The sequence below is a fragment of the Helianthus annuus genome, chromosome 17 (genome assembly GCF_002127325.2).
Source record: "Helianthus annuus cultivar XRQ/B chromosome 17, HanXRQr2.0-SUNRISE, whole genome shotgun sequence".
NCBI lineage: Eukaryota > Viridiplantae > Streptophyta > Magnoliopsida > Asterales > Asteraceae > Helianthus > Helianthus annuus.
Genome location: NC_035449.2, coordinates 174,350,241 through 174,422,329, shown reverse-complemented (window position 1 = coordinate 174,422,329; position 72,089 = coordinate 174,350,241). Strand labels below are relative to the sequence as shown.

At 39.0% G+C, this 72,089-nt stretch overlaps 1 long non-coding RNA gene and 1 pseudogene across 1 annotated transcript; both read left to right on the top strand.

The window, feature by feature from the left end:
* The first annotated feature begins 36,778 nt into the window (after window positions 1-36,778).
* Window positions 36,779-39,226, top strand: LOC110925232 (annotated as a pseudogene).
* A 517-nt stretch (window positions 39,227-39,743) lies between these two features.
* Window positions 39,744-42,324, top strand: LOC110925624. The gene is made up of 2 exons (XR_002584621.2): window positions 39,744-40,079; window positions 40,159-42,324. It is a non-coding gene; the product is annotated as an uncharacterized LOC110925624 (long non-coding RNA).
* Window positions 42,325-72,089: the final 29,765 nt, after the last annotated feature.

Here is a 72,089-nt window from a genome sequence, read left to right as displayed (position 1 = left end):
GCACAAGTGCAGATCCTAGGGTTGGCAGCTGCTAACGCCACCCCTTGGAATGACTTCAAGGAATTGATTAAGCGTGAATACTGCACTCGGGAAGACATCCACAAGCTGGAGGATGAGTTTTATCATTTGAAGATGACTGGGTCAGAAATCGAGGCTTACACCAAGAGATCGAATGAGTTGGTTGTGTTGTGTCCAACCATGGTAGACCCTCCATACAAGCGAATTGAGTTGTATCTTAAGGGTTTGGCGCCAGAAATCCAGAGCCACGTAACATCGGCTAATCTCGATAACATTCAGGCTATTCAGCGCCTCGCTCACCGCATCACAGATCAGGCAGTGGATCAGAACAGACTGCCAAAGCGTATCAGCGCTACTGCTACCGCTACTGCTTCTACTACACTTGCTACTCCCAGTGAAAGTAAGAGAAAATGGGATGGGGACTCTAGCAAGGGATCGGCTTCAGTGCAGTCACAAGCTCAGCAGCGAAAAACAGACAGTTACCAGAGTCCCAGTCAGCACTCCTCAGGCAGCCACAGACAGGGGGGATATCGAGGAAACCTCCCGAAGTGTAACACCTGCAACAAGCACCATAGTGGTCAGTGTAATAAGGGTCGCTGTCAAAGATGCCTCAAGATGGGTCACGAGGCCAAAGATTGTAGAAGCCCTCGACCTGCGAACCAGAATCAGCAGCAGCCTCCAGCACAGCAGAATCAGCAGCAAGGCAACAAAGGGTGTTTTCATTGCGGTGCAGAGGGTCACTTCAAACGGCACTGCCCTCAGCTGAACAGGAACCAGAACAACAACAACAACCATAACAACAACCAGGGCAACGGGAACAACAACAACAACAACGGTGGGAACAACAATGGAAATGATGCAAGGGGCCGTGTGTTTGTGTTGGGGCAGGGTGATGCCAGAAATGATCCCAACGTCGTTATGGGTAAGTTTCTTCTCGATGATATTTATGTTACTGTTTTGTTTGATTCGGGTGCGGATACGAGTTATATGTCTTTGAAAATGAGCAAATTGTTAAAACGTACACCAACACCCCTAAACACCAAGCATGTCGTAGAACTAGCAAATGGTAAAAGTGTAGAGGCCATACAGATAGTTAAGGGTTGTAGCATTGTTTTAGCTGGTCAGACTTTCTCCATCGACCTTATTCCTATAGTTCTGGGTAGTTTCGACATCGTTATCGGCATGGATTGGTTATCCAAGCAGCAGGCAGAAATTCTATGTAAGGAAAAGATCATTCGTATTCCTCGTTCGGGAAAGGAACCTCTCGAAGTTCACGGCGACAAGAGTGGTGTTGTGGTTGGCATCATCTCTTTCCTGAAGGCTCAGAAATGTTTGCGAAAGGGTCATACCGCTATCTTGGCATTGGTTACTGATGCAGCTTCGAAAGAGAAAAGAATAGAGGATATTCCAGTTGTACGAGAATTTCCTCAGGTGTTTCCAGAAGATTTACCTGGCCTACCGCCTCATCGTCAGGTCGAATTTCAAGTCGAGCTAGCTCCAGGAGCAGCACCCATAGCTCGTGCACCGTATCGTTTAGCTCCAACGGAATTGGAAGAACTGTCAAAGCAACTGCAAGAGCTCTTGGATAAGGGTTTCATTCGTCCAAGCTCTTCGCCTTGGGGAGCTCCAGTACTATTCGTGAAGAAGAAGGATGGCACTTTCAGAATGTGCATTGATTATCGCGAGCTGAACAAAGTCACAGTGAAGAATCGTTATCCTCTTCCTCGTATTGACGACTTATTCGACCAGTTGCAAGGGTCGAGTTACTATTCCAAGATTGATCTAAGGTCAGGTTATCATCAGCTGAGAGTCCGGGATGAGGACGTCTCCAAGACAGCATTCAGAACTCGCTACGGCCATTACGAGTTTCTGGTCATGCCATTCGGGCTTACGAACGCGCCTGCAGTCTTCATGGATCTTATGAACAGGGTGTGTAAACCCTATCTTGACAAGTTCGTCATTGTCTTCATCGACGACATTCTGATCTACTCCAAGAGTCAGGAGGAACACGAGCAGCACCTACGTCTTATCTTAGAACTTCTTCGAAAGGAGCAACTGTACGCAAAGTTTTCAAAGTGCGACTTCTGGCTTCGTGAAGTCCACTTCTTAGGCCATGTGGTGAACAAGGATGGGATTCATGTCGATCCATCCAAGGTAGATTCGATCAGGGATTGGCCAGCACCGCGTACACCAACAGAAATACGCCAATTCTTGGGTTTGGCGGGGTATTACAGACGGTTTATCAAAGACTTCTCCAAGATCGCGCAGCCGCTCACTATGCTGACACAGAAAGGGGTCGTTTACAGATGGGGTAATACGCAGGAAACTGCTTTTCAGTACTTGAAGGATAGACTATGCAGCGCACCTATCCTCTCACTGCCCGAGGGCACGGATGACTTCGTGGTTTATTGTGACGCATCGATACAGGGGCTTGGTTGTGTATTGATGCAGCGGGATAAAGTTATTGCCTACGCCTCTCGTCAACTCAAGGTTCATGAACGGAACTACACGACGCACGATTTAGAGCTGGGAGCTGTGGTTTTTGCACTTAAGATATGGCGACACTACCTGTACGGTACCAAGTGCACAATTTACACCGATCACAGGAGTCTCGAGCATATCTTCAAGCAAAAGGAATTGAATATGCGTCAACGACGATGGGTCGAACTGCTTAATGACTATGAATGCGCCATCAAGTATCATCCAGGTAAGGCCAATGTTGTGGCTGACGCCCTCAGTCGGAAAGACACTCTACCTAAGCGCGTGCGAGCGCTACAGCTTACTATTCAGTCTAGTCTTCCTTCTCAGATACGAGCTGCTCAGATGGAAGCTCTGAAACCCGAAAACGTCACAGCTGAAGCCTTACGCGGTTCAAGGCAACAAATGGAACAAAAGGAAGACGGCGCCTACTATGTATCGGGGCGTATTTGGGTCCCACTTTATGGCGGTCTACGAGAGCTTGTGATGGACGAAGCGCACAAGTCTCGCTACTCGGTACATCCAGGTGCGGATAAAATGTACCACGATATCAAAACAACATACTGGTGGCCAAGTATGAAAGCCCACATCGCCACCTATGTTGGCAAGTGCTTGACCTGTGCGAGAGTCAAGGTTGAATATCAGAAACCAGCAGGTCTACTGCAACAACCCAAGATACCACAGTGGAAATGGGAAGAAATTTCCATGGATTTCGTTACGGGCTTACCTAGATCCCAGCGTGGGAATGACACTATCTGGGTGATCGTTGATCGACTCACAAAGTCTGCTCACTTCTTGGCTATCAAAGAAACGGATAAGTTTTCTACCTTAGCAGACATTTACTTGAAAGAAGTTGTTTCGAGGCACGGAGTGCCAACCTCTATCATTTCGGATCGGGATGCACGATTCACGTCAGAGCTATGGCAAGCGATGCACAAAGCGTTTGGCTCTCGTTTAGACATGAGCACAGCATATCATCCTCAGACGGATGGGCAGTCTGAGCGAACTATTCAAACTCTAGAAGACATGCTTCGAGCATGTGTTATCGATTTCGGCAACGGCTGGGAAAAGCACCTCCCTTTAGTGGAGTTTTCATACAATAACAGCTACCACACCAGCATTCAAGCCGCTCCATTCGAGGCATTGTACGGACGTAAATGCCGGTCACCTCTCTGTTGGGCAGAGGTGGGGGATAGTCAGATTACGGGTCCAGAGATTGTAGTGGACGCCACAGAAAAGATTGCGCAGATACGACAACGCATGGCGGCAGCTCGCGACCGTCAGAAAGCTTACGCGGATAAGCGTAAGAGGCCGTTGGAATTTCAGGTCGGGGACCGGGTTTTACTTAAAGTCTCACCCTGGAAGGGTGTGGTTCGATTTGGTAAACGAGGCAAACTCAATCCGCGGTATGTCGGACCGTTCGAGATCATCGAGAAAATTGGCAAAGTGGCCTACAAACTGAACCTACCAGCTGAACTCGGTGCAGTTCACAATGTATTTCACGTGTCGAATCTGAAGAAATGCCTATCAGATGAGACCCTCATAGTTCCATTTAAGGAACTCACTATCGATGAGTGGTTGCAGTTCGTCGAGGAACCAGTTGAAATCACGGACCGGGATGTTAAGGTCCTCAAACACAAGAGAATCCCTCTTGTTCGAGTTCGTAGGAACTCCCGACGTGGCCCAGAGTACACCTGGGAACGCGAAGACCTAATGAAAGAAAAGTACCCCCAGTTATTCGAAACCAATGCATCCACTACTGAGACTGAAGCTACTACTGCGGAATTTCGGGACGAAATTCCAAATCAACGGGGGGATGATGTGACACCCCAGGAAAACCAGTAAACGATACAACTTACCTAGCTTCCTCAGTGAGTGCGTACCAAATTTCGGGACGAAATTTCTTTTAAGTTGGGGATAATGTGACAACTCGAATTTCCAAGATTCTATTTCGCATTTATTGCACGTTCTTGTATTATTTAGTTGTTACTCGCACAATTGATTGTCATGGAATCTTATATGCTTTAATTGTGTGATTGTGCATGATTGTTTGTTAATGGTGAAATTGGTAAATATATGAACATGGTGGTGGAATTGTGAAATTGTTAGGGGATGGTGTACTTGTGTAAAATATAGAAATTGAGGGTGTATAGTGTAGTTAGTGAAAACTAAACCATACTTAACCCTAATCTCTTTTACTAATCATTCACTAATCATCACAAGAATCAAAAACACGTACCCACATTCCCTAATCCCCTCTACAACCATCTTCTTATCATTCTTGGAATCACAAGTCTTTTGCATCAAGGTTGATTGCAAATTCATCTAGGATCGAATCAAGGGAATTGTTTAATCATTGTGTGATGCTAAATTGTTGATTGATTGATTGGTGTCAAAACCCTAGTTTCTCATATGATAATCTCTGCATGATTGATTGTTTCTGATTCATGAAAATGATTTGGGTTGTGGTGGAATCATTGTTTGATGATTTAGAAGCAAGATAGGTTGAATGATAGATTGATGATTGATTATTGCACTGTACAAACGTATGAATTTAGGGTTTTCATGTTCGTATGATAGCAAAACGTAACTGTTCTGATCATATTGATTCTGTGCAAATTGAAGTTCACGCATGTAACTGTCTGAGCTTAATGTTATATCATATGTCTGAGTTTATTTGAGAACATGGTCCGAGTATAATGTGCTTGATGTTGTCCGAATATAATGCCTTATAATTGGACCGAGTTAAATGATTCACCTTGGACCGAGTTTATTAAAATGTCATTTGGGCCCGAGTATGTTAATGTATGGTGGTCCGAGTTTATTAAAATCATATATGGTCCGAATTTAATGTGATTACCTTGGACCGAGTTTAAATGATTATCTTGTGGACCGAGTTTATTGATTGGTGATGCCCGAGCTTATTGAATGACTTAGGGACCGAGTTTAATTGATAAATAAGGACCGAGTATGTTGATTTATTAAGGGACCGAGTTTAATGAATGATATTGGTCCGAGTTTTATTTATGGACATTAAGTCCGAGTTTGTTGTGTTGTAATATGGCCCGAGTTTAGTGAGCAAAGGGGGTCCGAGTTTAACCCCCTCCCCACCCTCTTGTCCGACCTTAATGGTCCGAATTTCATGGCAGCCCCCCCCCCCCTCTCCCTTGTCCGAGATATGCAAACATGCCTTGACCGAGTTTTTATTGGACCAAAGGGAGTCCGAGTTTAAACAGGGGAAGCCCCCACCTCCTTGTCCGACCTATGAGTGTTGATAACCTGAACCGAATTTGCAAATGCTTGTTGTTACCTAGTCGTCATGTGATGATCCAATTGAATTGATTAACACGGTTAAGCATACTGGTGGATGATAGTTTCAGAATAAATTGTAAATAACACTTACATGAAACATGAACTGCACAACTTTGTTTGTCTGCTTACGTGATACATGGTGATGGTTTAAAGTACTTGTCATGACTAGATTGTATGCGTAGTAATTCGAACATGAACTAATTTATTACACGTGCACACAATAGGATTTGATTGATTACTTGTGAGTGCAAGAATCTAGCATACCGAGCAAACCAAGGTGAGTTCACACCCTTACTAAGGCATGGGATTCCCAAGGGCTTGGGAATGGGATTAAAGGATTGAGATTGATTAGATACACTGTTACTAGACTACCATACACTGTCCTCGGATGTGCAGGACACCTACTTATGCTATTCACTGTCCTCGGCTGTGCAGGACACATACTTACCCTCTACGTAGACCTATACTTGCTACTATCCTCGGTTGTGAAGGATACCTATACTTATACTTACTACTATCCTCGGATGTGAAGGATACTCATACTTAATACTATCCTCGGATGTGAAGGATACTTATTGTCACACCCCGACCACGTAAAACATCAAATCGTGGCGGAAACGTCGGGGAGTGTTGTAACAGAATTATTGTTCCACAACCAAGGTAATTAACATAATATTTTATTCATCACCCAAGGGTGGAATACATTGTTTTGAAACGAGAACCCACAAGATTACATTGTCTTAAAGTAGAAAGAAACAAAGTACATAACAGGTTTTAACTAGTCTAGATCCATTTTATCGTCACTAAGGCCCAAGTCCACCCTAGCGTGTTACGAATCATCCTATGCATTTGCTCCTGAAACACATGTGAAAATAGGTACGTCAGCATAAAAATGCCTGTGAGATACATAGGTTTTGTGAAAATAGGATCCATGACTTAGGTTTTAGAAAAATGTTTAATGAAATGTAGTCATGAACCATGTTGTTTGTATTGCTTATAAATCATTTGAAAAACAATGGTAGATGTGTATTTTAAAAGAATAATGTATGATTTAAATGAATAACCAAGTGAAATAAGTTGTATTAAAGCAAGTTGTTTGTAAAATAATGTATTGGGAAAATATGTTATATAACCAAACTGAAATGATTTAAACAACGTCGCGATGCGTAATATCATACAAACACTTATATATAGGAAGTACCAGCGGCGTATCCACCATGTTTGTATCATATTACACACGCCTCGTTACGTAAATCACTTACCCAAACAAACCACCAATGTAAATTGCCCATGTCTAAACCAAATGTCAAATGTTATTGTGAAAACCATGTCAAAATGTTTATGAAATGTATATGTCAATATCAAAATGTCCATGTCAAATGTCAATCATGTAATGTGTAAACAAAATGTCATGTATGGCAAGTGATATATGTATCAACTAAACCATAGGTAAAAATGCACAAAACAATGTATTGAAGTAAAACGTGGTTTAAATCAATGTTATGTTTTGTGGAAATGCATGCTATACTGAATATAAACATTTATGCGGTATTGTGAAAATGCATACATCCAAGCCTTGCGACTGTGGTGATAAACCTTTAAACAAATTAAAGGTCTATCGGTTTTAATGTTTAAATCGAATTCGGTCATTCCTTCCATCCAAACATACCCAGGATGTCAGGAACGGGAGTTGTCAATTCCTATGGTACCATTACCTACTAACGAGCGGCGTAGCTAATGTTAATGAATGTATATTGTCCCACTTAAACAAACCAAATGTCATACCCAAAATGTAAGCATGTAAAAACAATGCACTAAGTATGTAATCAAATGTACACACATAGCGTGAAATATCATGTAAAACGAATGTACTAAGTATGATGAACATACATAGCATGAAAATGTCATGTAAAACAAATGTACTAAGTATGATGAACATACATAGCATGAAAATGTCATGTAAAACAATGTACTAATGAATATAGCAAGTATATAATGTGAAAACATGAAAACATGAAAGTAACAAGTAGGCACATGTGTTTCACCCCAAAACGTTTGGAAAACAATAAAAGAGGGGTACTATGTACTCACTTGAGATTGCTCAGTAGACTTTAGATATCCACCAAGCAAAGCTAGAAGATCACGGAATTAAACGGCACCTATATAGGGTATCTATGTTAATAAACGGACCTATCGGAGGATCGGGTAGTACGAGGGTTCGTAAACCAAATAAGTAGGGGAACTTATGTAACATGGTTTAACAAAGCCTACGTACTAAAATGAAACCTATCCTAAGTGCTTTTGACCCGTTACGACCCGCTTAGGTAGCTTATGCTACTTTAACGCGTCGTTTGCGTAAAACGCGTTCGGAATGCCTAACTAGCCCTATGATAAACAAGATATGCCTTAACATGTTCAATATTGTTGTTAAATCAGTTTAGATACCAAAAATTATGTTACATAGGCTTAAAATGAATTTTGGTGTAAAAAGGGTATTTTGGTAATTTACCTAAGGCACATACGTTACCTATCATACAACTAGTTGATCGATGTGACCATAAGGTATAACCTCGGAAGGTTATTCCCTACATACTATGGTCACCTAATATGTTTGGTCGGATCCTAATGATCGACCAAATGGGTCGGGTTCGTAAGCATAGGCGATTGATTAGATCGCTTACCTTTACGACCCTAAACAAGCACAAACTAAAAGCGACGAGCTAAACATGCTAGAACATGTTTAGTAATGTTAGAAAACAGGTTTGGTATTAAAACAAACGGTTTTAATACCCTAGAGTAGTTTGGTTACAAAATACGTGAGAAAACGCATTTTGGCCGAAACTACGACTCGTCACTGAGCCTAGATAACGTGGTAATCAGTAGGTATAGTCACTAGGGACCATAACCATCGTGATTACGCTCACGTTATGAAGTTCAAACGAACTTCGCATTGACCATAAACTGGTTAATGCAGAAAGTCAAACACAGTTTGACTTTAACGCTAAAACGAACGAAAAACGCGAAAGAATACTTACAGAGGGTCCCCGCAAGATTGATATTCCAAGTATTTCTCAGGTATGAAGTGTTCAACACTTCAACTTAGAGAAAATCTCAGAATTCAAGTGGGTTTGAATGAATTGGGGTTGGGTATTTATAGGAAACTTGGAACCGTTAGGATCGTTTCTTGTTCCCCAAGCGTTTAATCCCATCCCTACACTTGTACCCACTGAATTTCAAACCATGGGAGCCCATAGGATTGATAGAAAACCATATGCAAGAGTTTTTGAGGTGTTAAACAGCTTTAAACAGCTGTTTGCACAATTCTGCTGATCTGGGACCTGCTTACGGACCGTATGGGGTTGGCCTTACGGTCCGTAAGGACCCTGCAGGTCTGATATTTCCAGAATTTGCAAAATGGTCCCTGCACTTGAGAAACATGCATTTCGGCCCATTTTTCACACGTTTAAGCCCCGTTAACCCCATTTCAAAGCTCTAAAATGAAGTTAAAGTATAGAGAACTCAAAACATGCTCAAAAATATGCCGGATGTCGGTTCGTTTGGCCGTACGATTGCGTTGTTCGGTTAATTACGACGGAAGTCGTAACGGACGCAAAAACGGTCCAAATTGCGCGACGAATGGATTTTTGACAAGCCAAACACTAAAACATAATATTTCAATGCTTACATAAATTTTTGGATGTCCGGATGTATTCAGAACGTAAGTTATGCGCGAAAATGCAAACTTATGCACTTTTTGACACTTTTAGCCCCTGAATGAGCATAAAGTTTGTTTTAGCACACCGGACCCCTCAAAGCCTATTTCTAAGCTATGTAAAGGATATTTAGGGTGTGTTTAACTTATGGCCATGTTCCAGAATGTTCGTTACAGTTCAAATCGGCATACTTTCGCAGTTTGTCAATTTTAGTCCCTGTAAGCGAATTAACTAGGTTTTTGCCATACCAAAGCCTTCAAAACTTATTTCTAAGTTATGTAAAGGTTATTTAAGGTATGTTAAGCATAAATTGATGTTCCGGAGTATTTGTCGCATTTTACTGATTACGTTTACGCACCAGTTTGCGTATAATTCTCCAGAAAGCGATATAGAGTTTGAAATCGAATAAAAGTCAAAACATGAAAAACATCATACATAAAGAAACAAACATTGGGATCAAATAACTTTATTTCATTGATAACTGAGATGTTCACAATGATTACAAGCACAAATGTCACAGTCTCCCCTACTTGCGGAAATTTCGTCCCGAAATTTGTTTAGAGGAAACTCGTGAGAATAGATGTGGATACTTCGCCTTCATTTGATCTTCACGTTCCCAAGTAAACTCAGGTCCACGTTTAGATTCCCAGCGAACTTTAACCAACGGAATGCGCTTGCGTTTAAGCCATTTGACTTCCCGATCCAAAATTTCCACAGGTTTCTCAACAAAATGGAGTGTTTTATCAACACGGATCTCGCCGAGTGGTATGTGGAGGTTCTCATCAGCTAAACACTTTTTGAGATTGGATACGTGGAAGGTTGGATGAATATTTCCAAGTTCAGGAGGTAGTGCAAGTTTGTAGGCTACCTTACCGATTCTTTCGACGATCTTGAATGGTCCAACGTATCTAGGTGCAAGTTTTCCTTTCTTTCCAAATCTGATCACACCTTTCCAAGGTGAGACCTTAAGTAATACTCGATCACCGACTTGAAAATCCAAGGGCTTGCGTTTTAGGTCCGCGTAACTCTTTTGACGGCTTCGAGCTGTCTGTAGGTTATCACGAACTTTCTTAACCTTGTCAGTCGTCTCCAGAATGAGGTCAGGTCCAGTAAGCTGAGCCTCACCTATCTCATTCCAGCAGACTGGTGAACGACATTTTCGACCATAGAGAGCCTCGAAAGGAGCCATGTTGATGCTGGAGTGATAACTGTTGTTGTAGGAGAATTCAATCAAGGGAAGATGTGAATCCCAACTACCACCAAAGTCGATCACACAAGCTCAAAGCATATCCTCCAAAGTCTGGATTGTTCTTTCAGTTTGACCATCGGTTTGTGGATGATAAGCTGTCCTCAGATTTAGTTGGGTCCCCATAGCAGATTGTAGGGTTCTCCAAAAGCGAGAAGAGAAACGAGCATCTCTATCAGAAATAATGTTCAAGGGAACACCATGTCTAGATACAATTTCATCCACATAGATTTTGGCCAGCTTTTCAGCAGAAAAATCCTCACGGATTGGCAAGAAATGCGCTGATTTAGTAAGACGATCAACAATTACCCAGATGGCATTATGACCTTTCTTAGTGCGCGGAAGTTTGGTAATGAGATCCATAGCAATGTTTTCCCATTTCCAAACTGGGATCTCAGGTTGCTCCAAAAGACCATAAGGATGTTGGTGTTCAGCCTTAACCTTGAGACAAGTAAGGCATTTGGAAACGTATAGGGCAATGTTTTTCTTCATACCAGGCCACCAATACTGAGTACGAAGATCCTTATACATTTTGTCTGAACCGGGATGAATAGAATAACGAGACTTATGGGCCTCATCCATAAGCAAAGCACGAAGATTATCTTGGCTTGGGACCCATGAAGTAATATGATCCATCTTCCTTCAGCACAAGGTCGGGCTTAATGTGATAGGGTAATTCCTTACCCATTAAGTCTTGTGAAACACAAGCCTGTTGAGCCTGAGAAATGCGTGCTTGGATATCAGATCGAGCTTGAATAGCAGATTGAACACGAACACAATGAAGCACAGTATGATCCTTACGACTTAATGCGTCAGCCACAACATTCGCTTTACCAGGATGGTAGCGAATCTCGCAATCATAGTCGTTTAGGAGTTCGACCCAACGTCTTTGCCTCATGTTGAGTTCTTTCTGATTAAAGATATGCTGAAGACTTTTGTGGTCAGTGAAAACCACGCATTTTGTACCGTACAAATAGTGTCTCCAGATTTTGAGAGCGAAAACAACTGCGCCCAACTCAAGATCATGAGTGGTGTAGTTTCTCTCATGTACCTTTAATTGTCTTGATGCGTAGGCTATGACTTTATTCCTTTGCATCAGAACACAGCCAAGACCCAATTTCGATGCATCACAGTAGACAACAAAATCATCATTGCCTTCAGGCAAAGTCAGAATAGGTGCATTACAAAGCTTTTGCTTCAAGGTCTGAAACGCTTCTTCTTGCTTAGAACCCCATTCAAAGGGTTTGTTCTTCTGAGTTAGAGCAGTTAGAGGAACCGCAATCTTTGAGAAGTTTTTGATGAAGCGACGGTAATAACCCGCAAGACCAAGAAAAGAACGAACCTCAGTAGGAGTAGTTGGCGTATCCCAATCCTTAATCGCACTGATCTTGGAGGGATCTACATGAATACCTTGTTCGTTGACAATATGTCCTAAGAATTGAACTTCCTTAAGCCAAAATTCACACTTGGAGAACTTGGCAAAAAGTTGCTCTTTCTTTAGGAGTTCCAGAGTAAGACGAAGATGTTGCTCGTGATCAGCTTGCGTCTTAGAGTAAATCAAGATATCATCAATAAAAACGATGATGAACTTATCCAAATAAGGCTTACAAACCCTATTCATTAAGTCCATGAAAACAGCAGGAGCATTGGTCAAACCAAATGGCATGACTGTGAACTCATAATGCCCATATCGAGTGCGGAATGTTGTCTTGGGAATATCCTCTTCATGCACACGAAGTTGATGATACCCAGAACGAAGGTCAATCTTCGAGAAGCAAGTTGCACCCTGTAACTGGTCAAAGAGATCATCAATGCGAGGTAGGGGATATCGATTCTTGATAGTAAGCTTGTTCAGCTCACGATAATCGATACACATTCTGAAGGATCCATCCTTCTTCTTGACAAAAAGAACAGGAGCACCCCAAGGAGAAAAACTAGGACGAATAAAACCTTTGTCAGAAAGCTCTTGAAGCTGCTTAGATAGCTCTTGCATTTCAGATGGTGCAAGACGATATGGAGCTCTGGCAATAGGATTTGCACCAGGTACGAGATCAATATGGAACTCGACTTGACGTGCAGGAGGTAGACCAGGCAATTCTTCTGGAAACAGCTCTGGATAATCCCGAACAACAGGGATATCTTGAATAGGCTTACCCTGGTCTTTATCTGGCGTAACATGTGCCAGGAAGGCCACATAGTTCTTTCGCAGATACTTCCGAGCTTGAAAGCAAGACATAAGCTTGAGGCTACTAGCAGGTTTTTCACCACAAACCTGCAGTATCTCACCTGACAAAAGCCGCACACGAACGATCTTCTCAAAACAAACTACCTCTGCGCGATGCTTGGCTAACCAATCCATACCCACAATAATGTCGAAGCTTCCAAGTTGCATAGGCGTGAGGTCAATAGGGAAAAGATGGTCGTTAAGGTTCAACTGGCAGTTGCGAAGAACAGAATCAAGAACAATGGGTTCACCACTCGCAACTTCAACGGTCAGAGGCTTACCTAGTTTCGTTCTAGACACGCGAAGCAAGGGCTCAAAAGTTAACGACACAAAACTCTTATCGGCCCCCGAGTCAAAAAGGACAGATGCAGGTTGATTATTAACTAAGAACGTACCGTTCACCACTTCGTTGTCCGCCTGCGCCTCAACAGCATTCATATTATAAGCTCGTCCACGAGCCTGAGCCTGAACTGGATTTGCATTAACCAGCCTTGGACACTGGTTTCGATAATGGGTCAGGTCTCCGCAATTAAAGCACGAGCCAGGAGGATAGTGAGGTCGTGCAGCTTGTGCCTGCTGTTGAACAGGTAGTTGAGCTCCCTGTTGGGCTGGATTTCTAGCACAACGACAAACCTCTGCAAGATGTCCCGGTTTTCCATAGTTGGTACAGAAACGACACGGGAGTTGCTGTTGATGGTGACTATTGCATCTATTGCACAAAGGTGCATTCCCTTCGTACCGCTTCTTTGCGGGAGGCTGATTCGGAGCTGCCTGGTTCTGTTGGGCAGTGATGGCGAATCTTTGGGAAGCCTTTCGCTTCCTAGAACCCTTTGATGATCCAGAATCCTTCCCCTTTTTACCTTTCTTGCTTTCCCCTTTGTCAGATGCCTGATTCTTGCCCTTGTCACCCTTCCTATGCAATTTACCCTTTCTGATCTGCGATTCTGTCAACGTCGCAGCTAACTCGATTGCCTGACGGACAGTGGTAGGTTTACTACCAGTAACGATGTCTTGCACAGAATCAGGTAGACCATCGATGTATCTCTCGATAGCCTTGTCAAGTGGGGTAACCATTGTTGGGCATAACAAACTCAACTCTTCGAACCTGTCAGTATACGCCCGGTGCTCACCACTAACCTGCTTCAGATCATCAAACTCCCTTTCCAGCGCTCGCAATTCATGACGAGGATAGAACTCACTCATCATGAGAGTCCTTAACTCAGCCCATGTTTGCGCTAAAGCGACTTCAGCACCTCGATCTCTCATAACCCCGTTCCACCATGTTAACGCCCTCTTCTGAAAAACACTTGAAGCAAACTCGACTTTGCGATTATCAGGACACTGAACATGACGGAAGCTATTCTCAATGCTCTCAAACCATTGAAGGAGCCCAGTTGCTCCTTCGGTACCACTGAACTTGAGTGGTTTAGCCGAATTGAAGCTCTTGAAGTTACAAGGAGCGTTCTGATTGATGTTGGCTTGGTTAAGCTGAGCAATGAGATTCGGGAACGCAGCAGCCATATGCTGTGCGATGATTTCTGCCAGTTCGGCATTGGGTAGCTGATTTTCGCGTCGAGGAGGCATGCTAAAAAGAGGAAAACATGAGAGGAAACGAGTGAGATGATTAGATGAAAAGAACGAGATGAAACAAAATCAACAAAGCAAGGATGGTGGTCATTTGTCCGTATCACAAAGCAAACAAACGACACACAGTGACTAATCAAAGTAAATGGGCTCATAAATAATGTTTAGTGAAGACATGCTCGCCTATAAGTGAACACTCACCCTAAGAGTTCCCAGGTAAGAGTGACTGGTCCGATTATGTGGATTTGTACGAACACTCTAGCCTTAGACAGAAAACCCAGGGTACAGGCATTCACTCTTCCAGTTTGCACGTGTTCACACTATTTAGAACCCAAAACTTTGACGAGATTTTGAAAATTTGAAAGGTTTAAGAGATTGATGATTCATTTCGGCTTTGTGCCTTCCATTATGTTTTGTTCTTGGTAATCACCTAAGGATAGGTGAAGTGCATGTTTTAAAATCTAAACACAAGACAGCTTGTGTTGGGGTCCTAGAAAAGTTATAGTCTAGGTCAAAGCATTACTAATAACCTAATTCCCTATAACCATTGGCTCTGATACCAACTCTTCTGTCACACCCCGACCACGTAAAACATCAAATCGTGGCGGAAACGTCGGGGAGTGTTGTAACAGAATTATTGTTCCACAACCAAGGTAATTAACATAATATTTTATTCATCACCCAAGGGTGGAATACATTGTTTTGAAACGAGAACCCACAAGATTACATTGTCTTAAAGTAGAAAGAAACAAAGTACATAACAGGTTTTAACTAGTCTAGATCCATTTTATCGTCACTAAGGCCCAAGTCCACCCTAGCGTGTTACGAATCATCCTATGCATTTGCTCCTGAAACACATGTGAAAATAGGTACGTCAGCATAAAAATGCCTGTGAGATACATAGGTTTTGTGAAAATAGGATCCATGACTTAGGTTTTAGAAAAATGTTTAATGAAATGTAGTCATGAACCATGTTGTTTGTATTGCTTATAAATCATTTGAAAAACAATGGTAGATATGTATTTTAAAAGAATAATGTATGATTTAAATGAATAACCAAGTGAAATAAGTTGTATTAAAGCAAGTTGTTTGTAAAATAATGTATTGGGAAAATATGTTATATAACCAAACTGAAATGATTTAAACAACGTCGCGATGCGTAATATCATACAAACACTTATATATAGGAAGTACCAGCGGCGTATCCACCATGTTTGTATCATATTACACACGCCTCGTTACGTAAATCACTTACCCAAACAAACCACCAATGTAAATTGCCCATGTCTAAACCAAATGTCAAATGTTATTGTGAAAACCATGTCAAAATGTTTATGAAATGTATATGTCAATATCAAAATGTCCATGTCAAATGTCAATCATGTAATGTGTAAACAAAATGTCATGTATGGCAAGTGATATATGTATCAACTAAACCATAGGTAAAAATGCACAAAACAATGTATTGAAGTAAAACGTGGTTTAAATCAATGTTATGTTTTGTGGAAATGCATGCTATACTGAATATAAACATTTATGCGGTATTGTGAAAATGCATACATCCAAGCCTTGCGACTGTGGTGATAAACCTTTAAACAAATTAAAGGTCTATCGGTTTTAATGTTTAAATCGAATTCGGTCATTCCTTCCATCCAAACATACCCAGGATGTCAGGAACGGGAGTTGTCAATTCCTATGGTACCATTACCTACTAACGAGCGGCGTAGCTAATGTTAATGAATGTATATTGTCCCACTTAAACAAACCAAATGTTATACCCAAAATGTAAGCATGTAAAAACAATGCACTAAGTATGTAATCAAATGTACACACATAGCGTGAAATATCATGTAAAACGAATGTACTAAGTATGATGAACATACATAGCATGAAAATGTCATGTAAAACAAATGTACTAAGTATGATGAACATACATAGCATGAAAATGTCATGTAAAACAATGTACTAATGAATATAGCAAGTATATAATGTGAAAACATGAAAACATGAAAGTAACAAGTAGGCACATGTGTTTCACCCCAAAACGTTTGGAAAACAATAAAAGAGGGGTACTATGTACTCACTTGAGATTGCTCAGTAGACTTTAGATATCCACCAAGCAAAGCTAGAAGATCACGGAATTAAACGGCACCTATATAGGGTATCTATGTTAATAAACGGACCTATCGGAGGATCGGGTAGTACGAGGGTTCGTAAACCAAATAAGTAGGGGAACTTATGTAACATGGTTTAACAAAGCCTACGTACTAAAATGAAACCTATCCTAAGTGCTTTTGACCCGTTACGACCCGCTTAGGTAGCTTATGCTACTTTAACGCGTCGTTTGCGTAAAACGCGTTCGGAATGCCTAACTAGCCCTATGATAAACAAGATATGCCTTAACATGTTCAATATTGTTGTTAAATCAGTTTAGATACCAAAAATTATGTTACATAGGCTTAAAATGAATTTTGGTGTAAAAAGGGTATTTTGGTAATTTACCTAAGGCACATACGTTACCTATCATACAACTAGTTGATCGATGTGACCATAAGGTATAACCTCGGAAGGTTATTCCCTACATACTATGGTCACCTAATATGTTTGGTCGGATCCTAATGATCGACCAAATGGGTCGGGTTCGTAAGCATAGGCGATTGATTAGATCGCTTACCTTTACGACCCTAAACAAGCACAAACTAAAAGCGACGAGCTAAACATGCTAGAACATGTTTAGTAATGTTAGAAAACAGGTTTGGTATTAAAACAAACGGTTTTAATACCCTAGAGTAGTTTGGTTACAAAATACGTGAGAAAACGCATTTTGGCCGAAACTACGACTCGTCACTGAGCCTAGATAACGTGGTAATCAGTAGGTATAGTCACTAGGGACCATAACCATCGTGATTACGCTCACGTTATGAAGTTCAAACGAACTTCGCATTGACCATAAACTGGTTAATGCAGAAAGTCAAACACAGTTTGACTTTAACGCTAAAACGAACGAAAAACGCGAAAGAATACTTACAGAGGGTCCCCGCAAGATTGATATTCCAAGTATTTCTCAGGTATGAAGTGTTCAACACTTCAACTTAGAGAAAATCTCAGAATTCAAGTGGGTTTGAATGAATTGGGGTTGGGTATTTATAGGAAACTTGGAACCGTTAGGATCGTTTCTTGTTCCCCAAGCGTTTAATCCCATCCCTACACTTGTACCCACTGAATTTCAAACCATGGGAGCCCATAGGATTGATAGAAAACCATATGCAAGAGTATTTGAGGTGTTAAACAGCTTTAAATGTCACACCCCCAAAATCCCACACGCGGAGTACCACCGCTTGGAGGCGTGACATGACCAGGATCAAACCACCAATTATATCAAACATAGCATTTAATAATAATCATAGACATAATTGATGTTCAAAACCAAACATTATATATGTAGCGGAAGCATTAAATGTAAAACCCAAAGCATAAGTATCAATGTGTGAAAGTAAAAGCGTTTAATGAGCATTCACATGTTCTTGTCCACAACGACCCGCTTCTCCTCTGGTGCAAGCTCCAAATATACCTAAGGTCCTGCAAGGCATGCAGCAAATAATCAACAAACTAGTTGAGCGAGTTCACAGAAAGTAAATTCATAACATAGTGTATAAGTGTAACTAGTGGGGGCTTCCCATACTAGTGTGTACTAAAGGTGGGGGCTTCCCAAACCTTGTGTTTATATTACCGGTGGGGGCCTCCCACGTTTATCATTACTAATGAGGGCTTCTCATCAGTGGTACTTACTAGACTAACTTCCGACCATGTGTTCTTCTTTACTGAGAACAGGAAAACGTACAGGGTCACGTAGGCTTTACGTGACGTGCCCTTCCCCGAGGACAGTGGTACGCGTGGGGGCTACGTAGGCTTTACGCAGCGTGGCCTTCCGATCTGGAAGCCAGTAGGTGGTATTGGGTTACGTAGGCTTTACGTAACGTGTCCTCCCGACCCGGGAGACAAATGGCAATTATCTGGGTTACGTAGGCTTTACGCAACGTGTCCTGACTAACCTGAGGACGATGGTCTATAGTCTAGGGAAATGCGTAGGTACGAGTAATCATTCCACATTCAACATATCCAACCCAATTCCCAACCCGGGAATCCCATGCCTTGGCTGTGTGAACTCACCTTGGTTTGCTCGGCAGATACACAAAGAGTACAGGTAGCAAGTAAATGGTCAACCACGTCCTATCATGGTTATTATACAAGTCAGGTCTTGACTAAGGGAATACACGTATGCATCACATATGTTAACACACTACTATCACGTATGCATGTGAACAGATAAGAGCATGGCATTAACATTCATGTGCGATCCAATGTTTAAGCCCGAAATACAAACAGCCCAAATAACATATCAGCCCAAACAGATAAGCAGTCCAATTAGCAGTCAATCGAATTGGGCCCGTGACAAGGTAGGCCCAAAACAGTGTACGAGCAGCTAGTCTCGAGTCGCAACCGGGGTTACGAGTCATATCAGGAGATTACGAGTCGCAACAGTAGGTTGCGAGTCGCAATGGCTGGTCTCGGTTCATCATGGTCTGGTTACGAGTCGCAACGGGACTCGCAACCGTGATCTCGGCTTGTGCTGTTGTGGTCTCGAGTGGGGTTCCGACTCGCAACGAGTGATACCGAGTCGCAACCGTGTGTGTAACTGGTTTCCATAATTCCTGCATTGACTCATCCGTGATTCTAGCAAACATCTAAGGCAGTTTCGAATTCAGATCAATCACGGAAATTTATCAACAGTTTCAAATCAACAATAGATCATGTTCATAGCAAATTCATATTATTAAGACAGTAACAATCCATTCAAACCACATGCAATCGGATTACCACACGAGCCTTATACCGAATCCTAAACTAATCTTCATAAAGCCAACATACATATAACCGATTTCATGTCAAGTAACCATATAGCTTAATCATTCATGAGAACCGATTAACAATACCAATTTACATCAACATTTAATCAGTATTACTAGCATACACCCTAATTGCATCACCTAACAGAATGATAACAATCACATGATATCCCATATAATCGAAACATATCATCACTAACCGGATTAACGAAGGAAAAGAGGGTGATTCCGAGTAGAGGTGTTCTTGCCGTCGGGTTCCAAGTGACCGAGAGAAAGGAAATCGCCTAGGGTTTGTGTGTGTGTGGTGTTTTTGCAAAGTAGTAAAACAAATCCCTAGTCCCGGTTTTGTGTTGCGAGTGGGGAGTGGGCCGAGCCCAACTCGGGTATCAAATGGAGTCCGATTTCAAGGTGTGGCCCAAACGGGCTTGTGTGACCGGTTAGCCTTGTGCAATCGGGTTTCAGTGTGTGGTTTGGGCTCGTGCAAAACATAACATACACACATAACACACGTAAACAATTATTCATTTAAAATCATATAATTCAGTTCTCATAAGCACGCAACGTTACATCAAAGCAAGTCGAAAGTTCGAGTTGTCACATTAACCCCAACTAATTGGAAATTTCGTCCCGAAATTTGGTATGCACTCAATGAGGAAGCTAGGTAAACTGTATTGTTCACTGATTTTCCTGGGGTGTCACATCCTCCCCCCGTTGATCTGGAATTTCGTCCCGAAATTCCGAAGTAGTAGCTTCAGCCTCAGTAGTGGTAGCATTGGTTTCGAATAACTGGGGGTACTTTTCTGTCATCCTGTCTTCGCGTTCCCAGGTGTACTCTGGGCCACGTTTGGAGTTCCAACGAACTCGAACAAGAGGGATTCTCTTGCTTTTGAGGACCTTCACATCCCGGTCCGTGATTTCTACTGGTTCCTCGACGAACTGCAACCGCTCGTCGATAGTGAGTTCTTTGAAAGGAATGATGAGGTTTTCATCAGATAGGCACTTCTTTAAGTTCGATACATGAAAGACATTGTGAACTTCCCCGAGTTCAGCTGGTAGGTTCAACTTGTATGCTACTTTGTCAATCTTTTCTATGATTTCGAATGGTCCGACGTACCGCGGATTTAGTTTGCCCCGTTTACCAAAACGAACCACACCCTTCCAGGGTGAAACTTTCAACAATACCCGGTCCCCGACCTGAAATTCCAAAGGCCTTTTACGCTTATCCGCGTAGGCTTTCTGACGGTCACGTGCTGCCGCCATACGTTGTCGTATCTGTGCAATCTTTTCCGTGGCGTCCACTACAATCTCTGGACCCGTAATTTGACTATCTCCCACCTCTGCCCAACAGAGAGGTGACCGGCACTTACGCCCGTACAATGCCTCGAATGGAGCGGCTTGGATGCTGGTGTGATAACTATTATTGTAAGAGAACTCCACCAAAGGGAGATGCTTTTCCCAGCCGTTGCCGAAATCAATGACGCATGCTCTAAGCATGTCTTCGAGAGTTTGGATCGTTCGCTCAGACTGCCCATCCGTCTGAGGGTGATAAGCTGTGCTCATGTCTAACTTTGAGCCGAAAGATTTGTGCATTGCTTGCCATAGCTCTGACGTGAATCGTGCATCGCGATCCGAAATGATAGAGATGGGCACCCCGTGCCTTGACACAACTTCTTTGAGGTAAATGTATGCGAGAGTAGAGAACTTATCCGTTTCCTTTATCGCTAGGAAATGCGCAGACTTGGTGAGTCGATCTACAATCACCCATATGGTATCATTCCCACGTTGAGATCTTGGTAAGCCCGTAACGAAATCCATGGAAATTTCTTCCCATTTCCACTGTGGTATCCTGGGCTGCTGAAGTAGACCAGTTGGTTTCTGATATTCGACCTTGACTCTCGCACAGGTTAAGCATTTGCCGACATAAGTGGCGATGTGGGCTTTCATACTTGGCCACCAGTATGTGGTTCTGATGTCGTGATACATTTTATCCGCCCCGAGATGTACTGAGTAGCGAGACTTGTGAGCTTCATCCATTACAAGTTCGCGTAAACCGCCATAAAGTGGAACCCAAATACGCCCCGTTACATAGTAGGCGCCGTCTTCCTTTAGTTCCATTTGTTGCCTTGATCCGCGTAAGGCTTCAGCCTTGACGTTTTCTGGTTTCAGTGCTTCTATCTGAGCAGCTCGTATCTGAGCAGGAAGACTGGACTGAATCGTAAGCTGGAGCGCTCGCACGCGCTTCGGTAAGGTGTCCTTTCGACTGAGGGCATCAGCCACAACATTGGCTTTGCCTGGATGATACTTGATAGCGCATTCATAATCATTGAGTAGCTCGACCCATCGTCGTTGGCGCATATTCAATTCCTTCTGCTTGAAAATATGCTCGAGACTCCTGTGATCGGTGTAAATCGTGCACTTGGTACCGTACAGGTAGTGTCGCCATATCTTAAGCGCGAAAACAACAGCTCCCAGCTCTAAATCGTGCGTCGTGTAGTTGCGTTCATGAACCTTTAATTGACGAGAGGCGTAGGCAATAACTTTATCCCGCTGCATCAATACGCAACCCAGACCCTGTATTGATGCGTCACAATATACTACGAAATCATCGGTGCCCTCTGGCAATGAGAGGATAGGTGCGCTGCAGAGCCTATCCTTTAAGTACTGAAAAGCAGTCTCCTGGGGTTCTCCCCAGCGATAAACAACACCCTTTTGTGTCAGTAGCGTAAGCGGCTGAGCAATCTTTGAAAAGTCTTTGATGAACCGCCGATAATAACCTGCCAATCCCAAGAATTGGCGTATCTCCGTCGGTGTACGCGGTGCAGGCCAGTTCCTGATCGAATCTACCTTGGATGGATCAACATGGATCCCATCCCTGTTCACCACATGGCCTAAGAAGTGGACTTCACGAAGCCAGAAGTCGCATTTGGAAAGCTTGGCGTACAGCTGTTCCTTCCGAAGGAGTTCCAAAATAAGGCGAAGATGCTGCTCGTGTTCTTCCTGACTCTTGGAGTAAATCAGAATGTCGTCGATGAATACTATGACGAATTTGTCTAGATAGGGCTTACATACTCTGTTCATAAGGTCCATAAATACAGCAGGCGCGTTCGTTAACCCAAACGGCATGACGAGAAACTCGTAGTGGCCGTAACGAGTTCTGAAGGCAGTCTTGGAGACGTCCTCATCCCGGACTCTCAGCTGATGATACCCTGACCTCAAGTCTATCTTCGAATAGTAGCTCGACCCTTGTAACTGGTCGAATAAGTCGTCAATGCGCGGAAGAGGATAACGGTTCTTCACCGTCACTTTGTTGAGTTCACGGTAGTCGATGCACATTCTGAACGTACCGTCTTTCTTTCTTACGAATAACACTGGAGCTCCCCATGGCGAAGAGCTTGGACGAATAAAGCCCTTTTCCAAGAGCTCTTGCAGCTGTTTTGACAGTTCTTCCAGTTCTGATGGAGCTAGACGATATGGTGCGCGAGCTATGGGTGCTGCTCCTGGAGCGAGCTCGATCTAAAATTCGACTTGACGATGAGGCGGTAATCCAGGTAAGTCTTCAGGAAACACCTGAGGGTAATCACGAACAACTGGTATATCCTCCGGTCTCTTTTCTTTCGTCGATGCATCCGAAACAAGAGCCAAAATGGCTGTGTGACCCTTACGTAAGCATTTCTGGGCCTTTAAGAAAGAGATGATGCCAACCACTGCACCACTCTTGTCGCCTTGAACTTCGAGAAGTTCTTGACCCAAACGAGGAATGCGAATTATCTTCTCACTGCATAAGATTTCTGCCTGATGTTGGGATAACCAATCCATCCCAATCACGACGTCGAAACTACCCAAAACTATGGGAATGAGATCGATAGAGAAAGCTTGACCAGCAAGGATAAGATTACAACCCTGAACTACGTGCGTGGCTTCTAGACTTTTACCGTTAGCTAACTCTACTACATGCTTGGTGGGTAAAAGTGTTGGTGCACGTTTTAACAGTTGACTCATTTTCACAGACATATAGCTTGTATCCGCACCCGAATCAAATAAAACAGTAACATAAATATTGTCGAGAAGAAACTTACCCATAACGACGTTGGGATCGTTCCTTGCGTCACCCTGACCTAGCACGAACATACGACCACGGGCTTCGTTGCCGTTGTTGTTGTTGTTTCCTCCGTTATTGTTATTATTATTCCCGTTGCCCTGATTGTTGTTGCGGTTCTGATTCTGGTTCAACTGAGGGCAATCGCGCTTGAAGTGACCTTCAGCCCCACACTGAAAACATCCCCGGTTTCCACGCTGTGGCTGCTGCTGCTGATTCTGGTTCTGGTTCTGAGGAGCTGGTAACTGAGGTTGCTGGTTCTGGTTTGCAGGACGAGGGCTCCTGCAGTCTTTGGCCTCGTGCCCCATCTTGAGGCACCTTTGACAACGACCCTTGTTACACGGGCCGTGGTGATGCCTGTGGCAGTTGTAACACTTAGGTTGACTTCCCTGATATCTCTTCTGCCTGTGACTACCAGAGGATTGCTGACTGGGGCTTTGGTAGTGATCAGTCTTCTGTTGCTGAGCTTGAGACTGAACGGATGCTGAACCTTTACTAGAATCTCCATCCCACTTTCTTTTACTGTCACCAGATGTAGCAGGAGTAACCGAGGTGGTGACGTTAGCAGTAGCACTAACACGCTTGGGCAGTTTATTCTGGTCCACTGCCTGATCGGTGATACGGTGAGCGAGACGCTGGATTTCCTGGATGTTATCGAGATTAGCCGATGTAACATGGCTCTGAATTTCTGGCGCCAATCCCTTGAGATACATCTCTATGCGCTTGTAGGGAGGGTCCACCATTGTTGGACACAGAACGGCCAGCTCGTTCGACCGTTTCGTATACGCTTCGATCTCTGACCCAACCATCCTCAGATTGTACAGCTCGTCTTCCAGCTTGTGAATATCTTCACTCGTGCAATACTCACGCTTGATGAGTTCCTTGAAGTCGTTCCATGGGGTGGCGTTAGCAGCTGCCAACCCTAAGATCTGGACTTGGGCGTTCCACCAAGTCAGTGCTATTCCTTCCAAAGTGCCAGTAGCAAACTTAACCTTGCGAGCCTCAGGGCACTCGCACATTTCGAATACTGATTCTAGCTTTTCAAACCAATGGAGGAGTCCCACTGCCCCCTCGGTGCCGCTGAAAGAATTTGGACGACAGTCCATGAAGTTCTTGAATGTGCAGACATGCTGCTGCGCGTGTTGACCTATTGTGTACGAATAGGACGAAGTTAAATACGAGGGTTAATATAGGATCTAAAGATCCTAGTGTGTGCCTATACTGCAGGATATACTACCTGCTTGAGCTGCTGCAACTGCCGCAGCAACTTGAGCTTGAACGAGAGCCTCTAGCTGGGCTTGAGTGATGTTAAGTCGTCCAGACATGATCTTCATTGTAAAAAGTAATGTAAGTAAGAATGGTTCGCGAGTAGGGCGATGACAGAAAAGAGTAAGCACGTAGGGATTCTCATGCTATAGTATCGTGTGTATCTAATCGCAATGCGAGCAAAGTTCTAAACAGTTCTAGCAAACAGGCAATAAACATAAACCTTATTACCTAGGATGTCGAGTCTTGCACGTGGAGCGAAGCGTCGTTATGGATCGTTGAGAGCACTGTTCTGGTTATAGTCCGGTTTTAATAATAAAAAAAAACGTTTTCCCATATTAAAACCAAGTTCTCTATAACCAATGGCTCTGATACCAATCTGTCACACCCCCAAAATCCCACACGCGGAGTACCACCGCTTGGAGGCGTGACATGACCAGGATCAAACCACCAATTATATCAAACATAGCATTTAATAATAATCATAGACATAATTGATGTTCAAAACCAAACATTGTATATGTAGCGGAAGCATTAAATGTAAAACCCAAAGCATAAGTATCAATGTGTGAAAGTAAAAGCGTTTAATGAGCATTCACATGTTCTTGTCCACAACGACCCGCTTCTCCTCTGGTGCAAGCTCCAAATATACCTAAGGTCCTGCAAGGCATGCAACAAATAATCAACAAACTAGTTGAGCGAGTTCACAGAAAGTAAATTCATAACATAGTGTATAAGTGTAACTAGTGGGGGCTTCCCATACTAGTGTGTACTAAAGGTGGGGGCTTCCCAAACCTTGTGTTTATATTACCGGTGGGGGCCTCCCACGTTTATCATTACTAATGAGGGCTTCTCATCAGTGGTACTTACTAGACTAACTTCCGACCATGTGTTCTTCTTTACTGAGAACAGGAAAACGTACAGGGTCACGTAGGCTTTACGTGACGTGCCCTTCCCCGAGGACAGTGGTACGCGTGGGGGCTACGTAGGCTTTACGCAGCGTGGCCTTCCGATCTGGAAGCCAGTAGGTGGTATTAGGTTACGTAGGCTTTACGTAACGTGTCCTCCCGACCCGGGAGACAAATGGCAATTATCTGGGTTACGTAGGCTTTACGCAACGTGTCCTGACTAACCTGAGGACGATGGTCTATAGTCTAGAGAAATGCGTAAGTACGAGTAATCATTCCACATTCAACATATCCAACCCAATTCCCAACCCGGGAATCCCATGCCTTGGCTGTGTGAACTCACCTTGGTTTGCTCGGCAGATACACAAAGAGTACAGGTAGCAAGTAAATGGTCAACCACGTCCTATCATGGTTATTATACAAGTCAGGTCTTGACTAAGGGAATACACGTATGCATCACATATGTTAACACACTACTATCACGTATGCATGTGAACAGATAAGAGCATGGCATTAACATTCATGTGCGATCCAATGTTTAAGCCCGAAATACAAACAGCCCAAATAACATATCAGCCCAAACAGATAAGCAGTCCAATTAGCAGTCAATCGAATTGGGCCCGTGACAAGGTAGGCCCAAAACAGTGTACGAGCAGCTAGTCTCGAGTCGCAACCGGGGTTACGAGTCATATCAGGAGATTACGAGTCGCAACAGTAGGTTGCGAGTCGCAATGGCTGGTCTCGGTTCATCATGGTCCGGTTACGAGTCGCAACGGGACTCGCAACCGTGATCTCGGCTTGTGCTGTTGTGGTCTCGAGTGGGGTTCCGACTCGCAACGAGTGATACCGAGTCGCAACCGTGTGTGTAACTGGTTTCCATAATTCCTGCATTGACTCATCCGTGATTCTAGCAAACATCTAAGGCAGTTTCGAATTCAGATCAATCACAGAAATTTATCAACAGTTTCAAATCAACAATAGATCATGTTCATAGCAAATTCATATTATTAAGACAGTAACAATCCATTCAAACCACATGCAATCGGATTACCACACGAGCCTTATACCGAATCCTAAACTAATCTTCATAAAGCCAACATACATATAACCGATTTCATGTCAAGTAACCATATAGCTTAATCATTCATGAGAACCGATTAACAATACCAATTTACATCAACATTTAATCAGTATTACTAGCATACACCCTAATTGCATCACCTAACAGAATGATAACAATCACATGATATCCCATATAATCGAAACATATCATCACTAACCGGATTAACGAAGGAAAAGAGGGTGATTCCGAGTAGAGGTGTTCTTGCCGTCGGGTTCCAAGTGACCGAGAGAGAAAGGAAATCGCCTAGGGTTTGTGTGTGTGTGGTGTTTTTGCAAAGTAGTAAAACAAATCCCTAGTCCCGGTTTTGTGTTGCGAGTGGGGAGTGGGCCGAGCCCAACTCGGGTATCAAATGGAGTCCGATTTCAAGGTGTGGCCCAAACGGGCTTGTGTGACCGGTTAGCCTTGTGCAATCGGGTTTCAGTGTGTGGTTTGGGCTCGTGCAAAACATAACATACACACATAACACACGTAAACAATTATTCATTTAAAATCATATAATTCAGTTCTCATAAGCACGCAACGTTACATCAAAGCAAGTCGAAAGTTCGAGTTGTCACATTAAACAGCTGTTTGCACAATTCTGCTGATCTGGGACCTGCTTACGGACCGTATGGGGTTGGCCTTACGGTCCGTAAGGACCCTGCAGGTCTGATATTTCCAGAATTTGCAAAATGGTCCCTGCACTTGAGAAACATGCATTTCGGCCCATTTTTCACACGTTTAAGCCCCGTTAACCCCATTTCAAAGCTCTAAAATGAAGTTAAAGTATAGAGAACTCAATACATGCTCAAAAATATGCCGGATGTCGGTTCGTTTGGCCGTACGATTGCGTTGTTCGGTTAATTACGACGGAAGTCGTAACGGACGCAAAAACGGTCCAAATTGCGCGACGAATGGATTTTTGACAAGCCAAACACTAAAACATAATATTTCAATGCTTACATAAATTTTTGGATGTCCGGATGTATTCAGAACGTAAGTTATGCGCGAAAATGCAAACTTATGCACTTTTTGACACTTTTAGCCCCTGAATGAGCATAAAGTTTGTTTTAGCACACCGGACCCCTCAAAGCCTATTTCTAAGCTATGTAAAGAATATTTAGGGTGTGTTTAACTTATGGCCATGTTCCAGAATGTTCGTTACAGTTCAAATCGGCATACTTTCGCAGTTTGTCAATTTTAGTCCCTGTAAGCGAATTAACTAGGTTTTTGCCATACCAAAGCCTTCAAAACTTATTTCTAAGTTATGTAAAGGTTATTTAAGGTATGTTAAGAATAAATTGATGTTCCGGAGTATTTGTCGCATTTTACTGATTACGTTTACGCACCAGTTTGCGTATAATTCTCCAGAAAGCGATATAGAGTTTGAAATCGAATAAAAGTCAAAACATGAAAAACATCATACATAAAGAAACAAACATTGGGATCAAATAACTTTATTTCATTGATAACTGAGATGTTCACAATGATTACAAGTACAAATGTCACACTTATGCTTATTACTATCCTCGGTTGTGAAGGATACCTATGGTTACGAGTGGTCTAGTGGTTATACAACGTGGGAAACCCCCACCAATAGAACGTACTAACGGCCCAGTAGAGCCACCTGTTACAAACGAACTTACTATTACGCATTTACTTTCTGTGAACTCGCTCAACTAGTTGTTGATCCTCTGTTACATGCCTTGCAGGTCGTTAGGTTTATGGAGCTTGCACATGGAGGAGCGGGTCGTTGTGGGCTTGGATCGTGATGTCCTTATTAAACACTTATGACATTTAGTACTTATTTACGTTGGGTTTTGATTATACGCTTCCGCTAAACGATGTTAACTTTCTTATGGTTTTGGAACACCTTTCGTATGGAATTGATTTGGATTATATTGCAACTACTTTAACTTTATACAGTGTTCTATATGATTGGTGGCTTGATCCTGGTCAGTCACGCTCCCAAGAGGTGATACTCCGCAGGTGGATTTTGGGGGTGTGACATAATATGACATGTTATCCTCAGGTTTATGAATGAAAGTAACTGCTGCATATGCAGTAATATGACACTCACTGCTGCATATGCAGTATGCTTTTAATATTTTAAAGTCTGCTTTCATATTGTACACAAGAGTCGTATGCAGTATGTTCCAGTGGGTTATATTGGTCATTAGCACATGTTCAAATGGGTCAAAAGGATGGTACACTACTAGACATGTTCAAATGGGTCAAAAGGTTTATTGTACACTGCTTTCATATGCAGTATGACTCATATTTTTGTGCATTCAAATGGGTCAAAGGTTCTTAGTCATTTATACACATACACACATGCTGGAAAAACGAATGAGTCATTTCATTCCTAAATTTTTTACACATTCATAATACATATTACAACTAGAGTTATAGGGTACAAGAAGCAGATTCCCTAATCAGTAAACTTCATCTTGCACATGAACACCAAGACACAAACCAGCAACATTGTTTTCAGAAGCTTATTCTCATTCTTCAAAGTCCTTGCAACATCTTCTAGAATCCTATTTTGTTGAGTCAACACCTGATTACGTTCATTCAACACCCTACTGTTTTCTTCAACCTGGTTCAGTGTGTTCATTAAAAATTGTATCAAATCATTGGCATTTGGAGACACTGCTTCTTGTGCCCAACAAACAAACCCACAACTTCGTCCCTGTTTAACTAATTCCCCAAATTAGGTTAACAATAAACAGATCAGTTGGGGCAAAATTTGATGGCATACCTGTCGATTACAACAATAGAACTGCCTTCCGGGGTTCGTTTGTGTACACGAAGTTCAGACTAGGGTTGGGGCTCCACAATCACATCGCACCATCGTTCAATTTGGACCTGCAATTTAGTGGGTGGTTTTTTAGGGTTTCCAGGTCTTTGTAGTGCTTATAAAGATGGAGGGAAGACCAGAGGAAAAAATATAAATGAAATAATAAAGAGAAATGCTATAAATACCCCTCCATTTAAATAATTATAAATGAATTTAAAATGGTAAATGACATAATTACCCTTCATTTAACAGCTGGAAATAACATTAGTTAGGTTTTGGATGTATTTGGCAGTGAATTAGAAATTTTAATGGTCCAGGTGATAAAAATAAAAATTGGATGGATATGACAAATTTGGTTAAAACTCAAGGACGAAATTGGCAATTTACTCTTTTTTTGGGGAAGATGATCTGCTTCGATTTTGAGGGTTAGGGTTTTTTTGGGAAGAAGATGGTTAAATGGGGGAAGATGATGGTTAAATAAGGGTATAAAGGAATTATATATATCTAATTTAGTTTATTAATTATTAATATGTTATATTAAAATCAGATGGACAGAATTGCCCCTGGACAAAAAGACCAAGTAGGCAGGTTGTAACAGTAAAAAAAGGGGTTTTTTGAATTTTGGACTAAAATGGCAATAAAAGTGAAACCACATGGATCCAGATTTAAAATGTTTGAGATTTAGACTAACATGACAAAAGTGGCCAAACCACAAGGACCGAAATGGCAGTTTACTAATAACAACCCCACCCCCACCTTCCTCTCTCGTTCTTCTCTCTATCTTCTCATTCCACCTGCAACATGATGAAGATCCAGTTGAAGACAAGATTGAGAACACGAGAGTTAGAGAGAGACGAGATTGAGAACACGAGAGTTAGAGAGAGACGAGATTGAGAACACGGCGACCATGGTGGCGGCCGAAGTTGACGGTGGTGGATGTGGTTGACCGTTACAAGGGTTTCGGCGAGAGAAGCGACCATGGTGGCGACATAGTGACGGATTAATGACGGTGATGGGGGACACTAGCTATAATGGGAACCCAATATGGGGTTCTGACCAAAAATCAACGTTTCCGGCGAGCTTCTCTGTTGAAGAAGCCGACCAGGACAAATCACGTGTTCAAAAAGCGCAACAAGATCTACAAAAAGCAAAAGAAGCTGCAGATCAAGAAAAAACCGTTGAAAACAATATGATTATTAAGTTAAATGCTGCTTTGAAGGAGATTAAGGCTACTCTTGCGTTAGAAAGATTGGCACTTGGAGCGATTAGTGCACTTCATGAGAGCGAATCGACAAGAAGTAACAAAAGTGAAAACAAATCTGGGGTTATTCTTTCCGTAGATGAATATTATGAACTAAGTCGAAAAGCTAAGGGAGCCGAGGATGAAGCTGATATGCGGGTGTCTGAAGCTGTATTGCAAATCGATTTAGCGAAAGAAGCCGAACTGAAAGCTGACAACAAGCTTGAACAAGTGAATTCTGATATAGCTTTGAAGATGATATAATTGCAAGCTGAAAACGAGGAAAAATCAAAAGCCATTTAATAGAAGTGAGTCCCACAAATAAATAAATCTATTTAATAGGTTAAGTTATTTTGTTTTATAGTAAGGGTATTTTTGTCATTTCACATCCTCTTAACTGAGAAAACTAATTGATGTTAGGCCTAGGAACTATCCGGTAACGAAATTGCAAAAGTTGGAGACTATAAATGTAATTTTAAAATGTTAGGAACTAAATGTGAAAAAAGGGCAAACAGGGACTATCCAGACATTTAACTCTAAAAAACATTGATACCTTTTTCATGTGTATTATTAAGATACTTGTGAGTTACTTATAGCTTGCAATTTTTTTCAAATAAGTAGTACAAACATATGGGTATAAATATGAGTTCAACCTCAACTATAAACTATCATATCTTCTTCATTTGCCTTTAAGGAAGAAAAACTATCTGACATGAAAGACGTCCATACTTTCAAAATAAAGTATGAGAGTTATTCTTTATGTGTTTCTATGTTATTATCTGCTTTTTATGAGTTAGAGTGAATTCACTCGTGAAAAGCAAATAATAGCATAAGAACATAAAGAATACAAATTTATTTTCTTTTCTCTGCATTTATTGCATGGTACAGATATTGTACATTGCCTATAATCACCCAATTCTTCTTGTATATATCGTAAAACATGTAAGTTTGTTTCTCTTTTCTTCACTATCATGAACAATCCAAAAACAGGGAATTGGAATTATATCTTTTCTTCACTATCTTGTACTTTAGGGTGTGTTTGTTTTACAGAAAAAAAATAGAATCTGGATAGAATTTGAATATAGATTTCATTTCATATATGATGTTCATTTCAATAAAAACAAGGAATTGAAATTATATCTAAATCCTTGATCTATTTGGTTCTCAAAGGAATTGAAAATCAATTGCATCAAATTGCTTTAGTTAAACAAATTCAAATTCCTTCCAAATTGTGAAGTTGTGAAGGAATTCGAGAAAACTCATCAGAATACTTTGATTGGTTGACGTTGTCGCATCCTCCACCTCGCCGCCATCCATCGTGCTCCACACCGCCGTGACCAGCAAATCCGCCATCACCGCTGACCAGATCAGTAGTAATCTCACTTGGTGCAATAAAAATATCTTTTTCTATAATCCTAATGAGTTCTAGATGAATGGGTTTGCAAGAAGGCACCTCATGTCCTTCCAATATGGAAGTCATGTTTGGAGTCTCACTTGGTACAATATTTTTCAGGTGGACTAGGGGTTTTACTGTAGTTGGTATTCATGCGATAGGTTTCCCCTATAATTGTTAGGGGGCCTAGTCACCAATGTTGTTTATATTCGCAAGGTGTGGGTGACCTTTCGGCAATAGATTTTTTTTTCTTATATTTAATATTCAGAATTAATCAGAATATATATTTTATTATTATAACAAAAATTTTAAAACTCGGAGTTAAAATGATGGTTGCCAAAATTTCATTCTATATGCAAATTATTTACTTAAATTTATGTATTTTTGTCACTCTTGATTTTTATTTTGCGTATTCGATATTTATGCCCAAAATATACATATAAATATCATAATCGTTTGCTTCTTTGGTCTAGCGTATTAGAACATAGACTTTTCTTTCAAGCAAAGTAGATCTACGTTTAGAAGATTAATTTAGAAACCTTTTTGTTCTATTATTCATTCAGTGTTTTAATTACGAGTTTAAAATGGGGGAATGCATTATGATTATAAATTAACTAATGAAGAGTTCTAGTATTTTATATATCTAGTTCTAAATAGGAGTTTGAAATGGTGGAATGCATTATGATTAGAGTAAATTACAAGTTTTCTACTTTATGTTTACAAGCGGTGTCATTTAGCGTAAAAGTTGACAAGTTTTGTACTTAATCTTTCGAAATCTTGCACGGTATGTACTTTAGGCCAAACCCAGTTAATTTTTTCTGTTAAATCAGGGTATTTTTGTAACTTTAGTAGACAAATAAGGGTATTTTTGTAATTTTATCTATTTAATTAAAAAACAAAAAAACAAAACATGTATAAAGTTGAAAGCTCGTCTCTCTCTCTCTCTCTTCAGTCTCTCTCTATATCTCTCTCTTATTTCTCTCACTATCTCTCTCTCTGCCATCATCCGCCATCATCACCATCTCCGGCGACCCGCCATCTCCATGGCGAACTCTCCGGCGGCTCCTCCACTCTGGTTCAAGTTGGATCTGAGGCGGTTGGATTCAATGTGGTGGTTGGATCTGAACAAGGGAGAGTGTTGGGTTTGGATCTGAGACAATGGCGGGTTATGATGGTGGATGTTGTTGTGTACTCAAATTGACACAACGAATATATAATCAATAAGGAAGTAAGTAATTCCGATTCGAATGATTAGTAGAACGGTTACACTAAGAAATCAAACAACTAACATAGAAGAAGAGGAGATGAGAAGATCAGATGATACAGATTTGGGTTGGGAAGAGAAATCACCACATTCATCAAAATTCGTCATGCCCTAAATGCTCTCCTCTGCTCGTTATATCACGTGACGTAGCTCGTACTTTCAGTTTGTTGGGCCTTCTTTATTGGGCTGGTTGGGCCAGGTCCAGTTCATAACAGATGTTGTGGACGGTGATGGGTTGGTGTTTGGTTAGGGTTAGGGTTACATTAAGGGGAACTTGTAAGTTACTTTTTATTTAATTTGCTTTGATGCATTCATGTTTTTTTTTTTTGAAAGGAAAACTTCATTAAAAAAGCGCCAACCCGAAAAGAAAAACCGGGCGGCCAACAACAACAACACTATACAAAATTACACCAATCCGTCCATGATATATCTATACATTTAGCTCTATTCTTAAACCAAAGGAACCCTACTGACTTAATAGAACAAAACACCTCATCCGGATTGGGTTTTAAGCCATTAAAAACCAATTCGTTCCTGGCTTTCCATATCATCCAACACGCGATCAACAATACCTTGAAATGCCAAACTCTTCTTACCTTTTAGCCCACAAAAACGATATGCTTCAAGAATATCTTTGAACGAAAAAGCCACGAGAAAGGGGACCTTACACCACAAACAAACCTTAGCCCAAACAGCCGTGGCGAAACCGCAAGCAGCGAACAGATGCAAAGCCGTCTCGTCCCCTGACTCACATAAAGGGCACCTCACATCCCCAACCTGGATATTCCTTTTACGAAGTTCGACCCTAGTAGGAAGCCTCTCCCTCACCGCCCTCCAAGCAAACACATTGCATTTGATAGGAATCCACCTACACCACTCCCAAATAAACCTGCTGCTATCAACCTCCTTGGAGCATAACAGCTCGTAAGCTGAGGACACCGAGAAGCTGAAAGAGGCATCGGGCAACCATTTCCATTTATCACAGCCGAACGACAGAGCGACGTCACGGAGACATGTGCATTCATGTATTAATTGGCAGCCCGCTAATCGGAATCAATTGGGCCCATAAGAAGAAAATTGGTGGGCGGAGGGGGTTAAAAAGAATGAAATTGACGGCACTTGAAGGACATTTTTTTAAACTATCAACAAAATATTATTAAAGGAACTAGCAAACTAGCAAGGTGATGGAAGTGTGTCTGAATGTAACCTTTGGTTATTTTCGCACTTTTGCACTTTTTAAGAGATTATCTTAGTTATTGTAGTAGGCCCCTCTTTTGAAGGTGACGTTATCCTCAACCCAGTAGTTTGAGACAGCAAGGGTACAATCCTGAAGGGTCGGAATATTGAAAGATAATTAATTAAGTTATTAATGCATAATGTGGTAGCCTCTCTTTTGAAGGTGACGTTACCCTCGGCTAAGTAGTCTGAGTCAGCAGGGATACAGTCCTAAGTAGCCGGGTTAAAGTTTTAATAGTAGTTTACATATAAGGGGATCAAAGAGTTTGGACCCCCGCCATCTAATACCATTTGGTATTGAAGGAGGTCCTACTAAATTTGACACAGGTCCTTGCAGGATCTATACACTGAACAAGGCAAGACTCTTACCAAACCATTCCCTTAACCCCCGACCAGGTAGCTAACATATCTCCATATAGACCGTGGAGATATGAATGATGAAAATCTTTTATTTTATATAGACAGTAAAATAATGCCAAGACACCATGGACAAATGATAAGGAAGATTCACCTTCGACATAAGAAACTAGTTATTAAAGTCATTAATACATAACCAAATAAAAAGTGCGAAAAGATTAAAAATAAAAAGTATTACATTAAATGCTTGTCTTCACCAAGTGATGTAAGAGACTTAGGCAAACATGGCCTTTGAATGTAAAGAACTCTTATAATCAATCTTGAATCCCGAGACTACTCACACACTCTATGATGGATGACGGTGGTGGATAATGGTGTTGTAGTGGTGGTGGAGTGTAGGTGAAGTGTGAGAGAGGTGGTGTGCCAAGGGATGGTTTGCAAATGAGCTAAGCACCCCTATTTATAGCCTGAACAGAAGCTCGGGCACGACCCCGTGTCCACCCCTCTTCTCTTTCTTCATTAATTGCAGTTTGCCTGCATTAGTTGACCACGCCCCCGTGTCCGCTGGGCACGACCCCGTGTGCAGAAGCGTATCTGTACTATCAAGATTTCCTCAGATTCTACGAATCGTAGAGTCGACCACGGCCCCGTGTCTGCTGGGCACGCCCCCGTGGTGGGTGATATAAGCTTCTACAACTTTGTCTTTTCTGCTGACACTTGGGCACGCCTCCGTGCTCATTGAGCACGGGGCGTGTTCAGCATTATGTTCTCTTGTTTTTGCTTGGGAAGATACTGTCGGGGGGTTGGGCATGCCACATTTGTTCCTTTTCTTGTATTTATGTTAGATTTAGCTTTCTTTTTGCTTCTTTTGTTTATTTGAGCTCATTTAATCCTGGAAATACAAAAGGAAGACAAAAACACACTTTTTCCTACATTAGTACTAAAAAGGGTTAGTTTTATGCCACAATTGATGTAATTTATATGTTGCATTTTGTACACATCATTAAACATACCGAAGGACGTGTGTGTTTGATTATAATCGATACTTCTATCACGCAACCCGCACACTAAAATCCAAACGGCGTGAGTTTAGAGTAGCGGGTTGGCTCTAACCGACGAACTGCGTTTGGTTAGACATTAGATGGAGTGGATGTCTGAACTGCGTGACATCTAGTATTGATACAAACTATTATTTAAAAGGATCATTGCACCGTGACCGTTAATGATCGTAAGTCGAATCGAATCAAGAAATTGCCCTAGTGTTGAAATTAGTTTTTAACATCTTAATTTTCCAACCACTTTAATTAGATTTTCTTTTTAATCTAAAAATTATAGATTGTTTTTACATTCGAGTTTAAACTAAAAATCTTTTTTTTTTTCAAAACAGCTGTATTTGTGTCTAAAACGTTTTGCATAATTCGTTAATCTGTATACCTGTGGACACGAACCTGACTTCCACTCATACTATTTAGTGTGTCAAGTAGGTTTATTTTATATTTATTTGTTGGATACGACACCCAACAAATTTGCGCCGTTACCGGGGATACGGCAAATCTAACTGTTTTGTGCCAAGATTTCTTTTAGTACAGGTACATCCCCAGTCTTCCCAAGAATCTCCAATTCCTACAGTTACAATGGCAGCTGAACAAACCCTTAGACAGTGGGCGACTCGCGATGTTCCACAACAACCACTTTGCATTAACTACCCTGCTATGGAGAACTTCGAGCTGAAATCTGGACTCATTCATCTATTACCCCGTTTTCGAGGCCTAGAGAATCAAGACCCACACAAGTTCCTCAAAGAGTTCCATGTTGTGGGTTCTGGCATGAAGCCACACAACATCACTGAAGATCAAATGAAGCTAAGGGCATTCCCATTTGCTCTTCAAGACTCAGCAAAAGAATGGCTATATTACCTACCACCGGGGTCGGTAACTACTTGGAATGAACTTGCAAAGCTGTTTCTTGAGAAATATTTCCCAGAAGTGAAAGCCTCAATCCTACGCAAAGAGATGATCAGAATCAAGCAGATAAAAAGAGAAGCCTTGCACACTTATTGGGAAAGATTTAAAAAGTTATGTACTCGTTGCCCACAACATGGCATAACCGATCACCAACTCCTTTAATACTTTTGTGAAAGATTAGCACCAATGGAGAGGCGTTTCATTAATGCCTCAAGTGGAGGAGCTTTACTTGATAAGACACTGACTGAGATTAGAGCCTTGATTACCTTGATAGTTGAAGACACCAAGCACTCGACACAAGAAGACAAGTGGTACACCGATGTGCCACGAACAGTCAAGGATGTGAGCACTCCTCACATTGAAAATCAGCTTGTTGAGTTAACAAAAGCAGTCATGCAACTTACCAAGGACAAGAGTGCTGAGCCACCAGCTCGAGCTTATGGAATTTGTCTACAATTTGGACACCCCACTGATATGTGTCCTACACTACAAGATGCTGTTGAACAAGCACAAGCACTTGGAGGTTACCCGGGATGAAACTCAAGAAAATATGAGCAACCCCGGGGCAATCAGAATTGGGGACACCCTCCCAATATGAACTTCCAACAAAGGCCTCAACAATATCAACAACACCCAACCTTGCAAGGTAATCAACAACCACAAGACTTTCAGCCCCGACAACAGCAACCCGCCCAACAACAAGCGGGTGGCTCGGGAATGTCTTTAGAGGACATTGTGAAAAGTTTGGCAACCAGCACGCATATGTTCCAACAAGAAACTAAAGCTAGCATTAAGAATTTGGAACAACAAATGGCTCAACTTGCTAGCTCGGTGAGTAAATTAGAGTCTCAAGGTAAACTACCTGCACAAGCTGAGAATAACCCAAAGCACAACGTGTGTGCTATTACCTTGAGGTAGAGGTGTACAAAAAAACTGGTTTTAGAACCGAAACCGAAAAAAAAAACCGAAACTGGTTTTTTTTAACCGGTTTTTTTATAACCGGTTTTTTTAACCGCTGGTTTTTATACCGGTTACTATTCTTGACTTCAAAAACCGGTTATTAACCGAACCTGTTATTAAAAAACCGGTTAAAACCGGCAAAAAACCGGTTTTTTTTTGGGAAAAACCGGTCCCAACCGATTATACCGGTTATTGTTTTGTACCTCAAAAACCGGTTAGTAACCGGAATCGGTTATGAAAAAAACCAGTTTTTATTTTGGGTGAAAAAACCTGTTTTTTTAAACCTGTTTTTTAATAACCGATTAACCGATTTGTACACCTCTACCTTGAGGAGTGGAAAGAGCTATGACGGTCCGAGTATACCTGAAGAGGAGGAAATTGTTTTTGAGAAGAAAGACCAATTTAAGACAAAAGTAAAAGAACTGGTTCGAAATGAAGTAAAATTCACTCCAATACCTCCATTCCCATCAAGACTACGAAGTACGAAGAAGGAAAGGGAGGACCAAGAGATCATGGAAACATTCCGGAAAGTTGAGGTAAACATTCCACTTCTTGATGCCATTAAACAAGTCCCACGATATGCAAAGTTCCTAAAAGAACTTTGCACTTCCAAAAAGAAGCTAAAAGGTAATGAAACGGTAAAGGTAGGCGAGAATGTTTCAACTGTTTTACAAAAGAAACTACCCCCAAAGTGCAAGGATCCAGGTGTTTTCACCGTTCCTTGTAAATTGGGGAACATCACTGTTCCTAGAGCTATGCTCGACCTTGGAGCCTCTATTAACGTCCTACCATACTCAATTTTTTAAAACACTTAACGTAGGACCGTTAAAGAGGACCGGGGTAGTCATTCAATTGGCCGATCGATCCATCGTACACCCAAAAGGTGTATTAGAAGAAGATGTATTGGTTCAAGTGAATGAATTAATCTTTCCAGCTGATTTTTATGTGCTAGACATGGAGGGTGATTAAGCCCCAAATTCAAGTTCCATGTTATTAGGGAGGCCATTTTTAAAAACCGCAAGGACAAAAATCGATGTTTATAGCGGCACCCTTTCTATGGAATTTGATGGGGAGGTAATCAGTTTTAATATAGATGATGCTATTCGTTACCCAAGTGATGTTTCATCTTTGAATTATATAGATGCCATTGAACACTAACGAATGAGTGTTTTGAGTTGTCTAACCATGATGTTCAAGCATTAGGGTTAAACAGAAACATTGACGAAGCTTCATCAAAGGAACTTCCTGAAAAGCTTAAGATTGGGGAGAATCTAATGGATGTGATGACCCTCATGGACAAACGGAAGAAAGCAAAGTACAAAGCACCAAAATTTAAATCACCAAGTATTATCCAAAAGCTTCTTCCGTGTATTGAGCAAGCATCGGACTAACGAAATAAGGTCCAAGTCTAGCCAAAGACGAGAAAGAAAGGCGCTTCGCGGGAGGCAACCCATGATTTCGTATTGTTCTCTTTTATTTTAATTCCAAAAAAACAAAAAAAAATATAAAAACAAAAAAAAATGTTTTTTTAGTCAAAAGTTTAACCCGACCGGTTGGATTTTTTTTTGTTTCAAAAAAAAAAAAGGGCCCGACCATGTGAAAGTGAGTTTTTGTTTTAGAACCTTGCCCCCGCAGTGTTGGAAATTCTATAAAAATGGCCTGGGCGTGTTAGAAATTATTAAAAACATTCAGGTACTTGACCCGGGCGTGTCAAGCCTTCACCCGACCGGGTGAACATTCTGTGAACAAAGGGAGATGCCACCTTTCAAGCTGAAAAAAAAAAATAATAAAAAAAGGAAAAACAATAGATAAAACCACGTCGCACACATCTCTGGCCGTCGGATATCCAACCGGCGGTCGTCTTTAATCAGCCACCCTCACCACACCGGAACCCTAACTATCGCCCACCACCACCCTCTGTTGTCTTCTTCAATCGCTGGCTATCACCCACGATAAACGCCGTCCACCCCCTTCGCACTCCGACTCCGGCTCCGATCACGAACAACATCAGGTATGTTCTTTTTCTCTTGTTTTCATTTCTCCTCTGCAGAGTCTGGTGTCACTCCGAAACACACATCGTTCTTGCTCAGGTAACAACACATCCGAAGCTTCATCATATGAATATTGGTCAAACACTTGAATTGGAATTGATTTGCTGCAGTGATTTTGTTAAACTGAGCATTTACCTCATATGGTAATTATGTTCTAATTGTTTGTGTCTATCTTGAGTTTATTTAGATTAGAGTTGCGTATCACGACTCAGTTTATGTACTCTATCTTAGATAAAATGAGGTATGTCACTGTGTGAGCATATTGTGGATTGAATCATGGTGCTTAATGTTTTTAGTCATTCAAAAGAAAAAGCAAATATATAATCTTATTGATGAACCACAATGTTTATAAACCATTGTCATGACCTTATATATGAGTGAAACGAAACGAATAACCGCAACCGCATTAGTAGATTCCTTACACACTCATCTCCGAGCCTCGAGGACGATGCTAAATCTTAAGTTTGGGGAGGTTGAGATTAGAGGTAATGTCTGTATTCTCATTTTAGCATGCATAAGTAGTCGCATATAGTTGCATTTTTCATGTTTATTGCATTTAGGGTGTATATATGTGCATTAAAAACATCCATAAAAAGAATTGTTTCTGTTCTGCTGAAAATGATTTGTGAAAAATGAGATATGATATGATTTCTGGCATGCGTGAAATGGTAACTTTGGGGAAGAAAGCATAGATAATTTGGGATGTGTTGATAGGCTCGGCCCTAACTTAGGAACGGCAATGTTGTATGTGATAACCTTAAATATGTATATATATGTGTTTAGTCCCCCATCTTGATGCTTGTGGTTAAAGATTGATCCCGACCAAAAATCGGTTGAGTTGCATATCCTCTATGACACACCATGTTCCCCATATCATGGCACCTCCGTAATTCCATAAAAAAAAATAAAGAGGTGAAAAATTGACCTCATAGTTACTATAGTTAAAAAGAAAAAAAAGAGAAAAAAGAAGGGGTAAAAGAGCACAATGTATGCCAAAAATTTGAAAAAAAAATCGAAATCGAAATAAAAAAAAATATTTTAGTAAATTAGGGAGAAAAGTCCCGACCCCTTAATAAACGGAAAAAATAATAACTATCGTGTCATGATTGGGTGCATGGTCGCGTCAAGTGTGGTTTTGGATACCTTCTAAAAGGCGTGAGGTTGGGTAGATGTTGCCATAGGTGTTGGGCGTGGGGACGATTGAACCATGTTGGTAAGTTTGTATATTATCAAGCAGAAAGCATTTGGGTGTGATTAAGCGGGTGTGAGTTTAAAGGGACACATAATATCAACAATCGCGGTTACACGTATTAATATTTCCCGGGTTCGAATGAATGTAATAAGAGTTGATAATGTTAGATGTGATCTCATTACAAGTTTATTTTCCGGAATAAAAGAAGCGGGTTGAAAAAAAATAGTAAGCATGCATATTTGTTTTATTTTTCGTGTTTATTTCTCGGTTTATTCTTATTCTTGACTTCCTTGAGGACAATTAAAGGTTTAAGCTTGGGGGGATTTGTTAGTTGCATTTTTAGGCATATTTTACCACATTTTAGCAAGCGTATTTAATGGCATTTTAGGCATTTATACTATAGATATTGCATTGTTTCGGAAAATACGTGTTTTTGTGGAACGGAATCTACTTTGGACGTATTAATGATTAGGCAAGGAGCGGTTGTAAGGAATGACAAGAGATAGTAAAAAGGCTCGTAAAGACTTAAGAAATAAATAAAGTACAGGTTCAAGTAAAAGTGGATAGCATGGATTTTTAGCTTGATGATTTACAAAGGCCTGATCATTGCAAGAACAAAAAGAAGTTTATTTGTTCATTGAGTGAACTAATTAGAGATGACATTGGGGCTAAAATAAACTTCTAAGCTTGGGACAATTGATGACACCGTTGGGCTGCCAAAGAAAAGAAAAAAAATGAAAACACAGAGTGGGGAGTTTTTGGCAATTGAAAAAAAGGAACGATATATCATAAGTAACAACCTGGACACAAAAAGGAGGGACATTGTTTTTGGGACGGATGCAAGTTGAAATCAAAAGGAGGATATTTTTCTTTAGGAACTTTTTTTTTTTTTGGGAGGAACAAAAAAAACTGTTTTGGTACTTTGGTTTTCGTAAGTTTTTAATAATTTTGGATGTTTTGTTTCATTCTTGTATTGATTGAACTAGTTATTATGTCTGGTTAGAATGACTTAGTTTCGACATTAGGGTTTATTTTCTTTGATTTGGTTCATAAATTAATTTATGTGAAACGGTTATGTTAGATTCAATTATTTTAGTGGTTTGTTTGTGTGTTTCTTGATCTTAAATCCGGATATTTTACCAGATATATATTAGTTTGTTAATGAAACGGCCACTTTGTTAATTATTCTAATAAAATTCATCAAGTTTTAAAACCTTAACCTGTTTTGATTTTTGATAAAAGGAACAAATAACGGGTTGTGTTTGTCTATGAACTTGGTTTCGTTGTAGAATCATACAATCTAGTTAAACATACCGAACGACGTGTGTGTTTGATTATAATCGATACTTCTATCAAGCAACCCGCACACTAAAATCCGAACGGCGTGAGTTTAGGGTAGCGGGTTGGCTCTAACCGACGAACTGCGCTTAGTTAGACATTACATGGAGTGAATGTCCGAACTGCGTGACATCTAGTATTGATACAAACTATTATTTAAAAGGATCATTGCACCGTGACCGTTAATGATCGTAAGTCGAACCGAATCAAGAAATTGCCCTAGTGTTTAAATTAGTTTTTAACATCTGAATTTTCCAACCACTTTAATTAGCTTTTCTTTTTAATCTAAAAATTATAGATTGTTTTTACATTCTAGTTTAAACTAAAACCCCCCTTTTTTCAATGCAACCGTATGTATGTCTAAAACGTTTTGGCATAATTCGTTAATCTGTATCCCTGTGGACACGAACCTAACTTCCACTCATACTATTTAATGTGTCAAGTAGGTTTATTTTATATTTATTTGCTGGATTCGACACCCAACAAAATTATGTTTTTTTTTATTTTCTAGTTATTAAAATTGCCATTTAATTTAAAAAAATAAATATTTGAATAAATAAATAATTAGGTGATCATCACAGGGCCTCCATCCACATTCTGCAAATTAAAGGTGGGCATGATAAAGCCCCCAAGCTGACAAAGCGCTGACATGGATCCTACATAGCCTGATAAGGTCTCTAGGGGGCTCCAACCACACCCTCCAGCCTTAAGGTGTCAGGTAGGGGGAAATTTGCTTTAACCCAATTATATATTGCCATGTCATTTTCTCTCTCTAACTCCCCTCTTGCCAAAAAACATTGCCAAAAAACATAAGGGGCGTGGGAAACTATTTTTTTCCTATTTTATAAACTATTAATTAATTAATTAATTAATTAATGAAACATAATTTTAACAAAATAAAAGTACATTAAATTAAAAAACTAACTAAATTACTTAAAAACATTATATTAAATAAAATTAACTAAAACTACATTAACTAAATAAATAAAAAAACATTACATAAAATTAAACCTACTAAAAAAATAAAAACATAAAATATTTAGAAACTACATGGCTAATTATATTTTTTGGCGATCTCCCGTTTCCGTGCTATTCCAACATCTCTAGTGGAAAATTGTCGTGCGGCTTATTAAATGTCTCGAGATCCTTATCAAACCTAATCAATCTTAACGTCTCTCGATGTTCATCCGCGAAATCCCTAAATTTTTCCTCTCGTTTCTTTTTGAATGTCCACCAATTCTTGTTTCATAAATTTGTGAATGGGGTGAAAAAATGGAATGTAAAAACATGATTTTATAAAGGTATATAATTGATTTTTTTTTAAATGTTAACGGCGAGCCGTTTAAATGTCCAACTGCTCTTTATCTTTGTTCTAACGGCCAGATTCAAGCGCGGTGAACGTCCACCGAATTGGACTGACCCCACACGGTGAACAATGTTGGCGGCGGTGTGCCCCCCGCAACAAACCAGCACCCCGCACCACTCCCCGCGAGCGTCCCGTATACCCTTATGATGCGGGAACAAATTGCTTGTTGTTATAAATTTTTAAATCTTGAGTTTTAAATCTTGAGTGAAACGTGTAAATACCAACTTCTGGGGTGACAAGTCAGTAAATGTACATCGAAAGGTTAAACATGGGCACATTGAAATCTTCTTAAAAATTTGGATACTATTGAAAACGTCAAGATTGTAAGGGTCAGTCAGTTCATTTAACTACATCTTGTCAAATTTGAAAATTGTGTGTTCAAGAAGAAGAAACGAACCTTTTTTTGAACGGCTAATTTTTCCTCTTAAATACTTATATCTCTCAAGAATTGAACCTTGGTCTCCCTACAAGAGATCATTTCTCTTGAAAGAAGAAACGAACCTAACAACCAATGACATGCTATATGCTGCCTTAGAGGACTTTTTGCTAAAGCATGCAAATCCTTGATTATTAACCTGGCTTAATATGAATCCAGATTTAATGTTGTTTATTCAATTTTTAATCTTCCTGTATCTTCAAGTTCTTCTACTGCTTGGGCCACATGACAAGAAATGCAAGAGTAGAATTCAAAGAGTCGGAAGAAATTGATGAGTCAGGTGGAAACAAATTTCCTGAACCCTCCGTTTGTAATTTCTTTTTATATAAAATGTTATAGTAGGGTAGGAGAAGAGATGTGTAAAGTTTTTTTTTTAAAAAATGTTAAGTTTATATATTGTTTAATAGTTGGTTTTATTGATTGATTTATTAACTACTAGTTTAGTTTCCCGTGTGACACACGGGTATAACAAATAATATTTATATAAAGTTTAAAGCTATAGCTAAATAAGATAACATATTAGTGTAAATAAATGAGAAATCTGTATAATATATAACATATAAAAAATTCATGATTCTCTAAATTTCCCCTTACATACAACATTGACTATTTTATTTGTAATATTGTCGTCTCTATAAGCATTGTCGGTAGTACAAACTGCAAGATAATAAAAATGGTTAGAGTGTTAGACACAAAAAAGTTTCAAAACATGTTAATAATATACATATGTAAGGTAATATATATCATACCATTTACAATGTCATATAAATGAGTTATTTCATTATAACGGTCATCACCTACATAAGAATTAGCCATTTTTATAGGTTTGTTATTTCATGTGTGTTTTATATTTTAATAAAACTAAATCGTGGATAATAAAAAACTTGCATTACTATTAATGTGGAATATTTCCTTGTTTTTTCTTATGATATTTATCCTGGATAAAACATAAATATGTAAATAATTTAAATACACGTAAACAAAAAAAAATATTTTTTCATTCGCATGAATGGTAAATAGGAATCACGTTAACAAATCATCTATGTTTGGATTAAATTCATAGAGTAAACTGCCATTTTGGTCCCTGTGGTTTGACCAATTTTGCCACTTTAGTCCAAATCTCAAACTTATTACATCCAGGGCCCTGTGGTTTGGTTTTTGTTGCCATTTTGGTCCAAATTTCAAAGTTGACCAGATTTCCCTATTTTTTGACTGTTGCAACCTCCTATTTTGTCCTTTAGTGTAGGGGTATTTTGGTCATTTTGCGTTTCATTTTACATTTTCTTAATTAACATCATCCCCAAATAAATCATCATCATCATCATCATCCCCAAATAACTGACTCTCTCTCTTCTCTCTCTAAATCATCATCAACAAAATGCAGACCTAAATCGACATCATAATCCTAAAAATGGATTATGGATCTGTGTTCAATCATCTAATAAAAACCCAGAAGCATAAAGCTGTTACAAATTAAGAATATAAAACCCAGATCAAGAACATCTTAGAACATCATCAAAAACCCAGAAAAAATATCTTCAAATGAACAATATGAATATCTTCAAACAATAAACATCTGCAATATAAATTCTGAAACATGAACATCATCATAAATTCGATCTTAAACACCATCTTCAAACCTTATCTTTGAATTCCATCTTCATAACCACCACCGCCAATATCATCTCATCATTTGTTTTAGATCTATATGTGCATCTGAACATCTGAACACCAGGTCTTTTTCCCTTTTGAAACATCTGAACATCATATATGTGCATCAACATCTAAATACATGATATATAAATGGAAGAAAAATAATCTTAGATTCAAGAACACCACCAACATCAACTCATCCACCACCCTAACACCGCTGTCAACACCTTAAACTCCGCCGTCGCCGCCCCTGTCGCCCCTAAGTCCGCCGCCCCTGTTGCCCCTAACTCCGCCGCCCCTGTCGCCCCTTTGCTCAGATTCAGTTTTGATGTTATGTTTAGGGTTATGTGGAGAAGATGAAGTTTGGGGATTTTGATTGTTGATGTGTGTATCGATGAGAATGAAGAAGACAGAAATTTACTCTGTTGCTGCACACAAGTGTTTAAGTGACAGGGAATGAAATTGGGTTTTGAGAATGAAGAAGACAGTGACAGGAAATGAAATTGGGTTTTGAGAATGAAGAAGACAGAAATGGAGTTTAGGGATTTTGATTCTTGATATGGGTTTAGGGATTTTGATTCTTGATGTGTGTATCGATAAGAATGAAGAAGACATAAATGAAGTTTGGGGATTTTCTGAGAATGAAGAAGACAGAAATAAAGTTTGGGTTTTATTGAAAAAAAAAATGAAATTTAAAAAATGACCAAAATGCCCCTGCACTAAAGGACAAAATAGGAGGTTGCAACAGTAAAAAAATAGGGAAATCTGTTCAAATTTGAAATTTGGACCAAAATGGCAACAAAAACCAAACCACAGGGCCCTGGATGTAATAAGTTTGAGATTTGGACTAAAGTGGCAAAACTGGCCAAACCACAGGGACCAAAATGGCAGTTTACTCAAATTCATATGTTTAAACTATTATTTCCAGTTTTTTCTATATATTCCTCACGTAATTTTTTTATCATTTTTATATGGATTTGCAAAATAATATTTAGATTAGATTAAATTCATATGTTTAAGCTATTATTTCCCGTTTTTGCTATTTATTTGTAACATAAATTATTATTTTTTTATAATTTTTATTTGAATTAATTTAATTTGAAAAATAATATTTAGATTAACTAAACTTCAATGTGTTTAATTGAGCGTGGTCTGTATCTTCCTGTGATGCATTGTGTTATATCTTTGAAAAATATAATTATGTAAGTACGGTAACAATTTTTAATTTTAAATTTTGTCCTATGGTTGGAAAATCTAATTATCTAAGTATGACAACAATTTTTGAATTTTAAATCAAAAAAGTTTCTTGAAAATGTATTATAAGATTTAATATTGAATAATTGGAATTTTAAATCAAAAAATTTCTTGAAAATGTATTATAAGATTTAATATTGAATAATTGTTTCTTTTATGAAATTTAAAGGATTTCATTTCAAATTCAAAGTAGGATAAAAGTTAATACTAATTTATTATTTAATTCATATAAGATAAGTATTAAATTGAGGCTAATAAATTAAATTAAATAATAATTATCTATAATTAAGTAATATTAGATGGTCTAAAATAATGACAAGTGTCCTTTTATTAGTTTCTTTTATTATATAGTAAGATTTTAAAATTACAACGGTCACAACACCGTCTGTCAACGTTCAATTCCAAACATCACGAGCTACATGGCGAACCAGCCATCAATCAGTCGGTCGTGATAGGACCACCTGCGAAGATGTATCATGTGAATCGGTTGAACCCGATGGCCCACTGGCCCATCCCAGGAGTGCCCCGGGTAGCTTAAATGTTGACATGTATTTGATGCGATTAGGAATTCCTTACCATCCTTAGTTTGATTTCAAAGTTGTTATACTTGTCTATTACAATATGTACTATAACAATAATGAGTACAACATACTTTAGTTTGGTTCAAGGTTGTTATACTTCTGTATCCGACATGACATATGTGCATATTTAATTTGGTTCAAGGTTGTTATACTTCTCTATTAGACATGACATATGTGCTATAACAATAATCAGTTTAACGTTGCTATCAAAACATCATAAATGTGTATTTGTTTAAAAACATATTAAAAAAATAGTTTAAACTTTAAACCTGTCTGTATGGTAAGTTTTAGTTGGTATATAAGTTTGTGTTAGAAAACAAATTAATAAAACGTCGCAAAACAGTAAAGTAATGGTCATTAAAATATGGTACTACATTAGCTGGCAGAATATAACAAATATATATTTTCTACTTATATCTCTATCTGGATCCAAAAGCATATTTTTCCTTGATTTATATGTAGCAATATATTTGATGTTATCCACTATGAAAAAACACATCTTTTGGTATCAAGTGCGATTTTACTTATACCTTTCAAATATTTTTTTTTTTATTCTAAAACTAATATTTATTACAATACACCAATCTTTGTAATATATTATTGTACCCGCCACTTATATGTAGACGTTAGTAAGTATTGGCGTCTCTGAGAATTCACGTTCTCTGTTCGAGCTTAAAAAATGTGCCCATATGCTTTATCGAAATTTTTTTTTATTTTTATTTTTTAAAATTATATTAGTATTGGGTTGGGCTCAAATAAACCTAATGTTAAGTTGGGTAAATTATAAAATACAAAAATGTAATTCATAATGGACCTCTATATTGGATTTGTATGTGTTTACAATTTTTTTTAAATAACATATATATATATATATATATCGATTTTTTTTTAAATCATGTGCCCCTCGAAATCACGGGCCTTGTACGGAATTCCTCCCCGCAAACCATAAAAGCCGCCCCTGTTAGTAAGGCTAGAGGGTATGGGATGAAGTCTTTAAGGGCTCTATTGTAACAAATCATCGACAAATAAGCGCCACGTCACCAAAGGGCTCTATTGCATCTCCTTATAACACTCATATCGATGGAGCCCCTTCAATTATTACCTAGTCAATTATTTTTTAATTTTGTTTTTATTATTTTTATCATTTAAAGAAATAAATATATAAATAACTTAACATCTTAGAAAAAAAGAAATAACATATTAATTAAACATTAAAAAAAACATCAAATTCTTAAAAAAGGGACATGGCATTTTTTTTAAAAAGGACATAACATCGTAAAAAAAACATAAGTTTATGACATAACCAAGGTCTACTTGTTTAGATATTTTGCCCGAATGGTTTGCTTCTCCATTTCGATGATCTTCCAATCCTCCTTCGATACATGAGGTGGAATCAGCTCTTTGAGGTACTGAATGTTGTCCGCCTTTTGCCTACTCTTTTGCAACTCCATCTCTTGTTCATTTAGTGCGATAGAATTCGAGCAAGTTTCTCGTCCAACTTGGTCGAGCGACTAGACCCATCTTCGGTATTTGTTATTGTAGAAGTGGATTCACCTCTCGTCTAACTTGCATTTGCTGCCTTGGTTTTGTCTCTACCTGGGGGCGTGGCAATTTTTGCAGTTCCTCAAAGTCTAGGTCGAGGTTGGCATCATTTAGGTCTAGGTAAGAATGAGCATCAGATGCACCTGTGGACGAGTGCGGCTCAAGCGTGCCTGAACTAGTCTTGGAGCGCTTTGATGATGTTTGGCTGGTTTTGACCGGTGGCACAAGATACCACTTTGGCGAATTTTTAACCCCCTCCCAAGTTTTAACCATTGTAAATGCACAACCGTATGTTGCATCTAAACTTGTCGAGGGCGGCAAACATGACATCTGCTTCGCTTGAACCCCTCGGTCTATTTTTGTTCTTAATATAGCGGTTGACAATGCAAGTTGCTTTATTTCAGCCTCATTCATGACCACTTTCCCGAGAACGAACCGTTTGAATGATACGCTTCATGGTTCATGGCGACAAAAAACTTTTCTCAGATCCACCTCATAAAACCGGTGCCTCTTGATCATTGCCTATGATAACATTTAAAACTATATATATATATATATATATATATATATATATATATATATATATATATATATATATAGGGAGCCGCTAGAATGAAAACCACCTCGAGTTGTAAGAACCGCGAGAACTACACCCCACGGAGCGCCGTTCGCCATGATTTTTTTTACAAGTAGATGTGTATATTATAAACACAGCCGTAAAAAATTACGGCGAACGGCGCTCCGTGGGGTGTAGTTTTTTACACCACAAGTTTGGTGAAAAAAAAAAAGAAAAAAGAAAAAAAATTAAAAACACCAAACTTGTGGTGTAAAAAACTACACCCCACGGAGCGCCGTTCGCCATGATTTTTTACGGCTGGGTTTATAATACACACATCTACTTGTAAAAAAAAAATCATGCCGAACGGCGCTCTGTGGGGTGTAGTTCTCGCGGTTCTTACAACTCGGGGTGGTTTTCATTCTAGCAGCCCCCTATATATATATATATATATATATATATATATATATATATATATATATAGTGTGTGAGGTTCATTGGAGAACACTAAAAAAGTGGGAATCAGTGGGGAATCGACTCAAACGAACTCCGATTGGTCTCATTCTAGCGGCGTTGGAACCGACTCGTCGAACCCTAACTAGAATCTCTTAACCCTAAACCTTAAATCATAACCCCTAATTCCTAAATATATTAGGGTTTGCCTTTTAGGGTTTAGCTTTAAGTTTTAGCTGTAGGGTTTAGTTTTTGGTTTGGCCTTTAGGGTTTAGCTTTTAGGGTTTATAGTTTAGATTTTACGGTTTAGCTTAGGTTTTAGCCTTATTTTTTAGCTTTAGGGTTTAGAGTTTAGGAGTTAGGATTTAGGGTTTAGGGTTAAGAGATCTTAGTTAGGGTTCGACGTGCCGGTTACAACGCCGCTGGAATGAGTCCAATCGGAGTTCGGTTGAGTCGGTTCCCCGCTGTTCCCCACTTTTTTAGAGTTCCCCAATGAACCTTCCCCTATATATAGGGTCGGGATTTGGAGAAAACGGTAGAAAGTGTGAGAACGGTGAGAACGCTTATTTTTTTTTGGAACGACAACTTTCACTAGAAAACACCCCCCTAGCAAGCCGCTAGGAACAGGCAAAAACAAGACATTAGAACTCAAAATTCAACCAACGTCTCCAGTCCAAATTACTACAATTATAACGATATTTAATCCAAAGAAAACTAAGCGACACAATTTCCCCGATAATCTTGTTCGGACTCACTTCCTCTTCTTCAAAAATCGCTTTGTTTCTAGCCTTCCACATGCTCCAAGTGGATAACATTATGATAACGCTGACCACCTTCCTTTTAACAACCGAGCCGTGAATCTGATTATGAACCTCCAAAGCATCCTTGCCAGACGACATATTTAACGGGGGGATTTTGCACCATGCCCCGATCTTTTGCCACACCACGCTCGCAATTATACAAGTTGTAAACAAATGATTAGCCGATTCCATACTATCGCCACATAACTTGCAATTGTCCCATTGATTTATAATGCCTCTGCTGTGAAGGTTATCAGCCGTAGGTAACCTGTTACGAAGAAGCCTCCACACAAAAATATTCACTTTGTCCGGAACCCAAGAATTCCACTCCAAAATGCTGCCCGGACCGCTGCTGATATCGCCAGTCAGCATCCTTTTGACCGACGCAACCGAGAACTCAGCCTCACCATCAGTATTCCAACCCCACTTGTTGTTGCCAACTTCGAAATGATACTCATTTAGCAGCCCCATTAGATTAACAAACTCCGATTGAATCTCTCCCATACCCGGTTGCCTTTTCCAACGCCAAAACCACCTCCTTCCTTGACCCGTCCGCTCGAAACGATCAGCAACTAAACAACCCTTCTCTTTTTCATTTGCATATAAAGCAGGAAAAGCGATCTTTAAGGGGTCGTTAAGCAGCCAAGGATCGATCCAGAACCTCACTTTTTCTCCGTTCCCCACCCTTCCTTTAATCAATATTCCCAACTCAGAATTACTACTAAGAGGAATTTTCCAATCTGGCTATCGATCCCCATGTACCTTAATCTGTTTATTATACAGAACCGCAGGCCAAGTTCTCAGGGTCATGTGTATCGCATCTATGAACTTATGGATCGTCCAATTAAAACAATCTATGGACTAGATTGTCGTGGTGGCGTTTTCGTAAATAACATCAATTTTATTACGTGGACGTGCCTCATTAAGGGTAAAAGCGTCTTTACACCTCTATACCAAAACGCCATACTAAGGAATAAAACGCCATTACGGACCAAATCACATCGCTATATAAACAAAAACATCACAGACATAAAAACATACCTCCCCCAACCTGAAAACGCCATATTTCTACTATATAACATTCATCTTACAACGCCAAAAAATCCAAAACATCAAACACACCTACTCAAAAAACGCCATATTTTACTATATACCAATCATCTTAGAAAACGCCAAATCTCTCAAATATAAAAAATTTCCAAAAAATGGACTTTTCTTTCAGATACACTATATCCTCGGAAAAACGCCAAAAATGCCAAAAATCGTTTCTTGTATATTCAATATTGTTCTACGCGAAGTTTCGGAGAATGCATTCTTTCCTGAGGTGCTGCGACTCAAATAACATTTTGCTGAATGAGATGGACAAAACTTCAAGAAAAAGATACTGGGGTCAGACTTATGTCAGTTTTTGTGTTTTGTTATTAATGAATATTATAATGGCATGAATAGACGAATGACACTGATGAGTGGTTTGAAGAAAAAAATCATGTCATATTGTCTTTCCAAACGGCCAAAAAAACACAAGCATGACAAAGTCAAACCGCCAGTGAACATGTTTCAAAGAAGAAAGATACTAACGACAGTGAAGATTTGAAAGATGAATTGTTTCTATTTTTATTTTTTTTAATTTACTTTTTTTGTTGTTTGTTATGTATTTTTCAACTTAGAATAAAAAATATATCATTATATTAATAAAACGCCAAAAGTCATAATTATTGTGAAACGCCATAATGCAGTAAAACGCCAAAAACTTCCAACCTATAATACAAGTAATTTGGAGAAGTATTATTAAAAGCTAAAAATGGAAACAAACGCCAAAAACTACTTAAAGCCATTAAAAATGCCAAACTTGGAAGATGGAATGTCTAAGACCATAAAAACTCATAAAAACCTGAACAAAATCAGTAAAAAATACACACAGTAACTGAAAAGACGGCTACTTTATTAATATCATTTATTATAGATAAAAATCTTGCCTAAACTACGCACAAAAAACATCCTATAAGAGAGACGTCTCTGCACAATCAAATGATCACACCACCAAAAAAATAAACGCCATCTTTCCAACAAATCATTCACTTTAAAACGCCAAAAAAGATACTTAAAAAGCCACATATGCGGAACCTCATTTCTTCTTTATTGAGTATTGTTCTGAATGAAGTTTCAGTGAATGGATTCTACTCTGAGGTGGGTATCTTTATAAGCTTTTGTTGAATGAGATGGACAAATTTTTATGAAAAAACGAAGAAAAAAAAGACTTTTAACCCTTAATGAAGATGGGCGTTATGTAGGAAAATAAGGATCTACATATGGTATTAAAAACAGGTTGAAAACGCCAAAAAAGTTAAAGTAGAAGAGGCTGATGAAAGTGAAGATTTGGAAGAGAAATTAGATTATAATTTTTTTTTTCAATTTCTATTGTCTGTTATCTAATTCTCTGATTTTATTATCTAATTCTATACTAAAAAAACTTAATATAAAACGCCAAAAACACCAAAACGACTGATAGTGTGAAAACTGAGAGAACGGATGCTAGCAAAACACGATGTTGCTATAAAACGCCAAACAAGGTATTACTGAAAAAATCAACACTAATTCACCGATTAAATTGAACGAAAACAGTAATTGCTAAACAGTAAAATGAAGAGACAGTAACATTATTACCAAACATTTTTTATATTAAAAGCCACTACATGGATAACAGAATTTATTTATCTTTTCAAAACGCCATAATTACTGTCAAATTATAGACCGGTATCCTACTTGATATAATAAACATAAGAAAATTATTGATGTTTTTTACATCATAGACATGCATCCTGATTTAAAAAACAATAAAAACGCCAAAACATACTTAAAACGCCAAAATATTAACTATGATCCTGATCTACAAACAATAAAACGCGGCGTATTTATTAAACGCCAAAAAATGGAAACGGCATGTGACACGCGTTTCAAAAAAGAAATATGAAAGGACAAAAAAGCCCCTCCGCCCTTCTCTATGCCGCGTAACACGTGTTGGGCCAGGATGCATTCTCACTATTCTCACACTTTTGAGCGTTTTCTCCTGATCCCGTTTATATATATATATATATATATATATATATATATATAGGTAGAGGATCCTGTAAAAAGTGCTCAGAGTGCTCAAAGTGTATTATAACACTACATATAATACTATATAACACCATATAAACACCGTATAACAATATGTAACACCATATAATACCATATAACACTATGTAACACTATATAACATGATATAACAAATATAACACTATAGTTTGTCTGATAGCATGTCTATGATAGATGTATAGTGTTATATTTGTTATATAATGTTATATAGTATTACATAGTTTTATATGGTATTGTATGGTGTTACATATTGTTATGCGGTGTTTATATGGTGTTATATAGTATTATATATAGTGTTATAATACACTTCTCACACTTTAGGCCCTTTTACACTATCCTTACCATATATATATATATATATATATATATATATATATATATATATATATATATATATATATATAGGGAGGAGCTCATGCGAGAACCACCCTTATTGTGAGAACCTTGAGAACCAATGTGAACACAACCTAAAATAGCTAAAAAAACCTAAAAAAACCTAACCCCCAACCCCCCACCCCCCCCCCAAAAAAAACCTAACCCCCCCCCCCCCCAAAACCTAACCCCCCCCCCCCAAGCTAAAAAAACCTAAAAAAAACCTAAAAAAACCTAAAAAAAACCTAACCCCCACCCCCCCCCCCCCGCCCCCAAAAAACCTAAACCACCCCCCCCCCCCCAAAAAAAAACCTAAACCCCCCCCCCCCCCCCCAAGCTAAAAAAAACCTAAAAAAACAAAAAAAACCTAACCCCCACCCCCCCCCCCCCCCAAAAACCTAAACCCCCCTCCCCCACCCCCCAAAAACCTAAACCCCAACCCCCCACCCCCCCCCCACCCAAGCTAAAATGCTAAAAACTAAACCCCCAAAAAACCTAAAAAAATCTAAAAAAATCTAAAAAAAAATCTAAAAATTTTTTTTTGATTTTTAATATTTTTTAGGTTAAAATCGCTACTTTTCGAAGCAAAAAAAAATTAAAAAATTAAAAAAAAAAAAATTAAATTTTTTTTTTTTTTTTTGCTTCGAAAAGTAGCGATTTTAATCTAAAAAATATTAAAAAAATCAAAAAAAATTTTTTTGTGTGATTTTTAGCTATTTTTAGGCATTTTTGGTGTGTTCACATTGGTTCTCGCGGTTCTCACAATAAGAGGTGGTTCTCGCATGATCTTCATATATATATATATAGGGGAAGGTTCATTGGGGAACACTAAAAAAGTGGGGAACGGCGGGGAACCAGCTCAAACGAACTCCGATTGGACTCATTCCAGCGGCGTTGGAACCGGCTCGTCGAACCTTAACTAAGATCTCTTAACCCTAAACCCTAAATCCTAACTCCTAAACTCTAAACCCTAAAGCTAAAAAATAAGGCTAAATTCTAAGCTAAACCGTAAAATCTAAACTATAAACCCAAAAAGCTAAACCCTAAAGGCTAAACCTAAAACTAAACCCTATAGCTAAACCCTAAAGCTAAATCCTAAACCCTAAAGCTAAACTCTAAACCCTAAATATAAACCCTAAAGCTAAACCCTAAAGCTAAACCCTAAAAGCCAAACCCTAATATATTAAGGGTTTAGGGGTTATGATTTAGGGTTTAGGGTTAAGAGATCCTAGTTACGGTTCGACGAGACGGTTCCAACGCCGCTGGAATGAGTCCAATCGGAGTTCGTTTGAGTCGGTTCCCCACTGTTCCCCATTTTTTTAGTGTTCCCCAATGAACCTCACACTATATATATATATATATATATATATATATATATATATATATATATATATATATATATATATATATATATATATATGGATGGGTTCAGCTACAAAGTCTATTTTTCCTACAAAGTGTACAAAGTCAAAAAACACCACAATTTCAGCCATAAAACACACTCAAAACCCACAAATAACAGAATGAAGATCACTAAAACACAATATCCACACCCTAACAGTCTATAAAAACTTCAAATACACTATCGTAGAACTATGAATATAAAACTGTTGGATCGTTCCGGTGACCCTAAACAGTCAAGTTGAGCAGTTCATCATCATTTACTAAGGCGGAATCAAAGTAAACAATGTCAAACAGCTTGTTTCCTTTAACTTTCTTTCTGTTACTGCTTTCTGAGCCTTTACACGTATTTCTGACAAGATTTTGGCAGCACCTCGTCTCAGATTCAATGACCTGATTTCACTCCAACTTATACAAATGAAATCTACCTATGCCTATTTATAGCCCAACTGATTTCGCTTGAAACAACTCAAGCGAAATCACCTGATTACATTTGGAGCGGAATACCTAAGTTACACTTCGAGTGGAATAACATGATATCTTGATTTCGCTTGAAATGATTTCTTGGCATTTCAAGCGGAATTACATACAATAACCCACTTTTCTTGTTTTCCAACTCTAAACACTTATCTAGACCTAAGACTCGATTAAGACGTAGTTAACAGACATTCAGTGCACCAACAGACTCCCCCTTGGATGTTGACGAAGTCTTCGGCGTCGAGTCTTCAGTCTTGGTCTCTTTCCAATCTTGTCTTCACATTGTAAAAACTTTCTCTTCACCGATTCAGCATCTCATCCTGTCTCTATCTTTAATCTTCAATCTCCCCTTTGACTGTTGACCCAGAATTCTGGCTCCTCCTTTCATAGACTCCCCCTCTCTGTATGCTGGGACTTGAATTTCTTGGTTCAAACTTTATCATTTTGTTGCCATGGGGATTTTGATATCCACAACCTGTTTCTCAAACCAATAATATTACAAACTATTGATTTTTCAACAACAAATCTCATTATCTATCAGTTTTAGAAATTCACTCAAGTATTCAGGTCCAAGTTAATGACCCTGATTACTTTATTAATCTACCAAGTCCAACTTAATGACCTTGGTTGATTTCAGACAAATCAAACTGATTTCTTTGTTCAAGATTTTTCGAACAATTTCTGAAAATTACAAGTTTCAAATTAATGAACTTGTTTTTGACTTTTCATTAATCAGATTTTATAAAGATAAGCTCTCCTCATCCACCAGTCCAGAAACTTCCTGCATATGCTTTAATTTTGAGAATCTAACTGTCACACCCCGACCGCGTATAACATGCAACCGCGGCGGAAAACGTCGGGGAGTGTTGTGAACAGAATTAATTGTTTCATAACCATGGCATACATGTTGTATTTTATTTATAAACAAGAGTAGTACATTGTTTCAAAACAAGAAAATACCAAGTTCATAACATATTTATACTAGCCTATCTTCATTGTTAGGCTCTAAGGCACAGGTCCGCCCTAGTATTGTGATCAACGTCTTATGGAACAACTCCTGAAAACACATGTGAAAGTAGGTACGTCAGCATAAAGATGCCTGTGAGATACATAGGTTTTGTGAAAATGTGATTCATGACTTGAGTTTAAAGAATGTTTAATAACAGTTAGTCATGAACCTTGTACTTTGTCTTGCTTTGTAAATCATTTGAAAAACGATAACATCAGGTGATATATATAGATAAGTGCAAGGTTAAACGAGTAACCAAGTAAAATGAGTTGAATATGATAAGTTGTCTTGTAAGATGATGTTTTATGAAAAGTATGTTATTTGTATAAAATGTTATATGTTTAAACTGAAATGATTTAGATAATGCTAAGATATGTAATATTATACAAACATTTATATATAGGAAGTACCAGCGGCGTATCCACCATGTTTGCATCATATTGCATACTCCACGTTACTCAAACCATTTACCCAAACCAATCCACCATGTAAATTGTTCATGTATTACCCAAATGTCAAGTGTTATTGTGTAAACCTTGTCAAATGTCTATGTTCAATGTAAACCACCAAATGTGTATGTCAATGTCAACGTGTTTATGTTCAATGTAAATCATGTAATGTGAAATTCCAAAATGTATCATGTATGGTAAGCGAAATGTATCAACTTAAACCATATGCACAAAACAAGTCGTTGAAGTAAAACGTGGTTTAAATCAACGTTATGTTCTGTGGAAAATGCATGCTCAATTGATATTAACATTTATGCGGTATTGTAAACTATGCATACATCCAAGCCTTGAGACTGCGGCGATAAACCCTTAAACAAATTAAAGGTTTATCTAAGTTATGTATATCGAATTCGGTCATTCCTTCCAGTCCTATCAAACCCAGGACTTCAGGAATGGGAGTTGTCAATTCCTATGGTACCACTACCTACTAACGAACGGCGTAGCTAGTGTTAATGAATGTATTGTCCCATGTTAAACAAACCAAATGTCATAACAAAATGAAGGCATGTGGTGTAAACAATTGTACTAGGTATGCTGAGTAAACATACGAAGCAGAAATGTTCATGTAAATCAATGTGTCCATATGCTGAGTAAACATATGCAACGGAAATGTTTATGTAAATCAATGTGTCCATATGCTGAGTAAACATATGCAACAGAAATGTTTATGTAAATTAATGTGTCCACATGCTGAGTAAACATATGCAATAGAAATGTTTATGTAAATCAATGTGTCCATATGCTGAGTAAACATATGCAACAGAAATGTTCGTGTAAATCAATGTGTCCATATGCTGAGTAAACATATGCAACAGAAATGTTCGTGTAAATCAATGTGTCCATATGCTGAGTAAATATATGCAACAGAAATGTTCGTGTAAATCAATGTGTCCATATGCTGAGTAAACATATGCAACAGAAATGTTCGTGTAAATCAATGTACTAAGTACGCACACAATGGGCATACATAGCATGAAATGAAATGAAATCGTGTACTATAATGTACTAACAACATAGCAGGTATATGATGTGAAAACATGGAAAGCATGAATGTAACAGATAGGCACATGTGTTTCACCCCAAAACAGTTTAGAAAACAGTAAAAGAGGGGTTCAATGTACTCACCTGAGATTGCTTTGTTGTTCTTGTGTAATAACCAGGTAATGCGAAAGATCACGGGATATCAAACGGCACCTAATAGGTAGCTATGTTAATATACCAGACCAAATCGGAAGGATCGGACAGTACGCGGGTTCGAAAACCAAACGAGTATGGAGACTCGTGTAATATGGTTTAACAAAGCCTATATAATAAAATGAAACTTAACCTAAGTGCTTACGGTCCATCACGACCCGTTGAGGTAGCTTATGCTACCCTAACGCGTCGTTCGCGTAGAACGCGTTCGGAACGCCTAACATCGTGACCACAAGGTATAACCTCGGAAGGTTATAGCTATGGTCACCTAATATGTTTGGTCGGATCCTAAAGATCGACCAAATGGGTCGGGTTCGAAAGTATAAGCGATGGTTTAGATCGCTTACCTTACGACCCTATATAAGCACTACACTAAAAGTGACGAGCTAAGCATGTTAGGACATGCTTAACTAAGTTTAGAAAACAGGTTTGGCATCAAAACAAACGGCTTTGATGCTCACGAGTAGTTTGGTTACAAAATACGCAAGAATGCGCATTCTGGCCAAACCTACGACTCGTCACTGAGCCTAGATAACGGGGTAATCAGGAAGTATGGTCACTACGGACCATAACCATCGTGATCACGCTCACGTTATGAAGTTCCATGAACTTCGCATCGACCATAAGCTGGTCAATGCAGAAAGTCAACAAAATGTTGACTTTCGGACTCGAAAAGCGAATAAAAGAGCGAAAGAAGACTTACGGAGGGTCACCGAGTGCTAATCTAGATCAAATAGCTTAGGTATGAAGCAAAGGCATCAACTTGGAGCATTTTGATCAGATTGTTGTGATTTTTACACTAAAGGGGGGGGGTATTTATAGGAAAATTGGAACCGTTAGGATTGTTTATCGAATATCGTGTCGCGATCTCGAGCGTACACTTGTCAAATTCTTGTGGTAAGTCAGAAAATGCCCATTGGCTCTTGATTGGGTGAAAGGGCATCGCCTCTTGATCGAACGAAAGGCCAACTGCATTAATTAGATACATTGAATCTGTCTGACAGTCCCACGCGGCCCGCCTCAACATGTAGGCAAAACTCACGCGGGCCGCCTGGCCCCTTCTGATCTGCACCAAGTTTCAGAAATTACAGTTTTTGGTCCCTGTTGCGTGTTTAAGCCATTTCCGACACTTTTAAGGCCTGTAAAGCCAACTTTAAGGCCCTAAAATGATGCCTAAACATTGTGGACATGAAACATGCTCAAAAATGTTCCGGGTGTTGGTTCGTTTGGCCGTACGATCGCGATGTTCGCTTAATTACGACGGAATGCGCATAAGCGTGAAAGACGATCCAAATGACGCGACGAATGGATTTTTCTCATGCCAAACACTAAGGCATAATATAAGGATGCTTACATAAATTTTTGGATGTCCGGATGTATTCAGAACGTAAGTTATGCGCGAAAGTGCAAACTTATGCACTTTTTGACACTTTTAGTCCCTGAATGATCCAAAAGTTTGTTTTAGCATACCAAACCCCTCAAAGGCTATATCTAAGCTATGTAAAGGATATTTATGGTATGTTTAACTTATGGACATGTTTCGGAATGTTCGTTACAGTTCAAATTGGCATACTTTCGCAGTTTGTCAAGTTTAGTCCCTGTTAGCGAATTAACTTGTTTTTGCTATACCAAAGCCTTCAAAACTTATTTCTAAGTTATGTAAAGGTTGTTTAAGGTACGTTGAGTATATGTTGATGTTTCGGAGTATTTGTCGCATTAAACTGAGTACGTTTACGCACCAGTTTGCGTATAATTCTCTAGAAAGCGATGTAGAGTTTGAATTTGAACAAAAGTCAAAACATGAAAAATGTAAAACACAACCAAACAAACATTGGGATCAAATAACATTATTTTATTGATAATTGAACTGTTCACAACGATTACAAGCACATATGTTACAGTCTCCCCTACTTGTGGAAATTTCATCCCGAAATTTATTTAGAGGAAACTGATGGAAAAAGATGCGGATATTTTGCCTTCATTTGATCTTCACGTTCCCAAGTAAACTCGGGTCCACGCTTAGATTCCCAACGAACCTTGACCAAAGGAATGCGCTTGCGTTTAAGCCACTTGACTTCACGTTCCATGATTTCTACCGGTTTCTCAAAAAATTTCAGTGTTTTATCAACACGAATTTCGTCAAGCGGTATGTGGAGGTTTTCATCAGCTAAACACCTCTTGAGATTGGACACGTGAAAGGTTGGATGAACATTTCCAAGTTCAGGAGGTAACTCAAGTCTGTAGGCTACCTTACCGATTCTTTCGACGATCCTGAATGGTCCAACGTATCTAGGTGCAAGTTTTCCTTTCTTCCCAAATCTGATCACACCTTTCCAAGGTGAGACCTTAAGTAATACACGATCACCGACTTGAAAATCCAAGGGTTTGCGTTTTAGGTCCGCGTAACTCTTTTGACGGTTTCTAGCTGTCTGAAGGTTATCACGAACTTTCTTTGCCTTTTCTGTTGTCTCTAGAATGATGGCAGGTCCAGTAAGCTGAGCCTCGCCAATCTCATTCCAGCAGACTGGTGAACGACATTTTCGACCATAGAGAGCCTCGAAAGGAGCCATGTTCATGCTGGAGTGATAACTGTTGTTGTAGGAGAATTCAATCAATGGAAGATGTGAATCCCAACTACCACCAAAGTCGATCACACAAGCTCTGAGCATATCCTCAAGTGTCTGGATTGTTCTTTCAGATTGACCATCCGTTTGCGGATGATAGGCTGTGCTCAGATTAAGTTGGGACCCCATAGCAGATTGCATGGTTCTCCAAAAATGAGAAGTGAAACGAGCATCTCTGTCAGAAATGATGCTCAAAGGAACACCATGTCTAGCTACAATTTCATCCACGTAGATTTGAGCAAGTTTGTCAGCCGAATAATCCTCACGGATTGGCAAGAAATGTGCTGATTTGGTAAGACGATCAACGATTACCCAGATGGCATCGTGACCTTTCTTTGTGCGCGGGAGTTTAGTAATGAGATCCATAGTAATGTTTTCCCATTTCCAAACTGGGATCTCTGGTTGTTCCAATAAACCAGAAGGACGCTGATGTTCTGCCTTAACCTTAAGACAAGTAAGGCATTTGGATACGTATAAGGCAATGTCTTTCTTCATACCAGGCCACCAATACTGAATACGAAGATCCTTATACATCTTATCTGAGCCAGGATGAATGGAATAACGAGACTTATGGGCTTCATCCATAAGCAAGGTACGAAGATCATCTTGGCTTGGGACCCACAAACGGTCCATGAAATAGTACGATCCATTGTCCTTTAGTTCAAGAGCAGGTGTTATGTGATAAGGAAACTCCTTATCCATCAAACCTTGCGAAACACAAGTTTGTTGAGCCTGAAAAATACGGGCTTGGATATCGGTTTGAATAACAGATTGGACACGTACACAATGAAGCTTAGTACGTTCCTTGCGACTCAATGCATCGGCTACAACATTCGCCTTACCAGGATGGTAGCGAATCTCGCAGTCGTAGTCGTTTAGAAGTTCAACCCAACGTCTTTGCCTCATGTTGAGTTCCTTTTGATTGAAGATATGTTGAAGACTTTTGTGGTAAGTGAAAACCACACATTTTGTACCGTACAAATAGTGTCTCCAGATCTTAAGAGCGAAGACAACTGCACCCAACTCAAGATCATGAGTGGTGTAGTTTTTCTCATGTATCTTCAACTGCCTTGATGCGTATGCTATGACTTTGTTTCTTTGCATCAGGACGCAGCCAAGGCCTAATTTAGATGCGTCGCAATAGACGACGAAATCATCATTGCCCTCGGGCAATGTTAGGACAGGCGCGTCGCAAAGCTTTTGTTTCAAGGTCTGAAACGCTTCCTCTTGTTTGACTCCCCAATCAAATGGCTTGTTCTTCTGAGTTAGAGCAGTTAGAGGAACTGCAATCTTTGAGAAATTTTCTATGAAGCGGCGGTAATAACCCGCCAGACCAAGAAAAGAACGAACTTCAGTAGGAGTAGTAGGTGTATCCCAATCCTTAATCGCACTGATCTTGGAGGGATCTACATGAATACCTTGTTCGTTGACAATATGTCCTAAGCATTGAACCTCTTTAAGCCAGAATTCACACTTGGAGAATTTGGCGAAAAGTTGTTCTTTCATTAGGAGTTCCAAAGTAAGACGGAGATGTTACTCATGATCAGCTCGCGTCTTAGAATATATCAAAATGTCGTCAATGAAAACAATGATGAACTTATCCAAGTAAGGTTTGCAGACCCTATTCATCAAGTCCATGAAAACAGCAGGAGCATTAGTCAAACCGAATGGCATGACCGTGAACTCATAATGTCCATAACGAGTACGGAACGCTGTCTTTGGAATATCTTCTTCATGCACACGGAGTTGATGATATCCAGATCGCAGATCAATCTTTGAAAAGTAAGAAGCGCCTTGCAACTGATCAAAGAGATCATCAATGCGAGGTAGGGGATATCGATTTTTGATGGTAAGCTTGTTAAGCTCACGATAATCGATACACATCCTAAAAGATCCATCCTTCTTCTTTACAAAGAGAACGGGAGCACCCCAGGGTGAAAAGCTAGGACGGATAAAACCTTTGTCGGAGAGCTCCTGAAGCTGTTTAGATAATTCTTGCATCTCAGACGGTGCAAGACGATATGGAGCTCTGGCAACGGGATTTGCACCAGGTACGAGATCAATACGGAACTCGACTTGGCGTGCTGGAGGTAGACCAGGTAAGTCTTCGGGGAATACTTCGGAATAATCCCGAACGACAGGAATATCTGAAATAGACTTACCCTTGCCTTTATCTGCTGTAACATGTGCTAAGAAAGCCACATAGTGCTTTCGCAGATACTTTCGTGCTTTAAAACAGGACATGAGTTTGAGACCACCGGCAGGCTTCTCACCACGAACTTGCAGGATCTCGCCTGTCGACAGCGGCATACGAACAATCTTCTCAGAACAAACTATCTCTGCGCGATGCTTGGATAACCAATCCATTCCCACAATAACGTCGAAGCTTCCAAGTTGCATTGGCGTGAGGTCAATAGGAAAAATATGGTCGTTAAGGTTCAACTGGTAATTGCGTAGAACAGAATTAAGAACAATGGGTTCACCACTGGCAACCTCTACTGTCAAAGGTTTACCTAGTTTCGTTCTAGACACGCGAAGCATTGTCTCAAAAGACAATGACACAAAGCTCTTGTCGGCACCCGAATCAAAAAGAACAGATGTTGGCTGATTATTAATAAAGAACGTACCGTTCACCACCTCGTTGTCTGCTTGTGCTTCTTGTGCATTCATGTTAAAGACTCGACCTCGAGCCTGTGCCTGATTTTGGTTTACATTCTGGTTCTGGTTGACTAGTCTTGGACACGATTTCTGTAGTGGGTCAGATCCCCACAATTATAACATGCACCTGGTGGGTAGTTTGGTCGTGCAACCTGACCCTGTTGCTGAGCAACCTGTTGAGCAGGGTTCTGGACTGCGTGATTCTGAGCAAACCGACAAACATCGGCAAGATGACCTGACTTCCCACAGTTAGTACAGAAACGGCACTGATATTGCGGCTGATGGTGACTGTTGCATTGATTGCACAAAGGTGCACTTCCTAAGTAGGGTTTCTTTGCTGGAGGCTGGTTGGGAGCTGCCTGGTTAGCTTGGGCAGTCACAGCAAAATTTTGGGAAGCCTTACGCTTCCTTGACCCTCTTGAGGAACCAGAATCCTTTCCCTTCTTGTTCTGACATTTCTTACCATCTTCCTTGTCAGCTGACTGCTTCTTGCCCTTGTCACCCTTCCTGTGTAGTTTATTCTTTCGGATCTGCGACTCAGTCAACGTCGCTGATAACTCGATTGCCTGACGGAGTGTGGTAGGGTTGCTACCAGTAAGGATGTCTTGTACTGAGTCTGGGAGGCCGTCGATGTACCTTTCGATAGCCTTGTCGAGTGGGGCAACCATAGTCGGGCAAAGCAGACTTAACTCCTCAAACCTGTCAGTATAAGCCCTGTGCTCACCACTATCCTGTTTCAAATCATCAAACTCTTTCTCTAACGCTCGTTGCTCATGACGGGGACAAAACTCCCTCATCATAAGAGCTCTCAGCTCAGCCCACGTCTGTGCTAGAGCAACTTCCGCACCACGGTCTCTCATTACCCCGTTCCACCACGTAAGAGCCCTCTTCTGAAACACACTCGAAGAAAACTCGACCTTGCGATTGTCAGGACACTGAACATGACGGAAAGTGTTCTCGACGCTCTCGAACCACTGAAGAAGCCCAGTTGCTCCCTCAGAACCACTAAACTTGAGTGGCTTAGCCGAGTTAAAATCTTTGTATTTGCATATTCAGTCTTACAGGTGAGTATACCACAGATGATATCTGTAAGGGGTTAAATGCGAAACCGTGAGAGCTCAGGTCAGAACTTCCGTTCAGCAGAGAGATGACGGTTCGATTTTCGGTGTGTCCCCTTTAGAGGATCTTTTTTACAACAATAATGATTATCAATTTTATTGTTTCATCATATTTGCTGAGGGCGATGCTATGTTTCAAGCAATGCGGAAAGTATTATTCGGGGACTAGGTCAGAACTTCCATTCAGCAGAAGTCCTGGAATAATACCCCAGATATCACTGAGTATAAAGACCTAGTATTTCAGAAAGAGGGACCTTTCAAACGAGATTTCAGGGATTACCTATATATCCAAGTAGTGTTCCCCAGGAAATAAGCAACATTCAAACTTGCTTAGGTTTATATCCCAAACAAACCTACTAAATGTGTAAAAACCTATCGGGACATCATCAGTGAGACTGTTTAACGCTTTAAACTTCATAAATCTTTAGCGTACAGTAACTGTCAAACCGATGTACTATCATTTTCCCTTTTTACACAAGCTCTTTTTTCAGTTTTCTCATGTTTTTGAATTTTTGAATTTTTTACTGTTTTTGTATTTTCTAAAAATATATCTACTCCCCCTAAATACCAAAACAAGTAAAAAATCGACAAACCATTGCAGCTTGTTTCTCATCGTCATCTACAACAGTACTTTCATCAACGCCAATAATTCCATTCGACACCGAGAAAAGCATCATACCATTTAGTTTTAAAAGATATTTAAAACGTGTTTTGTCAAAAGCTTTGGTATCAACTTTCTGATTGTCAGTGTGGATTTTTTCAATTCGTATCAACTTCTTCTCGAAGCAATCTCGGATGAAGTGATGTCGAATTTCTATATGTTTAGTTTTAGCGTGATGTCACGACCCCCGACCCCACCCGGACGGAATCGGGAGCCGCGAACAGCCCAGTGGTACCAATGGTTTATTTTGAAAAACATCGCAGTGGAAATTTCATCAGGACCGTGAGTTAGGAAAAATACCAGAGTTTAGAAACACCAGATTTTATTTATTAAATAGATGGGATAAAACCCATATTTTATAATGGTAGCTTTGATAAGGGATAAACCCGATTATATAAAACAATTTTTCTTAATTTAATTTAATTGATAAAATGAGCCACTTTTGTAAGTCTTGTTGGTGCCGTATCCAACTCTTACTCCAATCTACTGTAATTACCTGAAACGCGTTTTAAAAAGGTTTTGTCAGCGGGAAATACTGAGTGAGTTCATTCAGGTTTATACAAAAACATAGTTGTTATAATTCACAGTATTAAGAGCGATTACAATTGCTCCTATCTTATAATTATCTGGTCCAGGTGTCATTCGACCGGATCTATGACTGTGGTCATATCACTATTGGGTCCTGTCACCCAACAGTGACGTATATCACTATTTAGGTCCAACCACCTAAAAGTGACATGTATCATCACTTAGGCGCGCCCACCTAATCTGATAGAAAAACAGTAATGTGCACAATACCCCACTTACTGCCAGTAATTTAAGATTTGCAAAGACTTAATCCCTGTAATTATAACTGGAAAGCAAATAGGGTTTTGAAAGTAATTTGGTAAAAAAAGAATGACTCACATTATAAGTATGCAGTATTGAATTAACAAGCTTCATGATTCAGATTCTTCTGAGAATTAGCATCTATTTTGATTGTAAGTGTATGGGATAGTGTTTACTCTACTGATAAGCTTGATAACCTAACTTAAGTGATAATGCACACAAAATTAGGTAACTAACTAAATACAACTTTTACGATAAGCTCACGAGATTTAAACCCTCACGACGAATAACAAAGTGCAATACTTAAACATCCAGCGGATTCACTACGAATGACAGAGTATAGCCCGAGTTCGGGCGACACTCAAACATCCTGTCGGAATCACGACGAATGACAAAGTATAAACTCAATTTGAGCAGCACTAAAACATTCATCGGATAGTTTCAATCGATCGAACATTGAATTGTAGCAGTGATTGAGTTAATACCCGGTATCGTAGCCGCGCCTCGCTATACTGAAAGTAATATTCGAATTTGGACAGTATAACTTTGTTTCTAAAAGAAACTTCCGACACCAGAGGACTGCCTTGATCTTTGACATGGATTGGGGTTTCAGGTGTTCGGGTTTTTACTTACGGATTAATATGGGACATTTTTTAATATAATTATATTAAAAAAGGGAATAAAATAGTGAGAAAAGTATATAATGCTATTTAAAAATTTTGGGTATAACTTGAAAATCTATATATGGGACCTACTTTGTAAAAAGGGAATATATATGGGACCTACTTTGTAACTTTAGGGTTCAACTTGAAAATCTCCTAGTATAAATTTTGGGTATAACTTCTATGCTATTTAAAAATATATAATGCATTCGTGGTAAGTATAGTACCCCTAAATCAACCTTGTCCCGATGTCCCGAGATAGAATCCCAACGAACTTAGTCGGGCAGAGCCCTGACATGAGTTATGGGTTCCAGATCAATCGGAAAGGGTAGTGGTGATCGGGAGTTACAATACTTAAAACGGAACAGAGCCTTATTATTATTATAGTGAAATAAAAATAATAAAGAGCTAGAAATTGAGAAAGAGAGGGCGACGATATACTGAGGGATCTACTGCTATTTTTTTTTTTTCGTTCCAGAATAGCAGACCAGTAAAAGCTATCTGTGATTTATTCAATTAAGGATTTACTTTTATTGTTAAAAAGTAAAAGGAATAGTGTTGCAAATCAATGAAACACTTCACTTCATGGAAAAACCGGTCGAAATCACGGACCGAGGAGACAAGTAACTTAGGCGCAGTCGAATTCCTATCGTTAAGGTTCGATGGAGCAGCTCTAATGATCTGATTATCAATGAAAAAGAACATAATTATATTTCTATACAAAAATGCATACCTAAGTGGACACGTATAGCGCCACTTATCCAACAATCATTTTTGTAGATTAAAAATTTAAATATTATTTTAATTGAAATAGGACACGTAATGTTTGAAAGCAGATATTTCTAAACTATGTTGGATATATCCAAATTTTCTAGATTCCCCGTTTTCTTCTTCTTTTTTTTATTTTTTTATTTTATTGTTTTGATTCTTTTGATTATCTCGAATACCCACATATATTTCAAACAAACTTTCAATTGTAAACTTTTATTTTTTATTATATATTTATATATATATATATATATTAATTTAACTGCTTTACTTATTTTGGCGCTTATAACTTTTAAAATATAACGTTTTATAAGACAATAAATATGTCTTCAGAATGAGAATATTTTTGTCTACATTTGGGTCTAAGTTTCATTAAAATAGAGTAGGTTCAAGTACAATGTATTTTTATAATTTAATTAGTATACGATTACTAGACCCGTCTAGGAACTTCATATTTCTAGTAGTCAACTTACCCGTAGACTACCTGTCTAATAATATGAGTTTTTATATACTTTTCTTTTATTAGAAAGGTCACCCATATATAGACCAATTAATTATCAACCAACTATATAAAACAATGTTGAAAACTATTTAGGTTGAATATTTATATTAATAATAAACTAGTTACTAGTGGTTAATAAATTTAACCAAACCTATAATTCTTATATAAAAATAGGAATGTTATATCCTCCCCACCTTGTTTTAAATCTCGTCCTCGAGATTTGGGTTACGATATTTCTTTTAGACTTATGTCATATTTTAGTCCATAAAAACAATATTAAAGTAGATAACACAGAATTTAAAGTATCAAATTTTGTGAATACGAGTTGTACCATAAGTATGATTTAATGGTTCAACTGAATTAGTTCAAGGAAATTGATGTCAAACGAATGAGATGAAATGATATAATTTCCATACTGACTAGGTTCAAAATGAAATAAAAGCATGAAAATGAGTTGTCAGATATTGAATTATGATATGAGAAAATCATTGTGCTATTATGAGTGAATTGCAAAGATATATGAAATGACAATAGAGTTAGTGTATTATTGTCTTTAATACATAATTGCATTAAGACGATTTTAATCAAAGGTGATATTTTAATTTATTAAATACTTTTTCCTTTTATGTTATCATAAAATAAAATAATAAATTAATATAGATAGTTTTTAAATATCAAAACCCGTGGTAATTTCGACAAAATAATGATATATGTTTTGTAAATATGTTTATTCAAATATCCTAGAACTTACGATTATCATTTTTTTAATCAAGTATGTTTAACTATAAGATTTTACAATAAGATATTTTAAATCATAAAAGTAAAGAAATTTATTTTAATATCAAACATACTTAAATATTGGCTCGAGTAAATAAAATTAGATATTTTAATATATTAAAATACATATATTATAAAATAATATTTCTATAAGAATTTAATAGTTGTGGAATATTAATCAAGATGAATAATTAATTTTATTCGTTCCTCTAATTCTTGTATTGTTTTATGAAAATATGTCTTCTCCTTACAGTACAAAGTATATATATATTTTTATATACAATTAAAATTTATTAAATAATTATGATGACTTAATTTATATACATTAACTAGTTATTATCATGGTTGGATATTGGTTAGTGCTGCCTTGTTTAAGCATGGGTGATCAGTTCATGCCTAACTAAGGCTAGGTTACTCAATACCTGTCCCTGATAATAACCCTAGTACTTTAAAATAAAACTAATATTGACTACCAAAAATAAATAATAAATAACTAAACATAAATTTAAACGAGAGTATACCCCAAACTTATTTTATATAAAATATAAATTCTTCACCTCAATGGAATTTATATGTACCATTGTTGTTGTTGTTGGCCTGGTTCCATTGAGTAAAGAGATTCGGGAATTGAGCAGCCATCTGCTGCGCAATGATCTCTGCCAGTTCAGCAGTCGCTATTTGGTGTTCACGTCGAGGAGGCATTCTGGAAGAGGAAAACATGAAAGGAAACGAGTGAGATGATTGGGTGTAGAGAATGAGATGAAACAGAATCAATAAAAGCAAAGATGGTGGTTATGCATCGTAATGCAAACAAGCGATATGAAATGTCTAGTCAAAGTAAATGGGTCAGAATTAGTGTATCGCGAAGACATGCTCGCCTATAAGTGAACACTCACCCCAAGAGTTCCCAGGTAAGAGTGACTGGTCCGATTATGTGGATTTGTACGAACACTCTAGCCTTAGACAGAAAACTCAGGGTACAGGCATTCACCCTTCCAGTTCGCATGTGTTCACACTATTAACCCAACACTTTGACGGGATTTTTGAAAATCCAAAGGGGTTCAAAACCTTATAACAGAGGGTTCAAAACCTTACAATAGAGGGTTCAAAACCTAGTAATCAATCATCCTAGAACAGATGATTAATTTTCAAAGCGGATTCGGAACCGAAGTTCCCGTTGTGGTTATCACCTAAGGATAGGTGATGTGCATGTTTTAAACTCTAAACACAAGATAACTTGTGTTAGGGTCCTAAAGTTATAGTCTAGGTCAAAGCATTACTAATAACCTAATTCCCTATAACCATTGGCTATGATACCAACTCTTCTGTCACACCCCGACCGCGTATAACATGCAACCGCGGCGGAAAACGTCGGGGAGTGTTGTGAACAAAATTAATTGTTTCATAACCATGGCATACATGTTGTATTTTATTTATAAACAAGAGTAGTACATTGTTTCAAAACAAGAAAATACCAAGTTCATAACATATTTATACTAGCCTATCTTCATTGTTAGGCTCTAAGGCACAAGTCCGCCCTAGTATTGTGATCAACGTCTTATGGAACAACTCCTGAAAACACATGTGAAAGTAGGTACGTCAGCATAAAGATGCCTGTGAGATACATAGGTTTTGTGAAAATGTGATTCATGACTTGAGTTTAAAGAATGTTTAATAACAGTCAGTCATGAACCTTGTACTTTGTCTTGCTTTGTAAATCATTTGAAAAACGATAACATCAGGTGATATATATAGATAAGTGCAAGGTTAAACGAGTAACCAAGTAAAATGAGTTGAATATGATAAGTTGTCTTGTAAGATGATGTTTTATGAAAAGTATGTTATTTGTATAAAATGTTATATGTTTAAACTGAAATGATTTAGATAACGCTAAGATATGTAATATTATACAAACATTTATATATAGGAAGTACCAGCGGCGTATCCACCATGTTTGCATCATATTGCATACTCCACGTTACTCAAACCATTTACCCAAACCAATCCACCATGTAAATTGTTCATGTATGACCCAAATATCAAGTGTTATTGTGTAAACCTTGTCAAATGTCTATGTTCAATGTAAACCACCAAATGTGTATGT